Source organism: Melospiza melodia, chromosome 5 (assembly GCF_035770615.1).
Source record: "Melospiza melodia melodia isolate bMelMel2 chromosome 5, bMelMel2.pri, whole genome shotgun sequence".
In the NCBI taxonomy this organism is placed as follows: domain Eukaryota; kingdom Metazoa; phylum Chordata; class Aves; order Passeriformes; family Passerellidae; genus Melospiza; species Melospiza melodia.
This window is the reverse complement of record NC_086198.1, coordinates 53,328,938-53,401,026: the sequence shown is the minus strand read 5'-3', so window position 1 is coordinate 53,401,026 and position 72,089 is coordinate 53,328,938.

Sequence of the window (72,089 nt, the reverse complement as noted above, 5' to 3'; positions counted from 1 at the left end):
AAAATGTATGATCACAATCAGACTATTGAAACCATTTTAGTTGGGAACAAAGTTCCAAAATTGTCTAGATAGTGGCAAAGAAGCCAAGAAAATAGGAAAGAAACAAAAAGAGAGCAAAAGAGTCAGCTTCAGTGTACAAGCTCGTTCTAGAAGTAGTCTGCTGGGAAAAGGAACCCCCAGCTAAATTTCCAATGTATTCCTGCGCTTGATTCAGTAACTGGTCAATGTAAAAACCAATCCTTTTGTACAACTTCTTCCAGCAACAAAAACTCCAACAGGTTGACACTACCATCATGCCTGTTCCAGACATATTTAAAAGAGAAATGATGATTTTCTTGAAAACCTACTTACATAAAAGTTGCAAGATGGTGGAGGGATTCCCACATCCTCCTTCCTCCATCTGGCTTGAAAGTATATTTGATAAAATATGCAACAAAGCACATGATTTATAAGGGAGAGTCAAATGGATGATTTGGGAATCGATCTCTTGTTGATAGTAAACTTCATATCCACTCGGTGTGACCTTTTTAAAACAAAATGTGGAGCTGAGGCATGAATCTGCCACAACAATTGTAAAGCAAACATACACACTCCCCTTCATATGCCCCCCCCTCCACACACACCTAGGCACACACAGAGATCAGCATAGCAGATCATGAACACCTTGGAAAAGACTGAAATGCTAAATGCCTCTCTTGATGGGCAAAAGAGCTGGTGCAGTAATTCAAATGCCTGGTACAAAAATTCTGTTTAATATTTAGCTCCTATTTAAAACACAGCTTTTCATTTCATTCTATTTACAGAATATTTTCATTTCATTTGTTTCTTTAAAATTACTTAGTTCTCACCTGTTGTATGTCTAGGAATATTTTCTTCCAAAAATAGAAAAAAATAGATGATATCTTTTCAGCAGAAAACATTGGTTGATACAATTTTAAACCATCATGATATGGAAGAATTCTTCTGTCCCTCTCGAAGGTGGAAGAAGCATTTGGATCACAGATCATCTACAATGAAATACTTGACATGTTTAAGATGCTTTCAATCAATTTTGATCGTCAATTGCTTATTTGTTGTAAACAGTAATTTTTCAGTGAAGGGAAAGCGTGTGTGGTATATCTACATGATATGTTCAAAGGCAGTTCCTACTAATGGCCAGGCTGAATTCCAGTAAATAATGTCCCGAATGATATTTTGCCGCCTTCTTTGGCACTTCATGAAATCTTACCCCGATGAAGTGCTGAAACACAGAGATTTTCTCTTAGAGAGTGTCTCATGTTGTAACCTATCCCATGGATTTTATGCTGTAATTCTTATCTCTTTTAAAATTTACTATCTTCTGTACAGTTTTCATGAAACTTTCTGTTACAGTAGTGAATAGCACAGATAAATGTCATTTTGTACAACTTTGAATTTACCCCAAGAGCTGAGAGAAAACTTGATCCTATACTTCAATCCGAGTTTCTTCTATAGTCCAACTTTGTTTCTCTACCATCAAGCTTCTCCTTTGTTGCTGCTCCAAGCCCCGTCCAAGGTGACCTTGAATACTTTCAGGGATGGGACACCCACAACTTCTCTGGGCAACCTGTTCCAGTGTTCCAGCACTCCCACAGTAAAAAAGGCCTTCCTTTCATCTAATATGTGTAGGAAATCATAAATCTAGGCATAGAAGCTTGGAGTGCAAATTTGAAATTCTTTGGATTTGAAGCACATTTTATATGAATACTGACTTACAGATGACTAAAAGATGTTGATGGGCATTTGAGCTGACAAGTTTTGAAAAAGTGCACGGAAATTAAAATTGAAACCACTAAAATTAAAAACTCCTTGCCATTTTCTTTTTCCTCTCCTATTCAAAATTGCATATGTCAGATATCAGTGCTTCATGCAAACCTCTCAGATGCTCTCAGAGAAAAAGCTTTTCTTTCAGACTAAGTTGCGGTTGACGTAGAACACTAGCAGGAGTGAAAGATTTTCTGGGCATTGGGGCAGCCCGTTCTCCTTGGATTTGTGTGCAGAATGCATTTTATCCAAACTGGAAAATAGATCCCAGCTCTGTTCTATTCATCATTCTTACTTCATCAGGCCAGAAGATTCTGTGAAAAGTAGCCTGTGGACCTTGAAGACACCGCATGTGAACCAGATGAGAGGTGATAGAGAAGTTGAGGGAGAGAAGAAAGAGCATGAGGCTGAAACCAGAAAGTATTTCTCCACGTGATCATGGAAGATTGCAGGAGCCACTTGGTACTATCAAACCAGCCCAACTTGGCACTGGTGCCACCTTGGGTCTGGGAGCCATGTTGCATATCGTGCATTTTAAGGAGCCAGCTGGCCACACCCAGCCATATGCCCCCAAACACAAACCAAGGCCCTTTTCTCTGGCAAACAAAACTCAGCTGCCCTGCTTCTGGATGGCAGATTGCAGGACGCACTTGGTACTATAAAAACAGCCCGACTTGGCACTGGTGCCACCTTGGGTCTGGGAACCATCCTGCGTATCGATCTTTTTAATGAGACAGCCGGCCACTCCCAGCCATATGCCCCCAAACACAACCCACGGCCCTTTTCTCTGGCAAACAAAACTCAACTGCACCGCTTCTGGATGGCAGATTGCAGGAGCCACTTGGTACTATCAAACCAGCCCGACTTGGCACTGGTGCCACCTTGGGTCTGGGAACCATCCAGCCTATCGTGGATTTTAAGGAGCCAGCCGGCTACTCCCAGCAACAGGCCCCCAACAAAAACCACGGCCCTTTTTTCTGGCAAACAAAACTTAGCTGCCTCACTTCTGGATGGCAGATTGCAGGAGCCACTTGGTGTAATCAAACCAGCCCGACTTGGCACTGGTGCCACCTTGGGTCTGGGAACCATCCTGCGTATCGTGGATTCTAAGGAGCCAGCCGGCCACTCCCAGCCACAGGTCCCCAAACAAAATCAACGGCGCTGTTCCCTGGAAAACAAAACACGTCTGCCAACATTTTGATGGAGTTTGCAGGAGCCACTTGGTACTATCAAACCAGCCCGACTTGGCACTGGTGCCACCTTGGGTCTGGGAAACATCCTGCGTATCGTGGATTCTTAGGAGCCAGCCGGCCACTCCTAGCCACAGGCCCCCAGACAAAAACCTAGGCCTATTTCTCTGGCAAACAAAAGTAAGCTGCCCCGCTTCTGGATGGCAGATTGCAGGAGACACTTGGTACTATCAAACCAGCCCAACTTGGCACTGGTGCCACCTTGGATCTGGGAACCATGCTGTGTATCGTGGATATTCAGGGGCCACCCGGCCACTCTCAGCCATATGTCCCCAAACAGAAACCTCGGCCCGTTTCTCTGGCAAACAAAACTCAACTGCCCCTCTTCTGGATGGCAAATTGCAGGATGAACTTGATACTAAAACCGCAGGCCGACTTGGTAGTGGTGACACCTTGGGCCTGGGAACCATCATGCGTATCGAGCATTTTAAGGAGCCAGCCGGCCACTCCCAGCAATATGCCCCCAAAAACAATCCACGGAATTTTTCTCTGGCAAACAAAAATCAGCTGCCCCGCTTCTGGATGGCAGATTGCAGGAGCCACTTTGCACAATCAAACCAGCCCGACTTGGCACTGGTGCCACCTTGCATCTGGGAACCATGCTGCCTAGCGTGGATTTTCAGGAGCCAGCCGGCCACTCTCAGCTATAGGCCCCCATACAAAACCCACGGCCCGTTTCCCTGGCAAACAAAATTAAGCTGCCCCGCTTCTGGATGGCAGATTGCAGGACGCACTTGGTAGTATCAAACCAGCCCGACTTGGCACTGGTGCCACCTTGGGTCTGGGAACCATCCTGCGTATCGTGGGTTCAAAGGAGCCAGCCGGCCACTCCCAGCCACAGGCCCCCAAATACAAACAACGGCGCTATTCCCTGGAAAACAAAACTCGCCTGCCAACTTTTTGATGGCAGATTGCAGGAGCCACTTGGTACTATCAAACCAGCCCAACTTGGCACTGGTGCCACCATGGGTCTGGTCACCATCCTGCCTATTGTAGCTTTCCAGGAGCCAGCCGGTCACTCCCAGCCATAGGTCCCAAGTCACAAACCTCGGCCCGTTTCACTGGCAAACAAAAGTAAGCTGCCCCGCTTCTGGATGGCAGATTGCAGGAGCCACTTGGTACTATCAAACCAGCCCAACTTGGCACTGGTGGCACCTCTGGTCTGGGAACCATGCTGCGTAACACAGATTCTAAGGCGCCAGTCGGCCACTCCCAGCCACAAGCCCCCAAACACAAACAACGGCGCTATACTCTGGCAAACAAAACTCAACTGCCCCTCTTCTGGATGGCAAATTGCAGGACGCACTTGGTACTATAAAATCAGCCCTACTTGGCACTGGTGCCACCTTGGGTCTGGGAACCATCGTGCGTATCGATCTTTTTAATGAGACAGCCGGCCACTCCCAGCCAAATGCCCCCAAACACAACCCACGGCCCTTTTCTCTGGCAAACAAAACTCAACTGCACCGCTTCTGGATGGCAGATTGCAGGAGCCACTTGGTACTATCAAACCAGCCCGACTTGGCACTGGTGCCACCTTGGGTCTGGGAACCATCCAGCCTATCGTGGATTTTAAGGAGCCAGCCGGCTACTCCCAGCCACAGGCCCCCAACAAAAACCACGGCCCTTTTTTCTGGCAAACAAAACTTAGCTGCCTCACTTCTGGATGGCAGATTGCAGGAGCCACTTGGTGTAATCAAACCAGCCCGACTTGGCACTGGTGCCACCTTGGGTCTGGGAACCATCCTGCGTATCGTGGATTCTAAGGAGCCAGCCGGCCACTCCCAGCCACAGGTCCCCAAACAAAATCAACGGCGCTGTTCCCTGGAAAACAAAACACGTCTGCCAACATTTTGATGGAGTTTGCAGGAGCCACTTGGTACTATCAAACCAGCCCGACTTGGCACTGGTGCCACCTTGGGTCTGGGAAACATCCTGCGTATCGTGGATTCTTAGGAGCCAGCCGGCCACTCCTAGCCACAGGCCCCCAGACAAAAACCTAGGCCTATTTCTCTGGCAAACAAAAGTAAGCTGCCCCGCTTCTGGATGGCAGATTGCAGGAGACACTTGGTACTATCAAACCAGCCCAACTTGGCACTGGTGCCACCTTGGATCTGGGAACCATGCTGTGTATCGTGGATATTCAGGGGCCACCCGGCCACTCTCAGCCATATGTCCCCAAACAGAAACCTCGGCCCGTTTCTCTGGCAAACAAAACTCAACTGCCCCTCTTCTGGATGGCAAATTGCAGGATGAACTTGATACTAAAACCGCAGGCCGACTTGGTAGTGGTGACACCTTGGGCCTGGGAACCATCATGCGTATCGAGCATTTTAAGGAGCCAGCCGGCCACTCCCAGCAATATGCCCCCAAAAACAATCCACGGAATTTTTCTCTGGCAAACAAAAATCAGCTGCCCCGCTTCTGGATGGCAGATTGCAGGAGCCACTTTGCACAATCAAACCAGCCCGACTTGGCACTGGTGCCACCTTGCATCTGGGAACCATGCTGCCTAGCGTGGATTTTCAGGAGCCAGCCGGCCACTCTCAGCTATAGGCCCCCATACAAAACCCACGGCCCGTTTCCCTGGCAAACAAAATTAAGCTGCCCCGCTTCTGGATGGCAGATTGCAGGACGCACTTGGTAGTATCAAACCAGCCCGACTTGGCACTGGTGCCACCTTGGGTCTGGGAACCATCCTGCGTATCGTGGGTTCAAAGGAGCCAGCCGGCCACTCCCAGCCACAGGCCCCCAAATACAAACAACGGCGCTATTCCCTGGAAAACAAAACTCGCCTGCCAACTTTTTGATGGCAGATTGCAGGAGCCACTTGGTACTATCAAACCAGCCCAACTTGGCACTGGTGCCACCATGGGTCTGGTCACCATCCTGCCTATTGTAGCTTTCCAGGAGCCAGCCGGTCACTCCCAGCCATAGGTCCCAAGTCACAAACCTCGGCCCGTTTCACTGGCAAACAAAAGTAAGCTGCCCCGCTTCTGGATGGCAGATTGCAGGAGCCACTTGGTACTATCAAACCAGCCCAACTTGGCACTGGTGGCACCTCTGGTCTGGGAACCATGCTGCGTAACACAGATTCTAAGGCGCCAGTCGGCCACTCCCAGCCACAAGCCCCCAAACACAAACAACGGCGCTATACTCTGGCAAACAAAACTCAACTGCCCCTCTTCTGGATGGCAAATTGCAGGACGCACTTGGTACTATAAAATCAGCCCTACTTGGCACTGGTGCCACCTTGGGTCTGGGAACCATCGTGCGTATCGATCTTTTTAATGAGACAGCCGGCCACTCCCAGCCAAATGCCCCCAAACACAACCCACGGCCCTTTTCTCTGGCAAACAAAACTCAACTGCACCGCTTCTGGATGGCAGATTGCAAGAGCCACTTGGTACTATCAAACCAGCCCGACTTGGCACTGGTGCCACCTTGGGTCTGGGAACCATCCTGCGTATTGTGGGTTGTCAGGAGCCAGCCGAACACTCTAGGCCACAGACCCCAATCAAAAACAACGGCCCGTTTCACAGGCAAACATAACTCAGCTGCCCCGCTTCTGGATGGGAGATTGCAGGAGGTACTTGACACTGTGAAACCAGCCCCACTTGGCACTGGTGCCACCTTGGGTCTGGGAACCATGCTGCGTATCATGGATTTTCAGGAGCCAGCCGGCCACTGCCAGCCACAGGCCCCCAAACACAAACCACAGCCTTTTTCTCTGGCAAACAAAATTCAGCTGCCCCGCTTCTGGATGGCAGATTGCAGGAGCCACTTGGGACTATCACACCAGCACAACATGGCACTGCTGCCACCTTGGATCTGGGAACCATCCTTCCTATCGTGGATTTTCAGGGGCCAGCCGGCCACTCTCAGCCATAGGCCCCAAACACAAACCACGGCCCTTTTCTCTGGAAAACAAAACTCAACTGCCCCTCTTCCTGATGGGAGATTGCAGGAGCCACTGGGTACTATGAAACCAGCCCTACTTGGCACTGGTGCCACCTTGGGTCTGGGAACCATGCTGCGTATCATGGATTTTCAGGAGCCAGCCGGCCACTGCCAGCCACAGGCCCCGAAACACAAACAACAGCCTTTTTCTCTGGCAAACAAAATTCAGCTGCCCCGCTTCTGGATGGCAGATTGCAGGAACCACTTGGTACTAACAAACCACCCTGACTTGGCACTGGTGCCACCTTGGGTCTGGGAACCATCCTGCGTATCGTGGATTCTAAGGAGCCAGCTGGCCACTCCCAGCCACAGGCCCCAAAACACACACAACGGTGCTTTTCCCTGGAAAACAAAACTCGCCTTCCAAACATTTGATGGCAGATTGCAGGAGCCACTTGGTTTTATCAAATCAGCCCAACTTGGCACTGGTGCCACCATGGGTCTGGTCACCATCCTGCCTATCGTAGCTTTTCAGGTGCCAGCCAGCCACCCCCAGCCAGAGGCCCCTAGACAAATATTTCGGCCCGTTTCCCTGGCAAACAAAAGTAAGCTACCCCGCTTCTGGATGGCAGATTGCAGGAGCCACTTTGCACCATCAAACCAGCCCAACTTGGCACTGGTGCCACCTCTGGTCTGGGAACCATCATGCGTATCGTGGGTTCTAAGGAGCCAGCTGGCCACTCCCAGCCACAGGCCCCCAAACAGAAACAACGGCGCTTTTCCCTGGAAAACAAAACTCGCCTGCCAACTTTTTGATGGCAGATTGCCGGAGCCACTTGGTACTATCAAACCAGCCCAACTATGCACTGGTGCCACCATGGGTCTGGTCACCATCCTGCCTATCGTAGCTTTTCAGGAGCCAGCCGGTCACTCGCAGCCATAGACCCCCAGACACAAACCTCGGCCCGTTTCCCTGGCAAACAAAAGTAAGCTGCCCCGCTTCTGCATGGCAGATTGCAGGAGCTATTTAGTACTATCAAACCAGCCCGACTTGGCACTGGTGACACCTCTGGTCTGGGAACCATCCTGCCTATCGTGGATTTTCAGGGGCCAGCCGGCCACTATCAGCCATATGCCCCCAAAAACAAACCACGGACCTTTCTCTGGCAAACAAAACTCAACTGCCCCTCTTCTGGATGGCAAATTTTAGGACGCACTTTGTACTACGAAAACCGCCCGACGTGGCACTGGTGCCACCTTGTGTCAGGGAACCATCCTGCATATCGAGCTTTTTAATGAGCCAGCCGGCCACGCCCAGCCATATACCCCCAAAAACAAACCACGGACCATTTCTCATGGAAACAAAAATCCGCTGCCCCGCGTCTGGATGGCAGATTGCAGGAGCCACTTTGCACCATCAAACCAGCCCGACTTGGCACTGGTGCCACCTTGGGTCTGGGAACAATCCTGCATATCGTGGATTCTAAGGAGCCAGCCGGCCACTCCCAGCCACAGGCCCCCAAACACAAACAACGGCGCTTTTCCCTGGAAAACAAAACTCGCCTGCCAGCTTTTTGATGGCAGATTGCAGGAGCCACTTGGTACTATCAAATCATCCCAACTTGGCACTGGTGCCACTATGGGTCTGGTCACCATCCTGCCTATTGTAGCATTTCAGGAGCCAGCCGGTCACTCCCAGCCATAGGCCCCCAGACACAAACCTCGGACCGTTTCCCTGGCAAACAAAATTAAGCTGCCCCGATTCTGGATGGCAGATTGCAGGAGCCACTTGTTAGTGTCAAACCAGCCCGACTTGGCTCTGGTGCCACCTTGGGTCTGGGAACCATCCGGCGTATCGTGGATTCTAAGCAGCCACCCGGCCACTCTGAGCCACAGGCGCCCAAACACAAACAACAGCGCTTTTCCCTGGAAAACAAAAATCGCCTGCCAACATTTTGATGGCAGATTGCAGGAGCCACTTGGTGTTATCAAACCAGCCCAACTTGGCACTGGTGCCACCATGGGTCTGGTCACCATCCTGCCTATCGTAGCTTTTCAGGAGCCAGCCGGTCACTCCCAGCCATAGACCCCCAGACACAAACCTCGGCCCGTTTCCCTGGAAAACAAAAGTAAGCTGCCCCGATTCTGGATGGCAGATTGCAGGAGCCACTTGGTACTATCAAATCAGCCCAACTTGGCACTGGTGCCACCATGGGTCTGGTAAACATCCTGCCTATCGTGGCTTTTCAGGAGCCAGACGGTCACTCCCTGCCATAGGCCCCCAGACACAAACCTCGGCCCGTTTCCCTGGCAAACAAAAGTAAATTGCCCCGCTTTTGGATGGCAGATTGCAGGATGCATTTGGTACTATCAAACCTGCCCGACTTGGCCCTGGTGCCACCTTGGCTCTGGGAACCATGCTGCGTAACGTAGATTCTACGAGGACAGGCGGCCACTCCCAGCCACAGGCCTCTAAACAAAAACAACGGCGCTTTTCCCTGGAAAACAAAACTCGCCTGCCAACTTTTTGATGGCAGATTGCAGGAGCCACTTGGTACTATCAAACCAGCCCAACTTGGTACTGGTTCCACTTTGGGTCTGGTCACCATCCTGCCTATCGTAGCTTTTCAGGAGCCAGCCGGTCACTCCCAGCCATAGGCCCCCAGACAAATATCTCGGCCCGTTTCCCTGGCAAACAAAAGTAAGCTGCCCCGCTTCTGGATGGCAGATTGCAGGAGCCACATGGTACTATCAAACCAGGCCAACATGGCACTGGTGCCACCTTGGCTCTGGGAACCATCCTGCCTATCGTGGATTTTCAGGGGCCAGCCGGCCACTCTCAGCCATATGCCCCCAAACACATACCACGGCCCTTTGCTCTGGCAAACAAAACTCAACTGCCCCTCTTCTGGATGGCAAATTGCAGGACGCACTTGGTACTACGAAAACAGCCCGACTTGGCACTGATGCCACCTTGGGTCAGGGAACAATCCTGCGTATCGATCTTTTTAAGGAGCCAGCCGGCCACGTCCAGCCATATACCCCCAAAAAAAAACCACGGAACTTTTCTCCAGCAAACAAAAATCCGCTGCCCCGCGTCTGAATGGCAGATTTCAGGAGCTATTTAGTATTATCAAACCAGCCCGACTTGGCACTGGTGCCACCATGAGTCTGGTAACCATCCTGCCTATCGTAGCTTTTCAGTAGCCAGCCGGTCACTCCCAGCCATAGGCCCCCAGAAAAATATCTCGGCCCGTTTCCCTGGGAAACAAAAGTAAGCTGTCCCGCTTCTGGATGGCAGATTGCAGGAGCCACTTGGTACTATCAAACCAGCCCAACTTGGCACTGGTGCCACCTTGGCTCTGGGAACCATCCTGCGTATCCTGGGTTCAAAGGAGGCAGCCGGCCACTCCCAGCCACAGGCCTCTAAACAAGAACAACGGCGCTTTTCCCTGGAAAACAAAACTCGCCTGACAACTTTTTGATGGCAGATTGCAGGAGCCACTTGGTACTATCAAACCAGCCCAACTTGGCACTGGTGCCACCATGGGTCTGGTCACCATCCTGCCTATCGTAGCTTTTCAGGAGCCAGCCGCTCACTCCCGGCCATAGGCCCCCAGACAAATATCTCGGCCCGTTTCCCTGGCAAACAAAAGTAAGCAGCCCCGCTTCTGGATGGCAGATTGCAGGAGCCACTTGGTACTATCAAACCAGCCCAACTTGGCACTGACGCCACCTTGGCTCTGGGAACCATCCTGCGTATCCTGGGTTCAAAGGAGGCAGCCGGCCACTCCCAGCCACAGGCCTCCAAACACAAATAACGGCGCTTTTCCCTGGAAAACAAAACTGGCCTGCCAACTTTTTGATGGCAGATTGCAGGAGCCACTTGGTACTATCAAACCAGCCCAACTTGGCGCTGGTGCCACCATGGGTCTGGTCACCATCCTGCCTATCGTAGCTTTTCAGGCGCCAGCCGGTCACTCCCAGCCATAGGCGCCCAGTCACAAACCTCGGCCCGTTTCCCTGGCAAACAAAAGTAAGCTACCCCGCTTCTGGATGGCAGATTGCAGGAGCCACTTTGTACCATCAAACCAGCCCGACTTGGCACTGGTGCCACCTCTGGTCTGGGAAACATCCTGCGTATCGTGGATTCTAAGGAGCCAGCTGGCCACTCCCAGCCACAGGCCCCCAAACACAAACAACGGCGCTTTTCCCTGGAAAACAAAACTCACCTGCCAACTTTTTGATGGCAGATTGCAGGAGCCACTTGGTACTATCAAACCAGCCCAACTTGGCACTGGTGCCACCATGGGTCTGGTCACCATCCTGCCTATCGTAGCTTTTCAGGAGCCAGCCGGTCACTCCCAGCCATAGGCCCCCAGACACAAAGCTCTGCCCGTTTCCCTGGCAAACAAAAGTAAGCTGCCCCGCTTCTGGATGGCAGATTGCAGGAGTCCCTTTTCACCATCAAACCAGCCCGACTTGGCACTGGTGCCACCTCTGGTCTGGGACCCATCCTGCGTATCGTGGATTCTAAGGAGACAGCTGGCCACTCCCAGCCACAGGCCCCCAAACACAAACAACGGCGCTTTTCCCTGGAAAACAAAACTCGCTTGCCAACTTTTTGATGGCAGATTGCAGGAGCCACTTGGTACTATCAAACCACCCCAACTTGGCAACAAGTGCTTCCTGCAATCTGCCGTCCAGATGCGGGGCAGCTTACTTTTGTTTGCCAGGGAAACGGGCCGAGCTTTGTGTCTGGGGGCCTATGGCTGGGAGTGACCGGCTGGCTCCTGAAAAGCTACGATAGGCAGGATGATGACCAGACCCATGGTGGCACCAGTGCCAAGTTGGGCTGGTTTGATAGTACCAAGTGGCTCCTGCAATCTGCCATCAAAAAGTTGGCAGGCGAGATTTGCTTTCCAGAGAAAAGCGCCGTTGTTTGTGTTTGGGGGCCTGTGGCTGGGAGTGGCCGGCTGGCTCCTTAGAATCCACGATACGCAGCATGGTTCCCAGACCAGAGGTGGCACCAGTGACAAGTCGGGCCAGTTTGATGGTGCAAAGTGGCTCCTGCAATCTGCCATCCAGAAGCGGGGCAGCTTACTTTGGTTTTCCAGGGAAAAGGGCCGAGGTTTTTCTCTGGGGGCCTATGGCTGGGAGTGACCGGCTGGCGCGTGAACAGCTACGATAGGCAGGATGGTTCCCAGACCCATGGTGGCACCAGTGCCATGTTGGGCTGATTTGATAGTACCAAGAGGCTCCTGCAATCTGCCATCAAAAAGTTGGCAGGCGAGTTTTGTTTTCCAGGGAAAAGCGCCGTTGTTGTATTTGGGGGCCTGTGGCTGGGAGTGGCCGGCTGGCTGCTTAGAATCCACGATACGCAGGATGGTTCCCAGACCCAAGGTGGCACCAGTGCCAAGTTGTCTGGTTTGATAGTACCAAGTGCGTCCTGCAATCTGCCATCCAGAAGCGGGGTAGCTTACTTTTTTTTGCCAGGGAAACGGGCCGAGGTTTTTGTCTCGGGGCCTATGGCTGAGGGTGACCGGCTGGCTCCTGAAAAGCTACCATAGGCAGGATGGTGACCAGACCCATGGTGACACCAGTGCCAAGTTGGGCTGGTTTGATAGTACCAAGTGGCTCCTGCAATCTGCCATCAAAAAGTTGGCAGGCGAGTTTTGTTTTCCAGGGAAAAGCGCCGTTGTTTGTGTTTGGGGGCCTGTGGCTGGGAGTGGCCGGCTGGCTGCTTAGAATCCACGATACGCAGGATGGTTCCCAGACCCAAGGTGGCACCAGTGCCATCCCGGGCTGGTTTGATAGTACCAAGTGCGTCCTGCAATCTGCCATCCAGAAGCGGGGCAGCTTACTTTTGTTTGCCAGGGAAACGGGCCGTTGTTTGTGTTTGGGGGCCTGTGGCTGGGAGTTGCCGGCTGTCTCCTTAGAATCCACGATACGCAGCATGGTATCCAGACCCAAGGTGGCACCAGTGCCAAGTTGGGCTGGTTTGATAATACCAAGTGGTTCCTGCAAACTCCATCAAAAAGTTGGCAGGCGTGTTTTGTTTTCCAGGGAACAGCGCCGTTGATTTTGTTTGGGGGCCTGTGGCTGGGAGTGGCCGGCTGGCTCCTTAGAATCCACGATACGCAGGATGGTTCCCAGACCCAAGGTGGCACCAGTGCCAAGTCGGGCTGGTTTGATTACACCAAGTGGCTCCTGCAATCTGCCATCCAGAAGTGAGGCAGCTAAGTTTTGTTTGCGAGAAAAAAGGGCCGTGGTTTTTGTTGGGGGCCTGTGGCTGGGAGTAGCCGGCTGGCTCCTTAAAATCCACGATAGGCAGGATGGTTCCCAGACCCAAGGTGGCACCAGTGCCAAGTCGGGCTGGTTTGATAGTACTAAGTGGCTCCTGCAATCTGCCATCCAGAAGCGGGGCAGCTTAATTTTGTTTGCCAGAGAAAAAGGCTGTGGTTTTTGTTTGGGGGCCTGTGGCTGGCAGTGGCCGGCTGGCTCCTGAAAATCCACGATACGCAGCATGGTTCCCAGACCCAAGGTGGCACCAGTACAAAGTGGGGCTCGTTTGACAGTGACAAGTGCCTCCTGCAATCTCCCATCCAGAAGCGGGGCAGCTGAGTTTTTTTTGCCAGGGAAACGGACCTTTGTTTTTGATTGGGGTCTGTGGCCGAGAGTGGTCGGCTGTCTCCTGACAATCCACAATACGCAGGATGGTTCCCAGACCTGAGGTGGCACCAGTGACAAGTCGGGCCAGTTTGATGGTGCAAAGTGCCTCCTGCAATCTGCCATCCAGAAGCGGGGCAGCTGAGTTTTGTTTGCCAGAGAAAAGGGCCGTGGGTTGTGTTTGGGGGCATATGGCTGGGAGTGGCCACCTGGCTCCTTAAAATGCACGATACGCCGCATGGTAACCAGACGCAATGTGGCACCAGTGCCAAGTCGGGCTGTTTTTGTAGTACCCAGTGGCTCCTGCAATTTGCCATCCAGAAGCGGGGCAGCTAAATTTTGTTTGCTAGAGAAAAGGGCTGTGGTTTGTGTTTGGGGGCCTATGGCCGAGAGTGGTAGGCTGGCCCCTGAAAATCAACGATAGGCAGGATGGTTCCCAGATCCAAGGTGGCACCAGTGCCAAGTAAGGCTGGTTGTATGGTTCAAAGTGACTCCTGCAATCTGCCATCCAGAAGCGGGACAGCTGAGTTTTTTTTGCCAGAGAAAAGGTCCGTGGTTTCTTTTTGGGGCATACGGCTGGGAATTGCCGGCTGGCTCCTTAAAATGCTCGATACGCAGGATGGTTCCCAGAGCCAAGGTGGCACCACTGCCAAGTCGGGCTCTTTTTGTAGTACCAAGTGCGTCCTGCAATTTGCCATCCAGAAGAGGGGCAGTTGAGTTTTGTTTGCCAGAGAAAAGGGCCGAGGTTTTTGTTTGGGAGCATATGGCTGGGAATGACCGGCTGGCCCCTGAAAATCCACGATACGCCGGATGGTTCCCAGATCCAAGGTGGTACCATTACCAAGTCGGGCTGGTTTGATAGTCCCAAGTGGCTCCTGCAATCTGCCATCCAGAAGCGGGGCAGCTGAATTTTGTTTGCCAGAGAAAAGGTCCGTGGTTTGTGTTTGGGGGCCTATGGCTGGGAGTGACCGGCTGGTCCTGAAAAGCTACAATAGGCAGGATGGTTCCCAGAGCCAAGGTGGCACCAGTGCCAAGTTGGGCTGGTTTGATAGTACCAAGTGGCTCCTGCAATCTGCCATCCAGAAGCAGGGCAGCTGAGTTTTGTTTGCCAGAAAAAAGGGCCTTGGTTTGTGTTTGGGGGCATATGGCTGGGTGTGTCCAGCTGGCTCCTTAAAATGCACGATATGCAACATGGCTCCCAGACCCATAGTGGCACCAGTGCCAAGTCGGGCTGGTTTGATAGTACCAAGTGGCTCCTGCAATCTTCCATGATCACGTGGAGAAATACTTTCTGGTTTCAGCCATATGCTCTTTCTTCTCTCCCTCAACTTCTCTATCACCTCTCATCTGGTTCACATGCGCTGTCTTCAAGGTCCACAGGCTACTTTTCACAGAATCTTCTGGCCTGATGAAGTAAGAATGATGAATAGAACAGAGCTGGGATCTATTTTCCAGTTTGGATAAAATGCATTCTGCACACAAATCCAAGGAGAACGTGCTGCCCCAATGCCCAGAAAATCTTTCACTCCTGCTAGTGTTCTACGTCAACCGCAACTTAGTCTGAAAGAAAAGCTTTTTCTCTGAGAGCATCTGAGAGGTTTGCATGAAGCCCTGATATCTGACATATGCAATTTTGTATAGGAGAGGAAAAAGAAAATGGCAAGGAGTTTTTAATTTTAGTGGTTTCAATTTTAATTTCCGTGCACTTTTTCAAAACTTGTCAGCTCAAATGCCCATCAACATCTTTTAGTCATCTGTAAGTCAGTATTCATATAAAATGTGCTTCAAATCCAAAGAATTTCAAATTTGCACTCCAAGCTTCTATGCCTAGATTTATGATTTCCTACACATATTGGATGAAAGGAAGGCCTTTTTTACTGTGGGAGTGCTGGAACACTGGAACAGGTTGCCCAGAGAAGTTGTGGGTGTCCCATCCCTGAAAGTATTCAAGGTCACCTTGGACGGGGCTTGGAGCAGCAACAAAGGAGAAGCTTGATGGTAGAGAAACAAAGTTGGACTATAGAAGAAACTCGGATTGAAGTATAGGATCAAGTTTTCTCTCAGCTCTTGGGGTAAATTCAAAGTTGTACAAAATGACATTTATCTGTGCTATTCACTACTGTAACAGAAAGTTTCATGAAAACTGTACAGAAGATAGTAAATTTTAAAAGAGATAAGAATTACAGCATAAAATCCATGGGATAGGTTACAACATGAGACACTCTCTAAGAGAAAATCTCTGTGTTTCAGCACTTCATCGGGGTAAGATTTCATGAAGTGCCAAAGAAGGCGGCAAAATATCATTCGGGACATTATTTACTGGAATTCAGCCTGGCCATTAGTAGGAACTGCCTTTGAACATATCATGTAGATATACCACACACGCTTTCCCTTCACTGAAAAATTACTGTTTACAACAAATAAGCAATTGACGATCAAAATTGATTGAAAGCATCTTAAACATGTCAAGTATTTCATTGTAGATGATCTGTGATCCAAATGCTTCTTCCACCTTCGAGAGGGACAGAAGAATTCTTCCATATCATGATGGTTTAAAATTGTATCAACCAATGTTTTCTGCTGAAAAGATATCATCTATTTTTTTCTATTTTTGGAAGAAAATATTCCTAGACATACAACAGGTGAGAACTAAGTAATTTTAAAGAAACAAATGAAATGAAAATATTCTGTAAATAGAATGAAATGAAAAGCTGTGTTTTAAATAGGAGCTAAATATTAAACAGAATTTTTGTACCAGGCATTTGAATTACTGCACCAGCTCTTTTGCCCATCAAGAGAGGCATTTAGCATTTCAGTCTTTTCCAAGGTGTTCATGATCTGCTATGCTGATCTCTGTGTGTGCCTAGGTGTGTGTGGAGGGGGGGGCATATGAAGGGGAGTGTGTATGTTTGCTTTACAATTGTTGTGGCAGATTCATGCCTCAGCTCCACATTTTGTTTTAAAAAGGTCACACCGAGTGGATATGAAGTTTACTATCAACAAGAGATCGATTCCCAAATCATCCATTTGACTCTCCCTTATAAATCATGTGCTTTGTTGCATATTTTATCAAATATACTTTCAAGCCAGATGGAGGAAGGAGGATGTGGGAATCCCTCCACCATCTTGCAACTTTTATGTAAGTAGGTTTTCAAGAAAATCATCATTTCTCTTTTAAATATGTCTGGAACAGGCATGATGGTAGTGTCAACCTGTTGGAGTTTTTGTTGCTGGAAGAAGTTGTACAAAAGGATTGGTTTTTACATTGACCAGTTACTGAATCAAGCGCAGGAATACATTGGAAATTTAGCTGGGGGTTCCTTTTCCCAGCAGACTACTTCTAGAACGAGCTTGTACACTGAAGCTGACTCTTTTGCTCTCTTTTTGTTTCTTTCCTATTTTCTTGGCTTCTTTGCCACTATCTAGACAATTTTGGAACTTTGTTCCCAACTAAAATGGTTTCAATAGTCTGATTGTGATCATACATTTTTACAAGGAATTTTTAAAATCTTTCCTCGAGTCCAGAAAGTCAAGGACTTAGATCTTTTTCTTCCCTTATCAATATTGCCATGAAATTGATAAATAAAGACCAACTCTTTATTTTTGTTTTTAACCCACGTAGATAATTCCCATCCATTAATCCATTTTGTGGACCAATAGCTGCCATTCTGATGGAAGCTGTCACTTCTTAACAATAGGCATTCTGTGACTATGTTGACTGCACTTTGGGTGAAGAACCTAACTGGTCTTAGATATACATAGGGAGAAATTTGCTCAGCCAGTGTCAGTCTTAAGCATGCGTATCAGAAGATCTTTCTAGAGCTGGGAATTTTCCCATGAAAGGGATTCAGTTAGGGAAGAGACACTTGTGCCAGAGTTTTACATTCTTCTTGAACACTGCTTAAGGAACTTAGATGCCATGTCCATTTGGATCTCTGTCTGCACAGAACTTTGTCATGCCAGCGCTTTGAAATGCATCTTGAAGAGAATTCACTAGCACAGAATGAAAGAGAGTGGAAGGGGTTGGTGGGGCTAACCAGGCCCAACCCCCCTGCCTAAACCAGGATACCTAGAGCCTCTTGCCCAGGATTCTATCTGGGTGTACTTTTAATGTCTTCAAAGATCCAGGCTCCACAATCTTTCTGGGCAGTCTGTGCCGTGGTTCAGTCACCCTGACAGTAAAGAAACATTTACTGATGTTCAAAGGCAATCTCCTGTATTTCAGTGTGTGCCCACTGCCTCTTGTCTTTTCCCTCAGCATCACTGAAAAGACACTGATTCCCTCCCCTTTGCACTATTGCTTCCATATGTATGTGTGATGCCATGTAGAGGTATGTCAAAAACCTCCCTGAAGCCCAGGCAGATAATATTCCCTTCATCTACCAGTCAAGTTGATTCATCAGAGGAGTTTAAAGTGATGTTCAGCATGAAATTCCCCTGAAAAATCATGCTAACTACATTATTTGGTCATCTGTCATGTGCCTGGCAAGGATTTCCAGGAAGAGCTGCTTCATCAACTTCCTGGGGATAAAAAAGAGGCTGGCTGGTTTGTACTATGGCGAGTCCTCTTAATTGCCTTTTTTGAAGATGGGTGTCATTTGCTAACATCCACTCTTTAGCCTCTCTTGTCGTCTACATCTTAGCAAAACGCTTTTCCACTATGTCTGGCTAGGAAAAACTGTGCCAGCACAGAAAACATCTCCCATCGTGTTCTAGAAGTTGCACGGATGTCTGCCAAGTGTTTGGCAGGAAGAAAAGAAAAGTTGTCCAAAACAGCTTCCAATCGAATGTTCATGTGATTGGAAAAGTCAGGAGAGTGCAAAGGTACTGTTTTCTATCAGTTGGCAAGGTGCGCACACAATCCCAGTGTTGTACAGCTTGCTTCTTCACCTTCCCGAAGCTGCCGCTCTCGCCGGCTGCCGGAGCCCAAGAAGCGGCTTCTTCGCGCAAAGACGATTGTGCCGCTCACAGTGCTCTCCTTAGCGCGGCTTCTGCCGAAAAACGCCCGGCAGCGGCTCTTACCTCCGGAGAGCATCCTACCTTCCTCTTTAGCTCCTCTTCTCATCTACACCTCGGCAAAAAGCTTTTCCACTATGTCTGGCTAGGAAAAACTGTGCCAGCACAGAAAACATCTCCCATCGTGTTCTAGAAGTTGCACGGATGTCTGCCAAGTGTTTGGCAGGAAGAAAAGAAAAGTTGTCCAAAACAGCTTCCAATCGAATGTTCCTGTGATTGGAAAAGTCAGGAGAGTGCAAAGGTACTGTTTTCTATCAGTTGGCAAGGTGCGCACACAATCCCAGTGTTGTACAGCTTGCTTCTTCACCTTCCCGAAGCTGCCGCTCTCGCCGGCTGCCGGAGCCCAAGAAGCGGCTTCTTCGCGCAAAGACGATTGTGCCGCTCACAGTGCTCTCCTTAGCGCGGCTTCTGCCGAAAGACGCCCGGCAGCGGCTCTTACCTCCGGAGAGCATCCTACCTTCGTCTTTAGCTCCTCTTCTCATCTACACCTCGGCAAAACGCTTTTCCACTATGTCTGGCTAGGAAAAACTGTGCCAGCACAGAAAACATCTCCCATCGTGTTCTAGAAGTTGCACGGATGTCTGCCAAGTGTTTGGCAGGAAGAAAAGAAAAGTTGTCCAAAACAGCTTCCAATCGAATGTTCCTGTGATTGGAAAAGTCAGGAGAGTGCAAAGGTACTGTTTTCTATCAGTTGGCAAGGTGCGCACACAATCCCAGTGTTGTACAGCTTGCTTCTTCACCTTCCCGAAGCTGCCGCTCTCGCCGGCTGCCGGAGCCCAAGAAGCGGCTTCTTCGCGCAAAGACGATTGTGCCGCTCACAGGGCTCTCCTTAGCGCGGCTTCTGCCGAAAGACGCCCGGCAGCGGCTCTTACCTCCGGAGAGCATCCTACCTTCGTCTTTAGCTCCTCTTCTCATCTACACCTCGGCAAAACGCTTTTCCACTATGTCTGGCTAGGAAAAACTGTGCCAGCACAGAAAACATCTCCCATCGTGTTCTAGAAGTTGCACGGATGTCTGCCAAGTGTTTGGCAGGAAGAAAAGAAAAGTTGTCCAAAACAGCTTCCAATCGAATGTTCCTGTGATTGGAAAAGTCAGGAGAGTGCAAAGGTACTGTTTTCTATCAGTTGGCAAGGTGCGCACACAATCCCAGTGTTGTACAGCTTGCTTCTTCACCTTCCCGAAGCTGCCGCTCTCGCCGGCTGCCGGAGCCCAAGAAGCGGCTTCTTCGCGCAAAGACGATTGTGCCGCTCACAGTGCTCTCCTTAGCGCGGCTTCTGCCGAAAGACGCCCGGCAGCGGCTCTTACCTCCGGAGAGCATCCTACCTTCGTCTTTCGCGTCTTATGTAGTCTACACCTTAGCAAAACGCTTTTCCACTATGTCTGGCTAGGAAAAACCGTGCCAGCACAGAAAACATCTCCCATCGTGTTCTAGAAGTTGCACGGATGTCTGCCAAGTGTTTGGCAGGAAGAAAAGAAAAGTTGTCCAAAACAGCTTCCAATCGAATGTTCATGTGATTGGAAAAGTCAGGAGTGCAAAGGTACTGTTTTCTATCAGTTGGCAAGGTGCGCACACAATCCCAGTGTTGTACAGCTTGCTTCTTCACCTTCCCGAAGCTGCCACTCTCAGGAGGTAAGAGCCGCTGCCGGGCGTCTTTCGGCAGAAGCCGCGCTAAGGAGAGCACTGTGAGCGGCACAATCGTCTTTGCGCGAAGAAGCCGCTTCTTGGGCTCCGGCAGCCGGCGAGAGCGGCAGCTTCGGGAAGGTGAAGAAGCAAGCTGTACAACACTGGGATTGTGTGCGCACCTTGCCAACTGATAGAAAACAGTACCTTTGCACTCTCCTGACTTTTCCAATCAGAGGAACATTCGATTGGAAGCTGTTTTGGACAACTTTTCTTCCTGCCAAACACTTGGCAGACATCCGTGCAACTTCTAGAACACGATGGGAGATGTTTTCTGTGCTGGCACAGTTTTTCCTAGCCAGACATAGTGGAAAAGCGTTTTGCTAAGATGTAGACTACAAAAGACGCGAAAGACGAAGGTAGGATGCTCTCCGGAGGTAAGAGCCGCTGCCGGGCGTCTTTCGGCAGAAGCCGCGCTAAGGAGAGCCCTGTGAGCGGCACAATCGTCTTTGCGCGAAGAAGCCGCTTCTTGGGCTCCGGCAGCCGGCGAGAGCGGCAGCTTCGGGAAGGTGAAGAAGCAAGCTGTACAACACTGGGATTGTGTGCGCACCTTGCCAACTGATAGAAAACAGTACCTTTGCACTCTCCTGACTTTTCCAATCACAGGAACATTCGATTGGAAGCTGTTTTGGACAACTTTTCTTTTCTTCCTGCCAAACACTTGGCAGACATCCGTGCAACTTCTAGAACACGATGGGAGATGTTTTCTGTGCTGGCACAGTTTTTCCTAGCCAGACATAGAGGAAAAGCGTTTTGCTAAGATGAATACTACAAAAGACGCGAAAGACGAAGGTAGGATGCTCTCCGGAGGTAAGAGCCGCTGCCGGGCGTCTTTCGGCAGAAGCCGCGCTAAGGAGAGCCCTGTGAGTGGCACAATCGTCTTTGCGCGAAGAAGCCGCTTCTTGGGCTCCGGCAGCCGGCGAGAGCGGCAGCTTCGGGAAGGTGAAGAAGCAAGCTGTACAACACTGGGATTGTGTGCGCACCTTGCCAACTGATAGAAAACAGTACCTTTGCACTCTCCTGACTTTTCCAATCACAAGAACATTCGATTGGAAGCTGTTTTGGACAACTTTTCTTTTCTTCCTGCCAAACACTTGGCAGACATCCGTGCAACTTCTAGAACACGATGGGAGATGTTTTCTGTGCTGGCACAGTTTTTCCTAGCCAGACATAGTGGCAAAGCGTTTTGCCGAGGTGTAGATGAGAAGAGGAGCTAAAGACGAAGGTAGGATGCTCTCCGGAGGTAAGAGCCGCTGCCGGGCGTCTTTCGGCAGAAGCCGCGCTAAGGAGAGCCCTGTGAGCGGCACAATCGTCTTTGCGCGAAGAAGCCGCTTCTTGGGCTCCGGCAGCCGGCGAGAGCGGCAGCTTCGGGAAGGTGAAGAAGCAAGCTGTACAACACTGGGATTGTGTGCGCACCTTGCCAACTGATAGAAAACAGTACCTTTGCACTCTCCTGACTTTTCCAATCACAGGAACATTCGATTGGAAGCTGTTTTGGACAACTTTTCTTTTCTTCCTGCCAAACACTTGGCAGACATCCGTGCAACTTCTAGAACACGATGGGAGATGTTTTCTGTGCTGGCACAGTTTTTCCTAGCCAGACATAGTGGAAAAGCGTTTTGCTAAGATGTAGACTACAAAAGACGCGAAAGACGAAGGTAGGATGCTCTCCGGAGGTAAGAGCCGCTGCCGGGCGTCTTTCGGCAGAAGCCGCGCTAAGGAGAGCACTGTGAGCGGCACAATCGTCTTTGCGCGAAGAAGCCGCTTCTTGGGCTCCGGCAGCCGGCGAGAGCGGCAGCTTCGGGAAGGTGAAGAAGCAAGCTGTACAACACTGGGATTGTGTGCGCACCTTGCCAACTGATAGAAAACAGTACCTTTGCACTCTCCTGACTTTTCCAATCAGAGGAACATTCGATTGGAAGCTGTTTTGGACAACTTTTCTTTTCTTCCTGCCAAACACTTGGCAGACATCCGTGCAACTTCTAGAACACGATGGGAGATGTTTTCTGTGCTGGCACAGTTTTTCCTAGCCAGACATAGTGGAAAAGCGTTTTGCCGAGGTGTAGATGAGAAGAGGAGCTAAAGACGAAGGTAGGATGCTCTCCGGAGGTAAGAGCCGCTGCCGGGCGTCTTTCGACAGAAGCCGCGCTAAGGAGAGCACTGTGAGCGGCACAATCGTCTTTGCGCGAAGAAGCCGCTTCTTGGGCTCCGGCAGCCGGCGAGAGCGGCAGCTTCGGGAAGGTGAAGAAGCAAGCTGTACAACACTGGGATTGTGTGCGCACCTTGCCAACTGATAGAAAACAGTACCTTTGCACTCTCCTGACTTTTCCAATCACATGAACATTCGATTGGAAGCTGTTTTGGACAACTTTTCTTTTCTTCCTGCCAAACACTTGGCAGACATCCGTGCAACTTCTAGAACACGATGGGAGATGTTTTCTGTGCTGGCACAGTTTTTCCTAGCCAGACATAGTGGAAAAGCGTTTTGCTAAGATGTAGACGACAAGAGAGGCTAAAGAGTGGATGTTAGCAAATGACACCCATCTTCAAAAAAGGCAATTAAGAGGACTCGCCATAGTACAAACCAGCCAGCCTCTTTTTTATCCCCAGGAAGTTGATGAAGCAGCTCTTCCTGGAAATCCTTGCCAGGCACATGACAGATGACCAAATAATGTAGTTAGCATGATTTTTCAGGGGAATTTCATGCTGAACATCACTTTAAACTCCTCTGATGAATCAACTTGACTGGTAGATGAAGGGAATATTATCTGCCTGGGCTTCAGGGAGGTTTTTGACATACCTCTACATGGCATCACACATACATATGGAAGCAATAGTGCAAAGGGGAGGGAATCAGTGTCTTTTCAGTGATGCTGAGGGAAAAGACAAGAGGCAGTGGGCACACACTGAAATACAGGAGATTGCCTTTGAACATCAGTAAATGTTTCTTTACTGTCAGGGTGACTGAACCACGGCACAGACTGCCCAGAAAGATTGTGGAGCCTGGATCTTTGAAGACATTAAAAGTACACCCAGATAGAATCCTGGGCAAGAGGCTCTAGGTATCCTGGTTTAGGCAGGGGGGTTGGGCCTGGTTAGCCCCACCAACCCCTTCCACTCTCTTTCATTCTGTGCTAGTGAATTCTCTTCAAGATGCATTTCAAAGCGCTGGCATGACAAAGTTCTGTGCAGACAGAGATCCAAATGGACATGGCATCTAAGTTCCTTAAGCAGTGTTCAAGAAGAATGTAAAACTCTGGCACAAGTGTCTCTTCCCTAACTGAATCCCTTTCATGGGAAAATTCCCAGCTCTAGAAAGATCTTCTGATACGCATGCTTAAGACTGACACTGGCTGAGCAAATTTCTCCCTATGTATATCTAAGACCAGTTAGGATCTTCACCCAAAGTGCAGTCAACATAGTCACAGAATGCCTATTGTTAAGAAGTGACAGCTTCCATCAGAATGGCAGCTATTGGTCCACAAAATGGATTAATGGATGGGAATTATCTACGTGGGTTAAAAACAAAAATAAAGAGTTGGTCTTTATTTATCAATTTCATGGCAATATTGATAAGGGAAGAAAAAGATCTAAGTCCTTGACTTTCTGGACTCGAGGAAAGATTTTAAAAATTCCTTGTAAAAATGTATGATCACAATCAGACTATTGAAACCATTTTAGTTGGGAACAAAGTTCCAAAATTGTCTAGATAGTGGCAAAGAAGCCAAGAAAATAGGAAAGAAACAAAAAGAGAGCAAAAGAGTCAGCTTCAGTGTACAAGCTCGTTCTAGAAGTAGTCTGCTGGGAAAAGGAACCCCCAGCTAAATTTCCAATGTATTCCTGCGCTTGATTCAGTAACTGGTCAATGTAAAAACCAATCCTTTTGTACAACTTCTTCCAGCAACAAAAACTCCAACAGGTTGACACTACCATCATGCCTGTTCCAGACATATTTAAAAGAGAAATGATGATTTTCTTGAAAACCTACTTACATAAAAGTTGCAAGATGGTGGAGGGATTCCCACATCCTCCTTCCTCCATCTGGCTTGAAAGTATATTTGATAAAATATGCAACAAAGCACATGATTTATAAGGGAGAGTCAAATGGATGATTTGGGAATCGATCTCTTGTTGATAGTAAACTTCATATCCACTCGGTGTGACCTTTTTAAAACAAAATGTGGAGCTGAGGCATGAATCTGCCACAACAATTGTAAAGCAAACATACACACTCCCCTTCATATGCCCCCCCCTCCACACACACCTAGGCACACACAGAGATCAGCATAGCAGATCATGAACACCTTGGAAAAGACTGAAATGCTAAATGCCTCTCTTGATGGGCAAAAGAGCTGGTGCAGTAATTCAAATGCCTGGTACAAAAATTCTGTTTAATATTTAGCTCCTATTTAAAACACAGCTTTTCATTTCATTCTATTTACAGAATATTTTCATTTCATTTGTTTCTTTAAAATTACTTAGTTCTCACCTGTTGTATGTCTAGGAATATTTTCTTCCAAAAATAGAAAAAAATAGATGATATCTTTTCAGCAGAAAACATTGGTTGATACAATTTTAAACCATCATGATATGGAAGAATTCTTCTGTCCCTCTCGAAGGTGGAAGAAGCATTTGGATCACAGATCATCTACAATGAAATACTTGACATGTTTAAGATGCTTTCAATCAATTTTGATCGTCAATTGCTTATTTGTTGTAAACAGTAATTTTTCAGTGAAGGGAAAGCGTGTGTGGTATATCTACATGATATGTTCAAAGGCAGTTCCTACTAATGGCCAGGCTGAATTCCAGTAAATAATGTCCCGAATGATATTTTGCCGCCTTCTTTGGCACTTCATGAAATCTTACCCCGATGAAGTGCTGAAACACAGAGATTTTCTCTTAGAGAGTGTCTCATGTTGTAACCTATCCCATGGATTTTATGCTGTAATTCTTATCTCTTTTAAAATTTACTATCTTCTGTACAGTTTTCATGAAACTTTCTGTTACAGTAGTGAATAGCACAGATAAATGTCATTTTGTACAACTTTGAATTTACCCCAAGAGCTGAGAGAAAACTTGATCCTATACTTCAATCCGAGTTTCTTCTATAGTCCAACTTTGTTTCTCTACCATCAAGCTTCTCCTTTGTTGCTGCTCCAAGCCCCGTCCAAGGCGACCTTGAATACTTTCAGGGATGGGACACCCACAACTTCTCTGGGCAACCTGTTCCAGTGTTCCAGCACTCCCACAGTAAAAAAGGCCTTCCTTTCATCTAATATGTGTAGGAAATCATAAATCTAGGCATAGAAGCTTGGAGTGCAAATTTGAAATTCTTTGGATTTGAAGCACATTTTATATGAATACTGACTTACAGATGACTAAAAGATGTTGATGGGCATTTGAGCTGACAAGTTTTGAAAAAGTGCACGGAAATTAAAATTGAAACCACTAAAATTAAAAACTCCTTGCCATTTTCTTTTTCCTCTCCTATTCAAAATTGCATATGTCAGATATCAGTGCTTCATGCAAACCTCTCAGATGCTCTCAGAGAAAAAGCTTTTCTTTCAGACTAAGTTGCGGTTGACGTAGAACACTAGCAGGAGTGAAAGATTTTCTGGGCATTGAGGCAGCACGTTCTCCTTGGATTTGTGTGCAGAATGCATTTTATCCAAACTGGAAAATAGATCCCAGCTCTGTTCTATTCATCATTCTTACTTCATCAGGCCAGAAGATTCTGTGAAAAGTAGCCTGTGGACCTTGAAGACAGCGCATGTGAACCAGATGAGAGGTGATAGAGAAGTTGAGGGAGAGAAGAAAGAGCATATGGCTGAAACCAGAAAGTATTTCTCCACGTGATCATGGAAGATTGCAGGAGCCACTTGGTACTATCAAACCAGCCCGACTTGGCACTGGTGCCACTATGGGTCTGGGAGCCATGTTGCATATCGTGCATTTTAAGGAGCCAGCTGGCCACACCCAGCCATATGCCCCCAAACACAAACCAAGCCCTTTTCTCTGGCAAACAAAACTCAGCTGCCCTGCTTCTGGATGGCAGATTGCAGGAGCCACTTGGTACTATCAAACCAGCCCAACTTGGCACTGGTGCCACCTTGGCTCTGGGAACCATCCTGCCTATTGTAGCTTTTCAGGAGCCAGCCGGTCACTCCCAGCCATAGGCCCCCAAACAGAAACCTCGGCCCGTTTCCCTGGCAAACAAAAGTAAGCTGCCCCGCTTCTGGATGGCAGATTGCAGGAGCTACTTAGTACTATCAAATCAGCCCGACTTGGCACAGGTGCCACCTTGGATCTGGGAACCATCCTGTGTATCGTGGATTTTCAGGGGCCAGCCGGCCACTCTCAGCCATATGCCCCCAAACACAAACCACGGACCTTTTCTCTGGCAAACAAAAATCAGCTGCCCCACTTCTGGATGGCAGATTGCAGGAGCCACTTGGGACTATCACACCAGCACAACATGGCACTGCTGCCACCTTGGATCTGGGAACAATCCTGCGTATCGTACATATTCAGGAACCAGCCGAACACTCCCAGCCACAGGCCCCCAAACACAAACAACGGCCCATTTCCCTGGCAAACAAAACTCAGCTGCCCCGCTTCTGGATGGCAGTTTGCAGGAGCCACTTGGGACTATCAAACCAGCCCGACTTGGTAATGGTACCACCTTGGATCTGGGAACCATCCGGCGTATCGTGGATTTTCAGGGGCCAGCCGGTCATTCCCAGCCATATGCTCCCAAACACAAACCTCGGCCCTTTTCTCTGGCAAACAAAACTCAACTGCCCCTCTTCTGGATGGCAAATTGCAGGAGGCACTTGGTACTACAAAAAGAGCCCGACTTGGCAGTGGTGCCACCTTGGCTCTGGGAACCATCCTGCGTATCGAGCATTTTAAGGAGCCAGCCGGCAATTCCCAGCCGTATGCCCCAAAAAGAAACCACGGACCTTTTCTCTGGCAAAAAAAACTCAGCTGTCCCGCTTCTGGATGGCAGATTGCAGGAGTCACTTTGAACCATACAACCAGCCTTACTTGGCACTGGTGCCACCTTGGATCTGGGAACCATCCTGCCTATCGTTGATTTTCAGGGGCCAGCCTACCACTCTCGGCCATAGGCCCCCAAACACAAACCACAGCCCTTTTCTCTAGCAAACAAAATTTAGCTGCCCCGCTTCTGGATGGCAAATTGCAGGAGCCACTGGGTACTACAAAAACAGCCCAACTTGGCACTGGTGCCACCTTGCGTCTGGTTACCATGCGGCGTATCGTGCATTTTAAGGAGCCAGGTGGCCACTCCCAGCCATATGCCCCCAAACACAACCCACGGCCCTTTTCTCTGGCAAACAAAACTCAGCTGCCCCGCTTCTGGATGGCAGATTGCAGGAGGCACTTGGTACTATCAAACCAGCCCGACTTGGCACTGGTGCCACCTTGGGTCTGGGAACCATCCTGCGTATTGTGGATTGTCAGGAGACAGCCGACCACTCTCGGCCACAGACCCCAATCAAAAACAAAGGTCCGTTTCCCTGGCAAAAAAAACTCAGCTGCCCCGCTTCTGGATGGGAGATTGCAGGAGGCACTTGACACTGTCAAACGAGCCCCACTTTGTACTGGTGCCACCTTGGGTCTGGGAACCATGCTGCGTATCGTGGATTTTCAGGAGCCAGCCGGCCACTGCCAGCCACAGGCCCCCAAACAAAAACCACAGCCTTTTTCTCTGGCAAACAAAACTCAGCTGCCCCGCTTCTGGATGGCAGATTGCAGGAGCCACTTGGTACTATCAAACCAGCCCGACTGGCACTGGTGCCACCTGGGGTCTGGGAACCATCCTGCCTATCGTGGATTTTAAGGAGCCAGCCGGCTACTCCCCGCCACAGGCCCCCAACAAAAACCACGGCCCTTTTTTCTCGCAAACAAAACTTAGCTGCCTCACTTCTGGATGGCAGATTGCAGGAGCCACTTGGTGTAATCAAACCAGCCCGACATGGCACTGGTGCCACCTTGGGTCTGGGAACCATCCTGCGTATCGTGGATTCTAAGGAGCCAGCCGGCCACTCCCAGCCAAAGGCCCCCAAACAAAATCAACGGCGCTGTTCCCTGGAAAACAAAACACGCCTGCCAACTTTTTGATGGAGTTTGCAGGAACCACTTGGTATTATCAAACCAGCCCAACTTGGCACTGGTGCCACCTTGGGTCTGGATACCATGCTGCGTATCGTGGATTCTAAGGAGCCAGCCGGCCACTCCCAGCCACAGGCCCCCAAACACAAACAACGGCGCTTTTCCCTGGAAAACAAAACTCGCCTGCCAACTTTTTCATGGCAGATTGCAGGAGCCACTTGGTACTATCAAACCAGCCCGACTTGGCACTGGTGCCACCATGGGTCTGGTCACCATCCTGCCTATCGTAACTTTTCAGGAGCCAGCCGGTCACTCCCAGCCATAGGCCCTGAGACACAAACCTCGGCCCGTTTCCCTGGCAAACAAAAGTAAGCTGCCCCGCTTCTGGATGGCAGATTGCAGGAGCCACTTGGTACTATCAAACCAGCCCGACTTGGCACTGGTGCCACCTCTGGTCTGGGAACCATCCTGCGTATCGTGGATTCTAAGGAGCCATCCGGCCACTCCCACCCACAGGCCCCCAAACACAAACAACGGCGCTTTTCCCTGGAAAACAAAAGTAAGCTGCCCCGCTTCTGGATGGCAGATTGCAGGAGCCACTTGGTACTATCAAATCAGCCCGACTAGGCACTGGTGCCACCTCTGGTCTGGGAACAATCCCGCGTATCGTGGATTCTAAGGAGCCAGTCGGCAACTCCCAGCCACAGGCCCCCAAACACAAACAACAGCCCGTTTCCCTGGCAAACAAAAGTAAGCTGCCCCGCTTCTGGATGGCAGATTGCAGAAGCCACTTGGTACTATCAAACTAGCCCAACTTGGCACTGGTGCCACCTCTGGTCTGGGAACCATCCTGCGTATCATGGGTTCTAAGGAGCCAGTCGGCAACTCCCAGCCACAGGCCCCCAAAAAAAACCTCGGCCCGTTTCCCTGGCAAACAAAATTAAGCTGCCCCGCTTCTGGATGGCAGATTGCAGGACGCACTTGGTACTATCAGACCAGCCCGACTTGGCACTGGTGCCACCTCTGGTCTGGGAACCATCCTGCGTATCGTGGATTCTAAGCAGCCAGCCGGCCACTCCCAGCCACAGGCCCCCAAACACAAACAACGGCGCTTTTCCCTGGAAAACAAAACTCGCCTGCCAACTTTTTGATGGCAGATTGCAGGAGCCACTTGGTACTATCAAACCAGCCCAACTTGGCACTGGTGTCACCATGGGTCTGGTCACCATCCTGCCTATGGTAGCTTTCCAGGAGCCAGCCGGTCACCCTCAGCCATAGGCCCCGAGACAAAAACCTCGGCCCGTTTCCCTGGCAAAAAAAGTAAGCTACCCCGCTTCTGGATGGCAGATTGCAGGACGCACTTGGTACTATGAAACCAGCCCAACTTGGCACTGGTGCCACCTTGGGTCTGGGAACCATCCTGCGTATCGTGGATTCTAAGGAGCCAGCCGGTCACTCCCAGCCACAGGCCCCCAAACAAAATCAACGGCGCTTTTCCCTGGAAAACAAAACTCGCCTGCCAACATTTTGATGGCAGATTGCAGGAGCCACTTGGTACTATCAAATCAGCCCAACTTGGCACTGGTGCCACCATGGGTCTGGTCACCATCCTGCCTATCGTAGCTTTTCAGGAGCCAGCCGGTCACTCCCAGCTATAGGCCCCCAGACAAAAACCTCGGCCCGTTTCCCTGGCATACAAAAGTAAGCTACCCCGCTTCTGGATGGCAGATTGCAGGAGCCACTTGGTACTATCAAACCAGCCCGACTTGGCACTGGTGCCACCTCTGGTATGGGAACCATGCTGCGTATCGTGGATTCTAAGGAGCCAGCCGGTCACTCCCAGCCACAGGCCCCCAAACACAAACAACGGCGCTTTTCCCTGGAAAACAAAACTCGCCTGCCAACTTTTTGATGGCAGATTGCAGGAGCCACTTGCTACTATCAAATCAGCCCAACTTGGCACTGGTGCCACCATGGGTCTGGTCACCATCCTGCCTATCGTAGCTTTTCAGGAGCCAGCCGGTCACTCCCAGCCATAGGCCCCCAGACAAAAACCTCGGCCATTTTCCCTGGCAAACAAAAGTAAGCTACCCCGCTTCTGCATGGCAGATTGCAGGAGCCACTTTGCAGCATCAAACTAGCCCGACTTGGCACTGGTGCCACCTTGGGTCTGGGAAAAATCCTGCGTATCGTGGATTCCAATTAGCAAGCCGGCCACTCCCAGCCACAGGCCCCCAAACACAAACAACGGCGCTTTTCCCTGGAAATCAAAACTCGCCTGCCAAATTTTTGATGGCAGATTGCAGGAGCCACTTGGTACTATCAAACCAGCCCAACTTGGCACTGGTGCCACCATGGGTCTGGTCACCATCCTGCCTATCGTAGCTTTTCAGGAGCCAGCCAAACACTCCCAGCCATAGGCCCCCAGACAAAAACCTCGGCCCGTTTCCCTGGCAAACAAAAGTAAGCTGCCCCGCTTCTGGATGGCAGATTGCAGGAACCACTTGGTACTATCAAACCAGCCCAACTTGGCACTGGTGCCACCTTGGGTCTGGGAACCATCCTGCGTATCGTGGATTCTAAGGAGCCAGCCGGCCACTCCCAGCCACAGGCCCCCAAATACAACAACAGCGCTTTTCCCTGGAAAACAAAACTCGCCTGCCAACATTTTGATGGCAGATTGCAGGAGGCACTTGGTACTATCAAATCAGCCCAACATTGCTCTGGTGCCACCATGGGTCTGGGAACCATCCTGCCTATCGTAGCTGTTCAGGCGCCAGCCGGTCACTCCCAGCCATAGGCCCCCAGAGAAAAACCTCGGCCCTTTTCCCTGGAAAACACAAGTAAGCTGCCCCGCTTCTGGATGGCAGATTGCAGGAGCCACTTTGCACCATCAAACTGGCCCGACTTGTCACTGGTGCCACCTCAGGTCTGGGAACCATGCTGCGTATCGTGGATTCCAATTAGCAAGCCGGCCACTCCCAGCCACAGGCCCCCAAACAAAATCAACGGCGGTGTTCCCTGGAAAACAAAACACGCCTGCCAACTTTTTGATGGAGTTTGCAGGAACCACTTGGTATTATCAAACCAGCCCAACTTGGCACTGGTGCCACCTTGGGTCTGGATACCATGCTGCGTATCGTGGATTCTAAGGAGCCAGCCGGCCACTCCCAGCCACAGGCCCCCAAACACAAACAACGGCGCTTTTCCCTGGAAAACAAAACTCGCCTGCCAACTTTTTCATGGCAGATTGCAGGAGCCACTTGGTACTATCAAACCAGCCCGACTTGGCACTGGTGCCACCATGGGTCTGGTCACCATCCTGCCTATCGTAACTTTTCAGGAGCCAGCCGGTCACTCCCAGCCATAGGCCCTGAGACACAAACCTCGGCCCGTTTCCCTGGCAAACAAAAGTAAGCTGCCCCGCTTCTGGATGGCAGATTGCAGGAGCCACTTGGTACTATCAAACCAGCCCGACTTGGCACTGGTGCCACCTCTGGTCTGGGAACCATCCTGCGTATCGTGGATTCTAAGGAGCCATCCGGCCACTCCCACCCACAGGCCCCCAAACACAAACAACGGCGCTTTTCCCTGGAAAACAAAAGTAAGCTGCCCCGCTTCTGGATGGCAGATTGCAGGAGCCACTTGGTACTATCAAATCAGCCCGACTAGGCACTGGTGCCACCTCTGGTCTGGGAACAATCCCGCGTATCGTGGATTCTAAGGAGCCAGTCGGCAACTCCCAGCCACAGGCCCCCAAACACAAACAACAGCCCGTTTCCCTGGCAAACAAAAGTAAGCTGCCCCGCTTCTGGATGGCAGATTGCAGAAGCCACTTGGTACTATCAAACTAGCCCAACTTGGCACTGGTGCCACCTCTGGTCTGGGAACCATCCTGCGTATCATGGGTTCTAAGGAGCCAGTCGGCAACTCCCAGCCACAGGCCCCCAAAAAAAACCTCGGCCCGTTTCCCTGGCAAACAAAATTAAGCTGCCCCGCTTCTGGATGGCAGATTGCAGGACGCACTTGGTACTATCAGACCAGCCCGACTTGGCACTGGTGCCACCTCTGGTCTGGGAACCATCCTGCGTATCGTGGATTCTAAGCAGCCAGCCGGCCACTCCCAGCCACAGGCCCCCAAACACAAACAACGGCGCTTTTCCCTGGAAAACAAAACTCGCCTGCCAAATTTTTGAGGGCAGATTGCAGGAGCCACTTGGTACTATCAAACCAGCCCAACTTGGCACTGGTGTCACCATGGGTCTGGTCACCATCCTGCCTATGGTAGCTTTTCAGGAGCCAGCCGGTCACCCTCAGCCATAGGCCCCGAGACAAAAACCTCGTCCCGTTTCCCTGGCAAAAAAAAGTAAGCTACCCCGCTTCTGGATGGCAGATTGCAGGACGCACTTGGTACTATGAAACCAGCCCAACTTGGCACTGGTGCCACCTTGGGTCTGGGAACCATCCTGCGTATCGTGGATTCTAAGGAGCCAGCCGGTCACTCCCAGCCACAGGCCCCCAAACAAAATCAACGGCGCTTTTCCCTGGAAAACAAAACTCGCCTGCCAACATTTTGATGGCAGATTGCAGGAGCCACTTGGTACTATCAAATCAGCCCAACTTGGCACTGGTGCCACCATGGGTCTGGTCACCATCCTGCCTATCGTAGCTTTTCAGGAGCCAGCCGGTCACTCCCAGCTATAGGCCCCCAGACAAAAACCTCGGCCCGTTTCCCTGGCATACAAAAGTAAGCTACCCCGCTTCTGGATGGCAGATTGCAGGAGCCACTTGGTACTATCAAACCAGCCCGACTTGGCACTGGTGCCACCTCTGGTCTGGGAACCATGCTGCGTATCGTGGATTCTAAGGAGCCAGCCGGTCACTCCCAGCCATAGGTCCCCAGACAAATACCTCGGCCCGTTTCCCTGGCAAACAAAAGTAAGCTGCCCCGCTTCTGGATGGCAGATTGCAGGAGCCACTTGGTACTATCAAACCAGCCCAACTTGACACTGGTGCCACCTTGGCTCTGGGAACCATGCTGCGTAACCCGGATTCTAAGACGACAGGCAGCCACTGCCAGCCACCGGCCTCCAAACAAAATCAACGGCGCTTTTCCCTGGAAAACAAAACTCGCCTGACATCTTTTAGATGGCAGATTGCAGGAGCCAGTTGGTACCATCAAACCAGCCCAACTTGGCACTGGTGCCACCTTGGGTCTGGGAACCATCCTGCCTATTGTTGCTTTTCAGGAGCCAGCCGGTCACTCCTAGCCCTAGGCCCCCAGTCATAAACCTCAGCCCGTTTCCCTGGTACACAAATGTAAGCTACCCCGCTTCAGGATGGCAGATTGCAGGAGCCACTTTTCACCATCAAACCAGCCCAACTTGGCACTGGTGCCACCATGGGTCTGGTCACCATCCTGCCTATCGTAGCTTTTCAGGAGCCAGCCGGTCACTCCCAGCCATAGGCCCCCAGACACAAAGCTCGGCCCGTTTCCCTGGCAAACAAAAGTAAGCTACCCCGCTTCTGGATGGCAGATTGCAGGAGCCACTTTGCAGCATCAAACTAGCCCGACTTGGCACTGGTGCCACCTCAGGTCTGGGAACCATCCTGCGTATCGTGGATTCTAAGTAGCCAGCCGGCCACCCCCACCCACAGGCCCCCAAACACAAACAATGGCGCTTTTCCCTGGAAAACGAAACTCGCCTGCCAACTTTTTCATGGCAGATTGCAGGAGCCACTTGGTACTATCGAACCAGCCCAACTTGGCACTGGTGCCACCATGGGTCTGGGAACCATCCTGCGTATCGTAGCTTTTCAGGAGCCAGCCGGTCACTCCCAGCCATAGGCCCCCAGACAAAAACCTCGGCCATTTTCCCTGGCAAACAAAAGTAAGCTACCCCGCTTCTGCATGGCAGATTGCAGGAGCCACTTTGCAGCATCAAACTAGCCCGACTTGGCACTGGTGCCACCTTGGGTCTGGGAAAAATCCTGCGTATCGTGGATTCCAATTAGCAAGCCGGCCACTCCCAGCCACAGGCCCCCAAACACAAACAACGGCGCTTTTCCCTGGAAATCAAAACTCGCCTGCCAAATTTTTGATGGCAGATTGCAGGAGCCACTTGGTACTATCAAACCAGCCCAACTTGGCACTGGTGCCACCATGGGTCTGGTCACCATCCTGCCTATCGTAGCTTTTCAGGAGCCAGCCAAACACTCCCAGCCATAGGCCCCCAGACAAAAACCTCGGCCCGTTTCCCTGGCAAACAAAAGTAAGCTGCCCCGCTTCTGGATGGCAGATTGCAGGAACCACTTGGTACTATCAAACCAGCCCAACTTGGCACTGGTGCCACCTTGGGTCTGGGAACCATCCTGCGTATCGTGGATTCTAAGGAGCCAGCCGGCCACTCCCAGCCACAGGCCCCCAAATACAACAACAGCGCTTTTCCCTGGAAAACAAAACTCGCCTGCCAACATTTTGATGGCAGATTGCAGGAGGCACTTGGTACTATCAAATCAGCCCAACATGGCACTGGTGCCACCATGGGTCTGGGAACCATCCTGCCTATCGTAGCTGTTCAGGCGCCAGCCGGTCACTCCCAGCCATAGGCCCCCAGAGAAAAACCTCGGCCCTTTTCCCTGGAAAACACAAGTAAGCTGCCCCGCTTCTGGATGGCAGATTGCAGGAGCCACTTTGCACCATCAAACTGGCCCGACTTGTCACTGGTGCCACCTCAGGTCTGGGAACCATGCTGCGTATCGTGGATTCCAATTAGCAAGCCGGCCACTCCCAGCCACAGGCCCCCAAACAAAATCAACGGCGGTGTTCCCTGGAAAACAAAACACGCCTGCCAACTTTTTGATGGAGTTTGCAGGAACCACTTGGTATTATCAAACCAGCCCAACTTGGCACTGGTGCCACCTTGGGTCTGGATACCATGCTGCGTATCGTGGATTCTAAGGAGCCAGCCGGCCACTCCCAGCCACAGGCCCCCAAACACAAACAACGGCGCTTTTCCCTGGAAAACAAAACTCGCCTGCCAACTTTTTCATGGCAGATTGCAGGAGCCACTTGGTACTATCAAACCAGCCCGACTTGGCACTGGTGCCACCATGGGTCTGGTCACCATCCTGCCTATCGTAACTTTTCAGGAGCCAGCCGGTCACTCCCAGCCATAGGCCCTGAGACACAAACCTCGGCCCGTTTCCCTGGCAAACAAAAGTAAGCTGCCCCGCTTCTGGATGGCAGATTGCAGGAGCCACTTGGTACTATCAAACCAGCCCGACTTGGCACTGGTGCCACCTCTGGTCTGGGAACCATCCTGCGTATCGTGGATTCTAAGGAGCCATCCGGCCACTCCCACCCACAGGCCCCCAAACACAAACAACGGCGCTTTTCCCTGGAAAACAAAAGTAAGCTGCCCCGCTTCTGGATGGCAGATTGCAGGACGCACTTGGTACTATCAGACCAGCCCGACTAGGCACTGGTGCCACCTCTGGTCTGGGAACAATCCCGCGTATCGTGGATTCTAAGGAGCCAGTCGGCAACTCCCAGCCACAGGCCCCCAAACACAAACAACAGCCCGTTTCCCTGGCAAACAAAAGTAAGCTGCCCCGCTTCTGGATGGCAGATTGCAGAAGCCACTTGGTACTATCAAACTAGCCCAACTTGGCACTGGTGCCACCTCTGGTCTGGGAACCATCCTGCGTATCATGGGTTCTAAGGAGCCAGTCGGCAACTCCCAGCCACAGGCCCCCAAAAAAAACCTCGGCCCGTTTCCCTGGCAAACAAAATTAAGCTGCCCCGCTTCTGGATGGCAGATTGCAGGACGCACTTGGTACTATCAGACCAGCCCGACTTGGCACTGGTGCCACCTCTGGTCTGGGAACCATCCTGCGTATCGTGGATTCTAAGCAGCCAGCCGGCCACTCCCAGCCACAGGCCCCCAAACACAAACAACGGCGCTTTTCCCTGGAAAACAAAACTCGCCTGCCAAATTTTTGAGGGCAGATTGCAGGAGCCACTTGGTACTATCAAACCAGCCCAACTTGGCACTGGTGTCACCATGGGTCTGGTCACCATCCTGCCTATGGTAGCTTTTCAGGAGCCAGCCGGTCACCCTCAGCCATAGGCCCCGAGACAAAAACCTCGTCCCGTTTCCCTGGCAAAAAAAAGTAAGCTACCCCGCTTCTGGATGGCAGATTGCAGGACGCACTTGGTACTATGAAACCAGCCCAACTTGGCACTGGTGCCACCTTGGGTCTGGGAACCATCCTGCGTATCGTGGATTCTAAGGAGCCAGCCGGTCACTCCCAGCCACAGGCCCCCAAACAAAATCAACGGCGCTTTTCCCTGGAAAACAAAACTCGCCTGCCAACATTTTGATGGCAGATTGCAGGAGCCACTTGGTACTATCAAATCAGCCCAACTTGGCACTGGTGCCACCATGGGTCTGGTCACCATCCTGCCTATCGTAGCTTTTCAGGAGCCAGCCGGTCACTCCCAGCTATAGGCCCCCAGACAAAAACCTCGGCCCGTGTCCCTGGCATACAAAAGTAAGCTACCCCGCTTCTGGATGGCAGATTGCAGGAGCCACTTGGTACTATCAAACCAGCCCGACTTGGCACTGGTGCCACCTCTGGTCTGGGAACCATGCTGCGTATCGTGGATTCTAAGGAGCCAGCCGGTCACTCCCAGCCACAGGCCCCCAAACACAAACAACGGCGCTTTTCCCTGGAAAACAAAACTCGCCTGCCAACTTTTTGATGGCAGATTGCAGGAGCCACTTGCTACTATCAAATCAGCCCAACTTGGCACTGGTGCCACCATGGGTCTGGTCACCATCCTGCCTATCGTAGCTTTTCAGGAGCCAGCCGGTCACTCCCAGCCATAGGCCCCCAGACAAAAACCTCGGCCATTTTCCCTGGCAAACAAAAGTAAGCTACCCCGCTTCTGCATGGCAGATTGCAGGAGCCACTTTGCAGCATCAAACTAGCCCGACTTGGCACTGGTGCCACCTTGGGTCTGGGAAACATCCTGCGTATCGTGGATTCCAATTAGCAAGCCGGCCACTCCCAGCCACAGGCCCCCAAACACAAACAACGGCGCTTTTCCCTGGAAATCAAAACTCGCCTGCCAAATTTTTGATGGCAGATTGCAGGAGCCACTTGGTACTATCAAACCAGCCCAACTTGGCACTGGTGCCACCATGGGTCTGGTCACCATCCTGCCTATCGTAGCTTTTCAGGAGCCAGCCAAACACTCCCAGCCATAGGCCCCCAGACAAAAACCTCGGCCCGTTTCCCTGGCAAACAAAAGTAAGCTGCCCCGCTTCTGGATGGCAGATTGCAGGAACCACTTGGTACTATCAAATCAGCCCGACTAGGCACTGGTGCCACCTCTGGTCTGGGAACAATCCCGCGTATCGTGGATTCTAAGGAGCCAGCCGGCCACTCCCAGCCACAGGCCCCCAAATACAACAACAGCGCTTTTCCCTGGAAAACAAAACTCGCCTGCCAACATTTTGATGGCAGATTGCAGGAGGCACTTGGTACTATCAAATCAGCCCAACATGGCACTGGTGCCACCATGGGTCTGGTCACCATCCTGCCTATCGTAGCTGTTCAGGCGCCAGCCGGTCACTCCCAGCCATAGGCCCCCAGAGAAAAACCTCGGCCCTTTTCCCTGGCAAACAAAAGTAAGCTGCCCCGCTTCTGGATGGCAGATTGCAGGAGCCACTTTGCACCATCAAACTGGCCCGACTTGTCACTGGTGCCACCTCAGGTCTGGGAACCATGCTGCGTATCGTGGATTCCAATTAGCAAGCCGGCCACTCCCAGCCACAGGCCCCCAAACACAAACAACGGCGCTTTTCCCTGGAAAACAAAACTCGCCTGCCAAATTTTTGATGGCAGATTGCAGGAGCCACTTGGTACTATCAAACCAGCCCAACTTGGCACTGGTGCCACCATGGGTCTGGTCACCATCCTGCCTATCGTAGCTTTTCAGGAGCCAGCCGGTCACTCCCAGCCATAGGCCCCCAGACACAAAGCTCGGCCCGTTTCCCTGGCAAACAAAATTAAGCTGCCCCGCATCTGGACGGCAGATTGCAGGAATCACTTGGTACTATCAAACCAGCCCAACTTGGCAGTGGTTCCACCTTGGGTCTGGGAACCATCCTGCGTATCGTGGATTCAAAGGAGCCAGCCGGTCACTCCCAGCCACAGGCCCCCAAACACAATCAACGGCGCTTTTCCCTGGAAAACAAAACTCGTCTGCCAACATTTTGATGGCAGATTGCAGGAGCCACTTGCTACTATCAAATCAGTCCAACTTGGCACTGGTGCCACCATGGGTCTGGTCACCATCCTTCCTATCGTAGCTTTTCAGGAGCCAGCCGGTCCCTCCCTGCCATAGGCCCCCAGAGAAAAACCTCGGCCCGTTTCCCTGGCAAACAAAAGTAAGCTGCCCCGCTTCTGGATGGCAGATTGCAGGAACCACTTGGTACTAACAAACCAGCCCGACTTGGCACTGGTGCCACCTTGGGTCTGGGAACCATCCTGCGTATCGTGGATTCTAAGGAGCCAGCTGGCCACTCCCAGCCACAGGCCCCAAAACACACACAACGGCGCTTTTCCCTGGAAAACAAAACTCGCCTGCCAACTTTTTGATGGCAGATTGCAGGAGCCACTTGGTACTATCAAACCAGCCCAACTTGGCACTGGTGCCACCATGGGTCTGGTCACCATCCTGCCTATCGTAGCTTTTCAGGAGCCAGCCGGTCACTCCCAGCCATAGGCCCCCAGACACAAACCTCGGCCTGTTTCCCTGGCACACAAAAGTAAGCTACCGCACTTCTGGATGGCAGATTGCAGGAGCCACTTTGCACCATCAAACCAGCCCGACTTGGCACTGGTGCCACCTCTGGTCTGGGAACCATGCCGCGTATCGTGGATTCTAAGGAGCCAGCCGGCCACTCCCAGCCACAGGCCTCCAAACACAAACAACGGCGCTTTTCCCTGGAAAACAAAACTCGCCTGCCAACATTTTGATGGCAGAGTGCAGGAGCCACTTGGTACTATCAAACCAGCCCAACTTGGCACTGGTGCCACCTTGGGTCTGGGAACCATCCTGCCTATTGTTGCTTTTCAGGAGCCAGCCGGTCACTCCTAGCCCTAGGCCCCCAGTCATAAACCTCGGCCCGTTTCCCTGGTACACAAATGTAAGCTACCCCGCTTCAGGATGGCAGATTGCAGGAGCCACTTTTCACCATCAAACCAGCCCAACTTGGCACTGGTGCCACCATGGGTCTGGTCACCATCCTGCCTATCGTAGCTTTTCAGGAGCCAGCCGGTCACTCCCAGCCATAGGCCCCCAGACAAATACCTCGGCCCGTTTCCCTGGCAAACAAAAGTAAGCTACCCCGCTTCTGGATGGCAGATTGCAGGAGCCGCTTTGCAGCATCAAACTAGCCCGACTTGGCACTGGTGCCACCTCGGGTCTGGGAACCATCCTGCGTATAGTGGATTCTAAGGAGCCAGCCGGCCACTCCCACCCACAGGCCCCCAAACACAAACAATGGCGCTTTTCCCTGGAAAACAAAACTCGCCTGCCAACTTTTTCATGGCAGATTGCAGGAGCCACTTGGTACTATCGAACCAGCCCAACTTGGCACTGGTGCCACCATGGGTCTGGGAACCATCCTGCGTATCGTGGATTCTAAGGAGCCAGCCGGCCACTCCCAGCCACAGGCCCCCAAACACAAACAACGGCGCTTTTCCCTAGATAACAAACTCGCCTGCCAACATTTTGATGGCAGATTGCAGGAGCCACTTGGTACTATCAAACCAGCGCAACTTGGCACTGGTGCCACCATGGGTCTGGTCACCATCCTGCCTATCGTAGCTTTTCAGGAGCCAGCCGGTCACTCCCAGCCATAGGCCCCCAGACACAAACCTCGGCCCGTTTCCCTGGCAAACAAAAGTAAGCTGTCCCGCTTCTGGATGGCAGATTGCAGGACGCACTTGTTAGTATCAAACCAGCCCGACTTGGCACTGGTGCCACCTCTGGTCTGGGAACCATCCTGCGTATCGTGGATTCTAATTAGCCAGCCGGCCACTCCCAGCCACAGGCCCCCAAACACAAACAACGGCGCTTTTCCCTGGAAAACAAAACTCGCCTGCCAACATTTTGATGGCAGATTGCAGGAGCCACTTGGTACTATCAAACCAGCCCAACTTGGCACTGGTGCCACCATGGGTCTGGTCACCATCCTGCCTATCGTAGCTTTTCAGGAGCCAGCAGGTCACCCCCAGCCATAGGCCCCGAGAAAAAAACCTCGGCCCGTTTCCCTGGCAAAAAAAAGTAAGCTACCCCGCTTCTGGATGGCAGATTGCAGGACGCACTTGGTAGTATCAAACCAGCCCAACTTGGCACTGGTGCCACCTTGGGTCTGGGAACCATCCTGCGTATCGTGGATTCTGAGGAGCCCGCCGGCCACTCCCTGCCACAGGCACCCAAACACAAACAACGGCGCTTTTCCCTGGAAAACAAAACTCGCCTGCCAACTTTTTGATGGCGGATTGCAGGAGCCACTTGCTACTATCAAATCAGTCCAACTTGGCACTGGTGCCACCATGGGTCTGGTCACCATCCTTCCTATCGTAGCTTTTCAGGAGCCAGCCGGTCCCTCCCTGCCATAGGCCCCCAGAGAAAAACCTCGGCCCGTTTCCCTGGCAAACAAAAGTAAGCTGCCCCGCTTCTGGATGGCAGATTGCAGGAACCACTTGGTACTAACAAACCAGCCCGACTTGGCACTGGTGCCACCTTGGGTCTGGGAACCATCCTGCGTATCGTGGATTCTAAGGAGCCAGCTGGCCACTCCCAGCCACAGGCCCCAAAACACACACAACGGCGCTTTTCCCTGGAAAACAAAACTCGCCTGCCAACTTTTTGATGGCAGATTGCAGGAGCCACTTGGTACTATCAAACCAGCCCAACTTGGCACTGGTGCCACCATGGGTCTGGTCACCATCCTGCCTATCGTAGCTTTTCAGGAGCCAGCCGGTCACTCCCAGCCATAGGCCCCCAGACACAAACCTCGGCCTGTTTCCCTGGCACACAAAAGTAAGCTACCGCACTTCTGGATGGCAGATTGCAGGAGCCACTTTGCACCATCAAACCAGCCCGACTTGGCACTGGTGCCACCTCTGGTCTGGGAACCATGCCGCGTATCGTGGATTCTAAGGAGCCAGCCGGCCACTCCCAGCCACAGGCCTCTAAACACAAACAACGGCGCTTTTCCCTGGAAAACAAAACTCGCCTGCCAACATTTTGATGGCAGAGTGCAGGAGCCACTTGGTACTATCAAACCAGCCCAACTTGGCACTGGTGCCACCTTGGGTCTGGGAACCATCCTGCCTATTGTTGCTTTTCAGGAGCCAGCCGGTCACTCCTAGCCCTAGGCCCCCAGTCATAAACCTCGGCCCGTTTCCCTGGTACACAAATGTAAGCTACCCCGCTTCAGGATGGCAGATTGCAGGAGCCACTTTTCACCATCAAACCAGCCCAACTTGGCACTGGTGCCACCATGGGTCTGGTCACCATCCTGCCTATCGTAGCTTTTCAGGAGCCAGCCGGTCACTCCCAGCCATAGGCCCCCAGACAAATACCTCGGCCCGTTTCCCTGGCAAACAAAAGTAAGCTACCCCGCTTCTGGATGGCAGATTGCAGGAGCCGCTTTGCAGCATCAAACTAGCCCGACTTGGCACTGGTGCCACCTCGGGTCTGGGAACCATCCTGCGTATAGTGGATTCTAAGGAGCCAGCCGGCCACTCCCACCCACAGGCCCCCAAACACAAACAATGGCGCTTTTCCCTGGAAAACAAAACTCGCCTGCCAACTTTTTCATGGCAGATTGCAGGAGCCACTTGGTACTATCGAACCAGCCCAACTTGGCACTGGTGCCACCATGGGTCTGGGAACCATCCTGCGTATCGTGGATTCTAAGGAGCCAGCCGGCCACTCCCAGCCACAGGCCCCCAAACACAAACAACGGCGCTTTTCCCTAGATAACAAACTCGCCTGCCAACATTTTGATGGCAGATTGCAGGAGCCACTTGGTACTATCAAACCAGCGCAACTTGGCACTGGTGCCACCATGGGTCTGGTCACCATCCTGCCTATCGTAGCTTTTCAGGAGCCAGCCGGTCACTCCCAGCCATAGGCCCCCAGACACAAACCTCGGCCCGTTTCCCTGGCAAACAAAAGTAAGCTGTCCCGCTTCTGGATGGCAGATTGCAGGACGCACTTGTTAGTATCAAACCAGCCCGACTTGGCACTGGTGCCACCTCTGGTCTGGGAACCATCCTGCGTATCGTGTGTTCTAATTAGCCAGCCGGCCACTCCCAGCCACAGGCCCCCAAACACAAACAACGGCGCTTTTCCCTGGAAAACAAAACTCGCCTGCCAACATTTTGATGGCAGATTGCAGGAGCCACTTGGTACTATCAAACCAGCCCAACTTGGCACTGGTGCCACCATGGGTCTGGTCACCATCCTGCCTATCGTAGCTTTTCAGGAGCCAGCAGGTCACCCCCAGCCATAGGCCCCGAGAAAAAAACCTCGGCCCGTTTCCCTGGCAAAAAAAAGTAAGCTACCCCGCTTCTGGATGGCAGATTGCAGGACGCACTTGGTAGTATCAAACCAGCCCAACTTGGCACTGGTGCCACCTTGGGTCTGGGAACCATCCTGCGTATCGTGGATTCTGAGGAGCCCGCCGGCCACTCCCTGCCACAGGCACCCAAACACAAACAACGGCGCTTTTCCCTGGAAAACAAAACTCGCCTGCCAACTTTTTGATGGCGGATTGCAGGAGCCACTTGGTACTATCAAACCAGCCCAACTTGGCACTGGTGCCACCATGGATATGGTCACCATCCTGCCTATCGTAGCTTTTCAGGACCTAGCAGGTCACTCCCAGCCATAGGCGCCCAGACAAAAACCTCGGCCCGTTACCCTGGCAAACAAAAGTAAGCTGCCCCGCTTCTGGATGGCAGATTGCAGGAACCACTTGGTACTATAAAACCAGCCCGACTTGGCACTGGTGCCACGTCAGGTCTGGGAACCATCCTGCGTATCGTGGATTCTAAGGAGCCAGCCGGCCACTCCCACCCACAGGCCCCCAAACACAAACAACGGCGCTTTTCCCTGGAAAACAAAACTCGCCTGCCAACTTTTTGAGGGCAGATTGCAGGAGCCACTTGGTACTATCAAACCAGCCCAACTTGGCACTGGTGCCACCATGGGTCTGGTCACCATCCTGCCTATCGTAGCTTTTCAGGAGCCAGCCGGTCACTCCCAGCCATAGGCCCCCAGACACAAACCTCGGCCCGTTTCCCTGGCAAACAAAAGTAAGCTGCCCCGCTTCTGGATGGCAGATTGCAGGACGCCCTTGGTACTATCAAACCAGCCCGACTTGTCACTGGTGCCACCTCTGGTCTGGGAACCATGCCGCGTATCGTGGATTCTAAGGAGCCAGCCGGCCACTCCCAGCCACAGGCGCCCAAACACAAACAACGGCGCTTTTCCCTGGAAAACAAAACTCGCCTGCCAACTTTTTGATGGCGGATTGCAGGAGCCACTTGGTACTATCAAAGCAGCCCAACTTGTCACTGGTGCCACAATGGATGTGGTCACCATCCTGCCTATCGTAGCTTTTCAGGACCTCGCCGGTCACTCCCAGCCATAGGCCCCCAGACGCAAAGCTCGGCCCGTTTCCCTGGCACACAAAAGAAGGCTGCCCCGCTTCTGGATGGCAGATTGCAGGAACCACTTGGTACTATAAAACCAGCCCAACTTGGCACTGGTGCCACCTCTGGTCTGGGAACCATCCTGCGTATCGTGGATTCTAAGGAGCCAGCCGGTCACTCCAGCCGCAGGCCCCCAGACACAAACAACGGCGCTTTTCCCTGGAAAACAAAACTCGCCTGCCAACTTTTTGATGGCAGATTGCAGGAGCCACTTGGTACTATCAAACCAGCCCAACTTGGCACTGGTGCCACCATGGGTCTGGTCACCATCCTGCCTATCGTAGCTTTTCAGGAGCCAGCCGGTCACTCCCAGCCATAGGCCCCCAGTCACAAACCTCGGCCCGTTTCCCTGGCAAACAAAAGTAAGCTACCCCGCTTCTGGATGGCAGATTGCAGGAGCCACTTGGTACTATCAAACCAGCCCAACTTGGAACTGGTGCCACCTTGGGTCTGGGAACCATGCTGCGTATCGCAGATTCTAAGGCGCCAGTCGGCCACTCCCAGCCACAAGCCCCCAAACACAAACAACGGCGCTTTTCTCTGGCAAACAAAACTCAACTGCCCCTCTTCTGGATGGCAAATTGCAGGACGCACTTGGTACTATAAAAACAGCCCGACTTGGCACTGGTGCCACCTTGGGTCTGGGAACCATCGTGCGTATCGATCTTTTAATGAGACAGCCGGCCACTCCCAGCCATATGCCCCCGAACACAACCCACGGCCCTGTCCTCTGGCAATCAAAACTCAGCTGCACCGCTTCTGGATGGCAGATTGCAGGAGCCACTTGGTACTATCAAACCAGCACGACTTGGCACTGGTGCCACCTTGGGTCTGGGAACCATCCTGCGTATTGTGGATTGTCAGGAGCCAGCTGAACACTCTCGGCCACAGACCCCAATCAAAAACAACGGCCCGTTTCACAGGCAAACAAAACTCAGCTGCCCCGCTTCTGGATGGGAGATTGCAGGAGGCACTTGACACTGTGAAACCAGCCCCACTTGGCACTGGTGCCACCTTGGGTCTGGGAACCATGCTGCGTATCATGGATTTTCAGGAGCCAGCCGGCCACTCCCAGCCATAGGCCCCCAAACAAAAACCACAGCCTTTTTCTCTGGCAAACAAAATTCAGCTGCCCCACTTCTGGATGGCAGATTGCAGGAGCCACTTGGGACTATCACACCAGCACAACATGGCACTGGTGCCACCTTGGATCTGGGAACCATCCGGCGTATAGTGGATTTTCAGGGGTCAGCCGGTCACTCTCAGCCATAGGCCCCAAACACAAACCACGGCCCTTTTCTCTGGAAAACAAAACTCAACTGCCCCTCTTCTGGATGGCAGATTGCAGGAGACACTGGGTACTATGAAACCAGCCCTACTTGGCACTGGTGCCACCTTGGGTCTGGGAACCATGCTGCGTATCATGGATTTTCAGGAGCCAGCCGTCCACTGCCAGCCACAGGCCCCGAAACACAAACAACAGCCTTTTTCTCTGGCAAACAAAATTCAGCTGCCCCGCTTCTGGATGGCAGATTGCAGGAACCACTTGGTACTAACAAACCAGCCCGACTTGGCACTGGTGCCACCTTGGGTCTGGGAACCATCCTGCGTATCGTGGATTCTAAGGAGCCAGCTGGCCACTCCCAGCCACAGGCCCCAAAACACACACAACGGCGCTTTTCCCTGGAAAACAAAACTCGCCTGCCAACTTTTTGATGGCAGATTGCAGGAGCCACTTGGTACTATCAAACCAGCCCAACTTGGCACTGGTGCCACCATGGGTCTGGTCACCATCCTGCCTATCGTAGCTTTTCAGGAGCCAGCCGGTCACTCCCAGCCATAGGCCCCCAGACACAAACCTCGGCCTGTTTCCCTGGCACACAAAAGTAAGCTACCGCACTTCTGGATGGCAGATTGCAGGAGCCACTTTGCACCATCAAACCAGCCCGACTTGGCACTGGTGCCACCTCTGGTCTGGGAACCATGCCGCGTATCGTGGATTCTAAGGAGCCAGCCGGCCACTCCAGCCACAGGCCTCCAAACACAAACAACGGCGCTTTTCCCTGGAAAACAAAACTCGCCTGCCAACATTTTGATGGCAGAGTGCAGGAGCCACTTGGTACTATCAAACCAGCCCAACTTGGCACTGGTGCCACCATGGGTCTGGTCACCATCCTGCCTATCGTAGCTTTTCAGGAGCCAGCCCTTCACTCCCAGCCATAGGCCCCCAGAAAAAAACCTCGGTCCGTTTCCCTGGAAAACAAAAGTAAGCTGCCCTGCTTCTGGATGGCAGATTGCAGGAGCCACTTGGTGTTATCAAACCAGCCCGACTTGGCACTGGTGCCACCTTGGGTCTGGGAACCATCCTGCGTATCGTGTGTTCTAAGGAGCCAGCCGGCCACTCCCAGCCACAGTCCCCCAAACACAAACAATGGCGCTTTTCCCTGGAAAACAAAACTGGCCTGCCAACTTTTTGATGGCAGATTGCAGGAGCCACTTGGTACTATCAAACCAGCCCAACTTGGCACTGGTGCCACCATGGGTCTGGTCACCATCCTGCCTATCGTAGCTTTTCAGGAGCCAGCCGGTCACTCCCAGCCATAGGTCCCCAGACAAATACCTCGGCCCGTTTCCCTGGCAAACAAAAGTAAGCTGCCCCGCTTCTGGATGGCAGATTGCAGGAGCCACTTGGTACTATCAAACCAGCCCAACATGACACTGGTGCCACCTTGGCTCTGGGAACCATGCTGCGTAACCCGGATTCTAAGACGACAGGCAGCCACTGCCAGCCACCGGCCTCCAAACAAAATCAACGGCGCTTTTCCCTGGAAAACAAAACTCGCCTGACATCTTTTAGATGGCAGATTGCAGGAGCCAGTTGGTACCATCAAACCAGCCCAACTTGGCACTGGTGCCACCTTGGGTCTGGGAACCATCCTGCCTATTGTTGCTTTTCAGGAGCCAGCCGGTCACTCCTAGCCCTAGGCCCCCAGTCATAAACCTCAGCCCGTTTCCCTGGTACACAAATGTAAGCTACCCCGCTTCAGGATGGCAGATTGCAGGAGCCACTTTTCACCATCAAACCAGCCCACCTTGGCACTGGTGCCACCATGGGTCTGGTCACCATCCTGCCTATCGTAGCTTTTCAGGAGCCAGCCGGTCACTCCCAGCCATAGGCCCCCAGACACAAAGCTCGGCCCGTTTCCCTGGCAAACAAAAGTAAGCTACCCCGCTTCTGGATGGCAGATTGCAGGAGCCACTTTGCAGCATCAAACTAGCCCGACTTGGCACTGGTGCCACCTCAGGTCTGGGAACCATCCTGCGTATCGTGGATTCTAAGTAGCCAGCCGGCCACCCCCACCCACAGGCCCCCAAACACAAACAATGGCGCTTTTCCCTGGAAAACGAAACTCGCCTGCCAACTTTTTCATGGCAGATTGCAGGAGCCACTTGGTACTATCGAACCAGCCCAACTTGGCACTGGTGCCACCATGGGTCTGGGAACCATCCTGCGTATCGTGGATTCTAAGGAGCCAGCCGGCCACTCCCAGCCACAGGCCCCCAAACACAAACAACGGCGCTTTTCCCTAGATAACAAACTCGCCTGCCAAATTTTTGATGGCAGATTGCAGGAGCCACTTGGTACTATCAAACCAGCGCAACTTGGCACTGGTGCCACCATGGGTCTGGTCACCATCCTGCCTATCGTAGCTTTTCAGGAGCCAGCCGGTCACTCCCAGCCATAGGCCCCCAGACACAAACCTCGGCCCGTTTCCCTGGCAAACAAAAGTAAGCTGTCCCGCTTCTGGATGGCAGATTGCAGGAACCACTTGGTACTATAAAACCAGCCCGACTTGGCACTGGTGCCACCTCTGGTCTGGGAACCATCCTGCGTATCGTGGATTCTAATTAGCCAGCCGGCCACTCCCAGCCACAGGCCCCCAAACACAAACAACGGCGCTTTTCCCTGGAAAACAAAACTCGCCTGCCAACATTTTGATGGCAGATTGCAGGAGCCACTTGGTACTATCAAACCAGCCCAACTTGGCACTGGTGCCACCATGGGTCTGGTCACCATCCTGCCTATCGTAGCTTTTCAGGAGCCAGCAGGTCACCCCCAGCCATAGGCCCCGAGAAAAAAACCTCGGCCCGTTTCCCTGGCAAAAAAAAGTAAGCTACCCCGCTTCTGGATGGCAGATTGCAGGACGCACTTGGTAGTATCAAACCAGCCCAACTTGGCACTGGTGCCACCTTGGGTCTGGGAACCATCCTGCGTATCGTGGATTCTGAGGAGCCCGCCGGCCACTCCCTGCCACAGGCACCCAAACACAAACAACGGCGCTTTTCCCTGGAAAACAAAACTCGCCTGCCAACTTTTTGATGGCGGATTGCAGGAGCCACTTGGTACTATCAAACCAGCCCAACTTGGCACTGGTGCCACCATGGATATGGTCACCATCCTGCCTATCGTAGCTTTTCAGGACCTAGCAGGTCACTCCCAGCCATAGGCGCCCAGACAAAAACCTCGGCCCGTTACCCTGGCAAACAAAAGTAAGCTGCCCCGCTTCTGGATGGCAGATTGCAGGAACCACTTGGTACTATAAAACCAGCCCGACTTGGCACTGGTGCCACGTCAGGTCTGGGAACCAACCTGCGTATCGTGGATTCTAAGGAGCCAGCCGGCCACTCCCACCCACAGGCCCCCAAACACAAACAACGGCGCTTTTCCCTGGAAAACAAAACTCGCCTGCCAAATTTGTGAGGGCAGATTGCAGGAGCCACTTGGTACTATCAAACCAGCCCAACTTGGCACTGGTGCCACCATGGGTCTGGTCACCATCCTGCCTATCGTAGCTTTTCAGGAGCCAGCCGGTCACTCCCAGCCATAGGCCCCCAGACACAAACCTCGGCCCGTTTCCCTGGCAAACAAAAGTAAGCTGCCCCGCTTCTGGATGGCAGATTGCAGGACGCCCTTGGTACTATCAAACCAGCCCGACTTGTCACTGGTGCCACCTCTGGTCTGGGAACCATGCCGCGTATCGTGGATTCTAAGGAGCCAGCCGGCCACTCCCAGCCACAGGCGCCCAAACACAAACAACGGCGCTTTTCCCTGGAAAACAAAACTCGCCTGCCAACTTTTTGATGGCGGATTGCAGGAGCCACTTGGTACTATCAAAGCAGCCCAACTTGTCACTGGTGCCACAATGGATGTGGTCACCATCCTGCCTATCGTAGCTTTTCAGGACCTCGCCGGTCACTCCCAGCCATAGGCGCCCAGACACAAAGCTCGGCCCGTTTCCCTGGCACACAAAAGTAAGCTGCCCCGCTTCTGGATGGCAGATTGCAGGAACCACTTGGTACTATAAAACCAGCCCAACTTGGCACTGGTGCCACCTCTGGTCTGGGAACCATCCTGCGTATCGTGGATTCTAAGGAGCCAGCCGGTCACTCCAGCCGCAGGCCCCCAGACACAAACAACGGCGCTTTTCCCTGGAAAACAAAACTCGCCTGCCAACTTTTTGATGGCAGATTGCAGGAGCCACTTGGTACTATCAAACCAGCCCAACTTGGCACTGGTGCCACCATGGGTCTGGTCACCATCCTGCCTATCGTAGCTTTTCAGGAGCCAGCCGGTCACTCCCAGCCATAGGCCCCCAGTCACAAACCTCGGCCCGTTTCCCTGGCAAACAAAAGTAAGCTACCCCGCTTCTGGATGGCAGATTGCAGGAGCCACTTGGTACTATCAAACCAGCCCAACTTGGAACTGGTGCCACCTTGGGTCTGGGAACCATGCTGCGTATCGCAGATTCTAAGGCGCCAGTCGGCCACTCCCAGCCACAAGCCCCCAAACACAAACAACGGCGCTTTTCTCTGGCAAACAAAACTCAACTGCCCCTCTTCTGGATGGCAAATTGCAGGACGCACTTGGTACTATAAAAACAGCCCGACTTGGCACTGGTGCCACCTTGGGTCTGGGAACCATCGTGCGTATCGATCTTTTTAATGAGACAGCCGGCCACTCCCAGCCATATGCCCCCGAACACAACCCACGGCCCTGTCCTCTGGCAATCAAAACTCAGCTGCACCGCTTCTGGATGGCAGATTGCAGGAGCCACTTGGTACTATCAAACCAGCACGACTTGGCACTGGTGCCACCTTGGGTCTGGGAACCATCCTGCGTATTGTGGATTGTCAGGAGCCAGCTGAACACTCTCGGCCACAGACCCCAATCAAAAACAACGGCCCGTTTCACAGGCAAACAAAACTCAGCTGCCCCGCTTCTGGATGGGAGATTGCAGGAGGCACTTGACACTGTGAAACCAGCCCCACTTGGCACTGGTGCCACCTTGGGTCTGGGAACCATGCTGCGTATCATGGATTTTCAGGAGCCAGCCGGCCACTCCCAGCCATAGGCCCCCAAACAAAAACCACAGCCTTTTTCTCTGGCAAACAAAATTCAGCTGCCCCACTTCTGGATGGCAGATTGCAGGAGCCACTTGGGACTATCACACCAGCACAACATGGCACTGGTGCCACCTTGGATCTGGGAACCATCCGGCGTATAGTGGATTTTCAGGGGTCAGCCGGTCACTCTCAGCCATAGGCCCCAAACACAAACCACGGCCCTTTTCTCTGGAAAACAAAACTCAACTGCCCCTCTTCTGGATGGCAGATTGCAGGAGACACTGGGTACTATGAAACCAGCCCTACTTGGCACTGGTGCCACCTTGGGTCTGGGAACCATGCTGCGTATCATGGATTTTCAGGAGCCAGCCGTCCACTGCCAACCACAGGCCCCGAAACACAAACAACAGCCTTTTTCTCTGGCAAACAAAATTCAGCTGCCCCGCTTCTGGATGTCAGATTGCAGGACGCACTTGGTACTAACAAACCAGCCCGACTTGGCACTGGTGCCACCTTGGGTCTGGGAACCATCCTGCGTATCGTGGATTCTAAGGAGCCAGCTGGCCACTCCCAGCCACAGGCCTCAAAACACACACAACGGCGCTTTTCCCTGGAAAACAAAACTCGCCTGCCAACTTTTTGATGGCAGATTGCAGGAGCCACTTGGTACTATCAAACCAGCCCAACTTGGCACTGGTGCCACCATGGGTCTGGTCACCATCCTGCCTATCGTAGCTTTTCAGGAGCCAGCCGGTCACTCCCAGCCATAGGCCCCCAGACACAAACCTCGGCCTGTTTCCCTGGCACACAAAAGTAAGCTACCGCACTTCTGGATGGCAGATTGCAGGAGCCACTTTGCACCATCAAACCAGCCCGACTTGGCACTGGTGCCACCTCTGGTCTGGGAACCATGCCGCGTATCGTGGATTCTAAGGAGCCAGCCGGCCACTCCCAGCCACAGGCCTCCAAACACAAACAACGGCGCTTTTCCCTGGAAAACAAAACTCGCCTGCCAACATTTTGATGGCAGAGTGCAGGAGCCACTTGGTACTATCAAACCAGCCCAACTTGGCACTGGTGCCACCATGGGTCTGGTCACCATCCTGCCTATCGTAGCTTTTCAGGAGCCAGCCCTTCACTCCCAGCCATAGGCCCCCAGAAAAAAACCTCGGTCCGTTTCCCTGGAAAACAAAAGTAAGCTGCCCTGCTTCTGGATGGCAGATTGCAGGAGCCACTTGGTGTTATCAAACCAGCCCGACTTGGCACTGGTGCCACCTTGGGTCTGGGAACCATCCTGCGTATCGTGTGTTCTAAGGAGCCAGCCGGCCACTCCCAGCCACAGTCCCCCAAACACAAACAATGGCGCTATTCCCTGGAAAACAAAACTGGCCTGCCAACTTTTTGATGGCAGATTGCAGGAGCCACTTGGTACTATCAAACCAGCCCAACTTGGCACTGGTGCCACCATGGGTCTGGTCACCATCCTGCCTATCGTAGCTTTTCAGGAGCCAGCCGGTCACTCCCAGCCATAGGTCCCCAGACAAATACCTCGGCCCGTTTCCCTGGCAAACAAAAGTAAGCTGCCCCGCTTCTGGATGGCAGATTGCAGGAGCCACTTGGTACTATCAAACCAGCCCAACTTGACACTGGTGCCACCTTGGCTCTGGGAACCATGCTGCGTAACCCGGATTCTAAGACGACAGGCAGCCACTGCCAGCCACCGGCCTCCAAACAAAATCAACGGCGCTTTTCCCTGGAAAACAAAACTCGCCTGACATCTTTTAGATGGCAGATTGCAGGAGCCAGTTGGTACCATCAAACCAGCCCAACTTGGAACTGGTGCCACCATGGGTCTGGTCACCATCCTGCCTATCGTAGCTTTTCAGGAGCCAGCCGGTCACTCCCAGCCATAGGCCCCCAGACACAAAGCTCGGCCCGTTTCCCTGGCAAACAAAAGTAAGCTACCCCGCCTCTGGATGGCAGATTGCAGGAGCCCCTTTGCAGCATCAAACTAGCCCGACTTGGCACTGGTGCCACCTCAGGTCTGGGAACCATCCTGCGTATCGTGGATTCTAAGGAGCCAGCCGGCCACTCCCACCCACAGGCCCCCAAACACAAACAATGGCGCTTTTCCCTGGAAAACAAAACTCGCCTGCCAACTTTTTCATGGCAGATTGCAGGAGCCACTTGGTACTATCGAACCAGCCCAACTTGGCACTGGTGCCACCATGGGTCTGGGAACCATCCTGCGTATCGTGGATTCTAAGGAGCCAGCCGGCCACTCCCAGCCACAGGCCCCCAAACACAAACAACGGCGCTTTTCCCTAGATAACAAACTCGCCTGCCAACTTTTTGATGGCAGATTGCAGGAGCCACTTGGTACTATCAAACCAGCGCAACTTGGCACTGGTGCCACCATGGGTCTGGTCACCATCCTGCCTATCGTAGCTTTTCAGGAGCCAGCCGGTCACTCCCAGCCATAGGCCCCCAGACACAAACCTCGGCCCGTTTCCCTGGCAAACAAAAGTAAGCTGTCCCGCTTCTGGATGGCAGATTGCAGGACGCACTTGGTAGTATCAAACCAGCCCGACTTGGCCCTCGTGCCACCTCTGGTCTGGGAACCATCCTGCGTATCGTGGATTCTAATTAGCCAGCCGGCCACTCCCAGCCACAGGCCCCCAAACACAAACAACGGCGCTTTTCCCTGGAAAACAAAACTCGCCTGCCAACATTTTGATGGCAGATTGCAGGAGCCACTTGGTACTATCAAACCAGCCCAACTTGGCACTGGTGCCACCATGGGTCTGGTCACCATCCTGCCTATCGTAGCTTTTCAGGAGCCAGCAGGTCACCCCCAGCCATAGGCCCCGAGAAAAAAACCTCGGCCCGTTTCCCTGGCAAAAAAAAGTAAGCTACCCCGCTTCTGGATGGCAGATTGCAGGACGCACTTGGTAGTATCAAACCAGCCCAACTTGGCACTGGTGCCACCTTGGGTCTGGGAACCATCCTGCGTATCGTGGATTCTGAGGAGCCCGCCGGCCACTCCCTGCCACAGGCACCCAAACACAAACAACGGCGCTTTTCCCTGGAAAACAAAACTCGCCTGCCAACTTTTTGGTGGCGGATTGCAGGAGCCACTTGGTACTATCAAACCAGCCCAACTTGTCACTGGTGCCACAATGGATGTGGTCACCATCCTGCCTATCGTAGCTTTTCAGGACCTCGCCGGTCACTCCCAGCCATAGGCGCCCAGACACAAAGCTCGGCCCGTTTCCCTGGCACACAAAAGTAAGCTGCCCCGCTTCTGGATGGCAGATTGCAGGAACCACTTGGTACTATAAAACCAGCCCAACTTGGCACTGGTGCCACCTCTGGTCTGGGAACCATCCTGCGTATCGTGGATTCTAAGGAGCCAGCCGGTCACTCCAGCCGCAGGCCCCCAGACACAAACAACGGCGCTTTTCCCTGGAAAACAAAACTCGCCTGCCAACTTTTTGATGGCAGATTGCAGGAGCCACTTGGTACTATCAAACCAGCCCAACTTGGCACTGGTGCCACCATGGGTCTTGTCACCATCCTGCCTATCGTAGCTTTTCAGGAGCCAGCCGGTCACTCCCAGCCATAGGCCCCCAGTCACAAACCTCGGCCCGTTTCCCTGGCAAACAAAAGTAAGCTGCCCCGCTTCTGGATGGCAGATTGCAGGAGCCACTTGGTACTATCAAACCAGCCCAACTTGGAACTGGTGCCACCTTGGGTCTGGGAACCATGCTGCGTATCGCAGATTCTAAGGCGCCAGTCGGCCACTCCCAGCCACAAGCCCCCAAACACAAACAACGGCGCTTTTCTCTGGCAAACAAAACTCAACTGCCCCTCTTCTGGATGGCAAATTGCAGGACGCACTTGGTACTATAAAAACAGCCCGACTTGGCACTGGTGCCACCTTGGGTCTGGGAACCATCGTGCGTATCGATCTTTTTAATGAGACAGCCGGCCACTCCCAGCCATATGCCCCCGAACACAACCCACGGCCCTGTCCTCTGGCAATCAAAACTCAGCTGCACCGCTTCTGGATGGCAGATTGCAGGAGCCACTTGGTACTATCAAACCAGCACGACTTGGCACTGGTGCCACCTTGGGTCTGGGAACCATCCTGCGTATTGTGGATTGTCAGGAGCCAGCTGAACACTCTCGGCCACAGACCCCAATCAAAAACAATGGCCCGTTTCACAGGCAAACAAAACTCAGCTGCCCCGCTTCTGGATGGGAGATTGCAGGAGGCACTTGACACTGTGAAACCAGCCCCACTTGGCACTGGTGCCACCTTGGGTCTGGGAACCATGCTGCGTATCATGGATTTTCAGGAGCCAGCCGGCCACTCCCAGCCATAGGCCCCCAAACAAAAACCACAGCCTTTTTCTCTGGCAAACAAAATTCAGCTGCCCCACTTCTGGATGGCAGATTGCAGGAGCCACTTGGGACTATCACACCAGCACAACATGGCACTGGTGCCACCTTGGATCTGGGAACCATCCGGCGTATAGTGGATTTTCAGGGGTCAGCCGGTCACTCTCAGCCATAGGCCCCAAACACAAACCACGGCCCTTTTCTCTGGAAAACAAAACTCAACTGCCCCTCTTCTGGATGGCAGATTGCAGGAGACACTGGGTACTATGAAACCAGCCCTACTTGGCACTGGTGCCACCTTGGGTCTGGGAACCATGCTGCGTATCATGGATTTTCAGGAGCCAGCCGTCCACTGCCAGCCACAGGCCCCGAAACACAAACAACAGCCTTTTTCTCTGGCAAACAAAATTCAGCTGCCCCGCTTCTGGATGGCAGATTGCAGGAACCACTTGGTACTATCAAACCAACCCGACTTGGCACTGGTGCCACCTTGGGTCTGGGAACCATCCTGCGTATCGTGGATTCTAAGGAGCCAGCTGGCCACTCCCAGCCACAGGCCCCAAAACACACACAACGGCGCTTTTCCCTGGAAAACAAAACTCGCCTGACAACTTTTTGATGGCAGATTGCAGGAGCCACTTGGTACTATCAAACCAGCCCAACTTGGCACTGGTGCCACCATGGGTCTGGTCACCATCCTGCCTATCGTAGCTTTTCAGGAGCCAGCCGGTCACTCCCAGCCATAGGCCCCCAGACACAAACCTCGGCCTGTTTCCCTGGCACACAAAAGTAAGCTACCGCACTTCTGGATGGCAGATTGCAGGAGCCACTTTGCACCATCAAACCAGCCCGACTTGGCACTGGTGCCACCTCTGGTCTGGGAATCATGCCGCGTATCGTGGATTCTAAGGAGCCAGCCGGCCACTCCCAGCCACAGGCCTCCAAACACAAACAACGGCGCTTTTCCCTGGAAAACAAAACTCGCCTGCCAACATTTGATGGCAGAGTGCAGGAGCCACTTGGTACTATCAAACCAGCCCAACTTGGCACTGGTGCCACCATGGGTCTGGTCACCATCCTGCCTATCGTAGCTTTTCAGGAGCCAGCCCTTCACTCCCAGCCATAGGCCCCCAGAAAAAAACCTCGGTCCGTTTCCCTGGAAAACAAAAGTAAGCTGCCCTGCTTCTGGATGGCAGATTGCAGGAGCCACTTGGTGTTATCAAACCAGCCCGACTTGGCACTGGTGCCACTTTGGGTCTGGGAACCATCCTGCGTATCGTGTGTTCTAAGGAGCCAGCCGGCCACTCCCAGCCACAGTCCCCCAAACACAAACAATGGCGCTTTTCCCTGGAAAACAAAACTGGCCTGCCAACTTTTTGATGGCAGATTGCAGGAGCCACTTGGTACTATCAAACCAGCCCAACTTGACACTGGTGCCACCTTGGCTCTGGGAACCATGCTGCGTAACCCGGATTCTAAGACGACAGGCAGCCACTGCCAGCCACCGGCCTCCAAACAAAATCAACGGCGCTTTTCCCTGGAAAACAAAACTCGCCTGACATCTTGTAGATGGCAGATTGCAGGAGCCAGTTGGTACCATCAAACCAGCCCAACTTGGCACTGGTGCCACCTTGGGTCTGGGAACCATCCTGCCTATTGTTGCTTTTCAGGAGCCAGCCGGTCACTCCTAGCCCTAGGCCCCCAGTCATAAACCTCGGCCCGTTTCCCTGGTACACAAATGTAAGCTACCCCGCTTCAGGATGGCAGATTGCAGGAGCCACTTTTCAACATCAAACCAGCCCGACGTGGCACTGGTGCCACCTTGGGTCTGGGAACCATCCTGCGTATCGTGTGTTCTAAGGAGCCAGCCGGCCACTCCCACCCACAGACCCCCAAACACAAACAACGGCGCTTTCCCTGGAAAACAAAACTCGCCTGACAACTTTTTGATGGCAGATTGCAGGAGCCACTTGGTACTATCAAACCAGCCCAACTTGGCACTGGTGCCACCATGGGTCTGGTCACCATCCTGCCTATCGTAGCTTTTCAGGAGCCAGGCGGTCACTCCCAGCCATAGGCCCCCAGACACAAACCTCGGCCCGTTTCCCTGGCAAACAAAAGTAAGCTGCCCCGCTTCTGGATGGCAGATTGCAGGACGCACTTGGTAGTATCAAACCAGCCCGACTTGGCACTGGTGCCACCTCTGGTCTGGGAACCATCCTGCGTATCGCAGATTCTAAGGCGCCAGTCGGCCACTCCCAGCCACAGGCCCCCAGACACAAACAACGGCGCTTTTCCCTGGAAAACAAAACTCGCCTGCCAACTTTTTGATGGCAGATTGCAGGAGCCACTTGGTACTATCAAACCAGCCCAACTTGGCACTGGTGCCACCATGGGTCTGGTCACCATCCTGCCTATCGTAGCTTTTCAGGAGCCAGCCGGTCACTCCCAGCCATAGGCCCCCAGTCACAAACCTCGGCCCGTTTCCCTGGCAAACAAAACTAAGCTACCCCGCTTCTGGATGGCAGATTGCAGGAGCCACTTGGTACTATCAAACCAGCCCAACTTGGAACTGGTGCCACCTTGGGTCTGGGAACCATGCTGCGTATCGCAGATTCTAAGGCGCCAGTCGGCCACTCCCAGCCACAAGCCCCCAAACACAAACAAGGGCGCTTTTCTCTGGCAAACAAAACTCAACTGCCCCTCTTCTGGATGGCAAATTGCAGGACGCACTTGGTACTATAAAAACAGCCCGACTTGGCACTGGTGCCACCTTGGGTCTGGGAACCATCCTGCGTATCGATCTTTTTAATGAGACAGCCGGCCACTCCCAGCCATATGCCCCCGAACACAACCCACGGCCCTGTCCTCTGGCAATCAAAACTCAGCTGCACCGCTTCTGGATGGCAGATTGCAGGAGCCACTTGGTACTATCAAACCAGCACGACTTGGCACTGGTGCCACCTTGGGTCTGGGAACCATCCTGCGTATTGTGGATTGTCAGGAGCCAGCTGAACACTCTCGGCCACAGACCCCAATCAAAAACAACGGCCCGTTTCACAGGCAAACAAAACTCAGCTGCCCCGCTTCTGGATGGGAGATTGCAGGAGGCACTTGACACTGTGAAACCAGCCCCACTTGGCACTGGTGCCACCTTGGGTCTGGGAACCATGCTGCGTATCATGGATTTTCAGGAGCCAGCCGGCCACTCCCAGCCATAGGCCCCCAAACAAAAACCACAGCCTTTTTCTCTGGCAAACAAAATTCAGCTGCCCCACTTCTGGATGGCAGATTGCAGGAGCCACTTGGGACTATCACACCAGCACAACATGGCACTGGTGCCACCTTGGATCTGGGAACCATCCGGCGTATAGTGGATTTTCAGGGGACAGCCGGTCACTCTCAGCCATAGGCCCCAAACACAAACCACGGCCCTTTTCTCTGGAAAACAAAACTCAACTGCCCCTCTTCTGGATGGCAGATTGCAGGAGACACTGGGTACTATGAAACCAGCCCTACTTGGCACTGGTGCCACCTTGGGTCTGGGAACCATGCTGCGTATCATGGATTTTCAGGAGCCAGCCGTCCACTGCCAGCCACAGGCCCCGAAACACAAACAACAGCCTTTTTCTCTGGCAAACAAAATTCAGCTGCCCCGCTTCTGGATGGCAGATTGCAGGAACCACTTGGTAATAACAAACCAGCCTGACTTGGCACTGGTGCCACCTTGGGTCTGGGAACCATGCTGCGTAACCCGGATTCTAAGACGACAGGCAGCCACTGCCAGCCACCGGCCTCCAAACAAAATCAACGGCGCTTTTCCCTGGAAAACAAAACTCGCCTGACATCTTTTAGATGGCAGATTGCAGGAGCCAGTTGGTACCATCAAACCAGCCCAACTTGGCACTGGTGCCACCTTGGGTCTGGGAACCATCCTGCCTATTGTTGCTTTTCAGGAGCCAGCCGGTCACTCCTAGCCCTCGGCCCCCAGTCATAAACCTCGGCCCGTTTCCCTGGTACACAAATGTAAGCTACCCCGCTTCAGGATGGCAGATTGCAGGAGCCACTTTTCAACATCAAACCAGCCCGACGTGGCACTGGTGCCACCTTGGGTCTGGGAACCATCCTGCGTATCGTGTGTTCTAAGGAGCCAGCCGGCCACTCCCACCCACAGACCCCCAAACACAAACAACGGCGCTTTCCCTGGAAAACAAAACTCGCCTGACAACTTTTTGATGGCAGATTGCAGGAGCCACTTGGTACTATCAAACCAGCCCAACTTGGCACTGGTGCCACCATGGGTCTGCTCACCATCCTGCCTATCGTAGCTTTTCAGGAGCCAGGCGGTCACTCCCAGCCATAGGCCCCCAGACACAAACCTCGGCCCGTTTCCCTGGCAAACAAAAGTAAGCTGCCCCGCTTCTGCATGGCAGATTGCAGGAACCACTTGGTAGTATCAAACCAGCCCGACTTGGCACTGGTGCCACCTCTGGTCTGGGAACCATCCTGCGTATCGCAGATTCTAAGGCGCCAGTCGGCCACTCCCAGCCACAGGCCCCCAGACACAAACAACGGCGCTTTTCCCTGGAAAACAAAACTCGCCTGCCAACTTTTTGATGGCAGATTGCAGGAGCCACTTGGTACTATCAAACCAGCCCAACTTGGCACTGGTGCCACCATGGGTCTGGTCACCATCCTGCCTATCGTAGCTTTTCAGGAGCCAGCCGGTCACTCCCAGCCATAGGCCCCCAGTCACAAACCTCGGCCCGTTTCCCTGGCAAACAAAAGTAAGCTACCCCGCTTCTGGATGGCAGATTGCAGGAGCCACTTGGTACTATCAAACCAGCCCAACTTGGAACTGGTGCCACCTTGGGTCTGGGAACCATGCTGCGTATCGCAGATTCTAAGGCGCCAGTCGGCCACTCCCAGCCACAAGCCCCCAAACACAAACAACGGCGCTTTTCTCTGGCAAACAAAACTCAACTGCCCCTCTTCTGGATGGCAAATTGCAGGACGCACTTGGTACTATAAAAACAGCCCGACTTGGCACTGGTGCCACCTTGGGTCTGGGAACCATCGTGCGTATCGATCTTTTTAATGAGACAGCCGGCCACTCCCAGCCATATGCCCCCGAACACAACCCACGGCCCTGTCCTCTGGCAATCAAAACTCAGCTGCACCGCTTCTGGATGGCAGATTGCAGGAGCCACTTGGTACTATCAAACCAGCACGACTTGGCACTGGTGCCACCTTGGGTCTGGGAACCATCCTGCGTATTGTGGATTGTCAGGAGCCAGCTGAACACTCTCGGCCACAGACCCCAATCAAAAACAACGGCCCGTTTCACAGGCAAACAAAACTCAGCTGCCCCGCTTCTGGATGGGAGATTGCAGGAGGCACTTGACACTGTGAAACCAGCCCCACTTGGCACTGGTGCCACCTTGGGTCTGGGAACCATGCTGCGTATCATGGATTTTCAGGAGCCAGCCGGCCACTCCCAGCCATAGGCCCCCAAACAAAAACCACAGCCTTTTTCTCTGGCAAACAAAATTCAGCTGCCCCACTTCTGGATGGCAGATTGCAGGAGCCACTTGGGACTATCACACCAGCACAACATGGCACTGGTGCCACCTTGGATCTGGGAACCATCCGGCGTATAGTGGATTTTCAGGGGTCAGCCGGTCACTCTCAGCCATAGGCCCCAAACACAAACCACGGCCCTTTTCTCTGGAAAACAAAACTCAACTGCCCCTCTTCTGGATGGCAGATTGCAGGAGACACTGGGTACTATGAAACCAGCCCTACTTGGCACTGGTGCCACCTTGGGTCTGGGAACCATGCTGCGTATCATGGATTTTCAGGAGCCAGCCGTCCACTGCCAGCCACAGGCCCCGAAACACAAACAACAGCCTTTTTCTCTGGCAAACAAAATTCAGCTGCCCCGCTTCTGGATGGCAGATTGCAGGAACCACTTGGGAATAACAAACCAGCCCGACTTGGCACTGGTGCCACCTTGGGTCTGGGAACCATCCTGCGTATCGTGGATTCTAAGGAGCCAGCTGGCCACTCCCAGCCACAGGCCCCAAAACACACACAACGGCGCTTTTCCCTGGAAAACAAAACTCGCCTGACAACTTTTTGATGGCAGATTGCAGGAGCCACTTGGTACTATCAAACCAGCCCAACTTGGCACTGGTGCCACCATGGGTCTGGTCACCATCCTGCCTATCGTAGCTTTTCAGGAGCCAGCCGGTCACTCCCAGCCATAGGCCCCCAGACACAAACCTCGGCCTGTTTCCCTGGCACACAAAAGTAAGCTACCGCACTTCTGGATGGCAGATTGCAGGAGCCACTTTGCACCATCAAACCAGCCCGACTTGGCACTGGTGCCACCTCTGGTCTGGGAACCATGCTGCGTATCGTGGATTCTAAGGAGCCAGCCGGCCACTCCCAGCCACAGGCCCCCAAACACAAACAACGGCGCTTTTCCCTGGAAAACAAAACTCGCCTGCCAACATTTTGATGGCAGAGTGCAGGAGCCACTTGGTACTTTCAAACCAGCCCAACTTGGCACTGGTGCCACCATGGGTCTGGTCACCATCCTGCCTATCGTAGCTTTTCAGGAGCCAGCCCTTCACTCCCAGCCATAGGCCCCCAGAAAAAAACCTCGGTCCGTTTCCCTGGAAAACAAAAGTAAGCTGCCCTGCTTCTGGATGGCAGATTGCAGGAGCCACTTGGTGTTATCAAACCAGCCCGACTTGGCACTGGTGCCACCTTGGGTCTGGGAACCATGCTGCGTATCGTGTGTTCTAAGGAGCCAGCCGGCCACTCCCAGCCACAGTCCCCCAAACACAAACAATGGCGCTTTTCCCTGGAAAACAAAACTGGCCTGCCAACTTTTTGATGGCAGATTGCAGGAGCCACTTGGTACTATCAAACCAGCCCAACTTGGCACTGGTGCCACCATGGGTCTGGTCACCATCCTGCCTATCGTAGCTTTTCAGGAGCCAGCCGGTCACTCCCAGCCATAGGTCCCCAGACAAATACCTCGGCCCGTTTCCCTGGCAAACAAAAGTAAGCTGCCCCGCTTCTGGATGGCAGATTGCAGGAGCCACTTGGTACTATCAAACCAGCCCAACTTGACACTGGTGCCACCTTGGCTCTGGGAACCATGCTGCGTAACCCGGATTCTAAGACGACAGGCAGCCACTGCCAGCCACCGGCCTCCAAACAAAATCAACGGCGCTTTTCCCTGGAAAACAAAACTCGCCTGACATCTTGTAGATGGCAGATTGCAGGAGCCAGTTGGTACCATCAAACCAGCCCAACTTGGCACTGGTGCCACCTTGGGTCTGGGAACCATCCTGCCTATTGTTGCTTTTCAGGAGCCAGCCGGTCACTCCTAGCCCTAGGCCCCTAGTCATAAACCTCGGCCCGTTTCCCTGGTACACAAATGTAAGCTACCCCGCTTCTGGATGGCAGATTGCAGGAGCCACTTTTCACCATCAAACCAGCCCGACGTGGCACTGGTGCCACCTTGGGTCTCTGAACCATCCTGCGTATCGTGTGTTCTAAGGAGCCAGCCGGCCACTCACACCCACAGACCCCCAAACACAAACAACGGCGCTTTTCCCTGGAAAACAAAACTCGCCTGACAACTTTTTGATGGCAGATTGCAGGAGCCACTTGGTACTATCAAACCAGCCCAACTTGGCACTGGTGCCACCATGGGTCTGGTCACCATTCTGCCTATCGTAGCTTTTCAGGAACCAGGCTGTCACTCCCAGCCATAGGCCCCCAGACACAAACCTCGGCCCGTTTCCCTGGCAAACAAAAGTAAGCTGCCCCGCGTCAGGATGGCAGATTGCAGGAGCCACTTTGCACCATCAAACCACCCCGACTTGGCACTGGTGCCATCTTGGATCTGGGAACCATCCTGCCTATCGTAGCTTTTCAGGAGCCAGCCGGTCACTCCCAGCCATAGGCCCCCAGACACAAACCTCGGACCGTTTCCCTGGCAAACAAAATTAAGCTGCCCCGATTCTGGATGGCAGAGTGCAGGACGCACTCGGTAGTGTCAAACCAGCGCGACTTGGCACTGGTGCCACCTTGGGTCTGGGAACCATCCTGCGTATCGTGGATTCTAAGCAGCCACCCGGCCACTCTGAGCCACAGGCCCCCAAACACAAACAACGGCGCTTTTCCCTGGAAAACAAAACTCGCCTGCCAACATTTTGATGGCAGATTGCAGGAGCCACTTGGTACTATCAAACCAGCCCAACTTGGCACTGGTGCCACCATGGGTCTGGTCACCATCCTGCCTATCGTAGCTTTTCAGGAGCCAGCCGGTCACTCCCAGCCATAGGCCCCCAGACACAAACCTCGGCCCGTTTCCCTGGAAAACAAAAGTAAGCTGCCCCGATTCTGGATGGCAGATTGCAGGAGCCACTTGGTACTATGAAATCAGCCAAACTTGGCACTGGTGCCACCATGGGTCTGGTAAACATCCTTCCTATCGTAGCTTTTCAGGAGCCAGCCGGTCACTCCCAGCCATAGGCCCCCAGACACAAACCTCGGCCCGTTTCCCTGGCAAACAAAAGTAAGCTGCCCCGCTTTTGGATGGCTGATTGCAGGATGCACTTGGTACTATCAAACCAGCCCGACTTGGCCCTGGTGCCACCTTGGCTCTGGGAACCATGCTGCGTAACGTAGATTCTACGAGGACAGGCGGCCACTCCCTGCCACAGGCCTCTAAACAAAAGCAACGGCGCTTTTCCCTGGAAAACAAAACTCGCCTGACAACTTTTTGATGGCAGATTGCAGGAGCCACTTGGTACTATCAAACCAGCCCAATTTTGCACTGGTGCCACCTTGGCTCTGGGAACCATCCTACGTATCCTGGGTTCAAAGGAGGCAGCCGGCCACTCCCAGCCACAGGCCTCTAAACAAAAACAACGGCGCTTTTCCCTGGAAAACAAAACTCGCCTGACAACTATTTGATGGCAGATTGCAGGAGCCACTTGGTACTATCAAACCAGCCCAACATGGCACTTGTGCCACCTTGGTTCTGTGAACCATCCTGCCTATCGTGGATTTTCAGGGGCCAGCCGGCCACTCTCAACCATATGCCCCCAAACATATACCACGGCCCTTTTCTCTGGCAAACAGAACTCAACTGCCCCTCTTCTGGATGGCAAATTGCAGGACGCACTTGGTACTACGAAAACAGCCCGACTTGGCACTGATGCCACCTTGGGTCAGGGAACAATCCTGCGTATCGAGCTCTTTAAGGAGCCAGCCGGCCACGTCCAGCCATATACCCCCAGAAAAAAACCACGGAACTTTTCTCCAGCAAACAAAAATCCGCTGCCCCGCGTCTGGATGGCAGATTGCAGGAGCTATTTAGTATCATCAAACCAGCCCGACTTGGCACTGGTGCCACCATGAGTCTGGTAACCATCCTGCCTATCGTAGCTTTTCAGGAGCCAGCCGGTCACTCCCAGCCGTAGGCCCCCAGTCACAAACCTCGGCCCGTTTCCCTGGCAAACAAAAGTAAGCTACCCCGCTTCAGGATGGCAGATTGCAGGAACCACTTTGCACCATCAAACCAGCCCGACTTGGCACTGGTGCCACCTCTGGTCTGGGAACCATCCTGCGTATCGTGGATTCTAAGGAGACAGCCGGCCACTCCCACCCACAGGCCCCCAAACACAAACAACGGCGCTTTTCCCTGGAAAACAAAACTCGCCTGCCAACTTTTTGATGGCAGATTGCAGGAGCCACTTGGTACTATCAAACCAGCCCAACTTGGCACTGGTGCCACCATGGGTCTGGTCACCATCCTGCCTATCGTAGCTTTTCAGGAGCCAGCCAAACACTCCGAGCCATAGGCCCCCAGACAAAAACCTCGGCCCGTTTCCCTGGCGAACAAAAGTAAGTTATCCCGCTTCTGGATGGCAGATTGCAGGAGCCACTTTGCACCATCAAACCAGCCCGACTTGGCACTGGTGCCACCTGTGGTCTGGGAACCATGCTGCGTATCATGGATTTTCAGGAGCCAGCCGGCCACTCCCAGCCATAGGCCCCCAAACAAAAACCACAGCCTTTTTCTCTGGCAAACAAAATTCAGCTGCCCCACTTCTGGATGGCAGATTGCAGGAGCCACTTGGGACTATCACACCAGCACAACATGGCACTGGTGCCACCTTGGATCTGGGAACCATCCGGCGTATAGTGGATTTTCAGGGGTCAGCCGGTCACTCTCAGCCATAGGCCCCAAACACAAACCACGGCCCTTTTCTCTGGAAAACAAAACTCAACTGCCCCTCTTCTGGATGGCAGATTGCAGGAGACACTGGGTACTATGAAACCAGCCCTACTTGGCACTGGTGCCACCTTGGGTCTGGGAACCATGCTGCGTATCATGGATTTTCAGGAGCCAGCCGTCCACTGCCAGCCACAGGCCCCGAAACACAAACAACAGCCTTTTTCTCTGGCAAACAAAATTCAGCTGCCCCGCTTCTGGATGGCAGATTGCAGGAACCACTTGGGAATAACAAACCAGCCCGACTTGGCACTGGTGCCACCTTGGGTCTGGGAACCATCCTGCGTATCGTGGATTCTAAGGAGCCAGCTGGCCACTCCCAGCCACAGGCCCCAAAACACACACAACGGCGCTTTTCCCTGGAAAACAAAACTCGCCTGACAACTTTTTGATGGCAGATTGCAGGAGCCACTTGGTACTATCAAACCAGCCCAACTTGGCACTGGTGCCACCATGGGTCTGGTCACCATCCTGCCTATCGTAGCTTTTCAGGAGCCAGCCGGTCACTCCCAGCCATAGGCCCCCAGACACAAACCTCGGCCTGTTTCCCTGGCACACAAAAGTAAGCTACCGCACTTCTGGATGGCAGATTGCAGGAGCCACTTTGCACCATCAAACCAGCCCGACTTGGCACTGGTGCCACCTCTGGTCTGGGAACCATGCTGCGTATCGTGGATTCTAAGGAGCCAGCCGGCCACTCCCAGCCACAGGCCCCCAAACACAAACAACGGCGCTTTTCCCTGGAAAACAAAACTCGCCTGCCAACATTTTGATGGCAGAGTGCAGGAGCCACTTGGTACTTTCAAACCAGCCCAACTTGGCACTGGTGCCACCATGGGTCTGGTCACCATCCTGCCTATCGTAGCTTTTCAGGAGCCAGCCCTTCACTCCCAGCCATAGGCCCCCAGAAAAAAACCTCGGTCCGTTTCCCTGGAAAACAAAAGTAAGCTGCCCTGCTTCTGGATGGCAGATTGCAGGAGCCACTTGGTGTTATCAAACCAGCCCGACTTGGCACTGGTGCCACCTTGGGTCTGGGAACCATGCTGCGTATCGTGTGTTCTAAGGAGCCAGCCGGCCACTCCCAGCCACAGTCCCCCAAACACAAACAATGGCGCTTTTCCCTGGAAAACAAAACTGGCCTGCCAACTTTTTGATGGCAGATTGCAGGAGCCACTTGGTACTATCAAACCAGCCCAACTTGGCACTGGTGCCACCATGGGTCTGGTCACCATCCTGCCTATCGTAGCTTTTCAGGAGCCAGCCGGTCACTCCCAGCCATAGGTCCCCAGACAAATACCTCGGCCCGTTTCCCTGGCAAACAAAAGTAAGCTGCCCCGCTTCTGGATGGCAGATTGCAGGAGCCACTTGGTACTATCAAACCAGCCCAACTTGACACTGGTGCCACCTTGGCTCTGGGAACCATGCTGCGTAACCCGGATTCTAAGACGACAGGCAGCCACTGCCAGCCACCGGCCTCCAAACAAAATCAACGGCGCTTTTCCCTGGAAAACAAAACTCGCCTGACATCTTGTAGATGGCAGATTGCAGGAGCCAGTTGGTACCATCAAACCAGCCCAACTTGGCACTGGTGCCACCTTGGGTCTGGGAACCATCCTGCCTATTGTTGCTTTTCAGGAGCCAGCCGGTCACTCCTAGCCCTAGGCCCCTAGTCATAAACCTCGGCCCGTTTCCCTGGTACACAAATGTAAGCTACCCCGCTTCTGGATGGCAGATTGCAGGAGCCACTTTTCACCATCAAACCAGCCCGACGTGGCACTGGTGCCACCTTGGGTCTCTGAACCATCCTGCGTATCGTGTGTTCTAAGGAGCCAGCCGGCCACTCACACCCACAGACCCCCAAACACAAACAACGGCGCTTTTCCCTGGAAAACAAAACTCGCCTGACAACTTTTTGATGGCAGATTGCAGGAGCCACTTGGTACTATCAAACCAGCCCAACTTGGCACTGGTGCCACCATGGGTCTGGTCACCATTCTGCCTATCGTAGCTTTTCAGGAACCAGGCTGTCACTCCCAGCCATAGGCCCCCAGACACAAACCTCGGCCCGTTTCCCTGGCAAACAAAAGTAAGCTGCCCCGCGTCAGGATGGCAGATTGCAGGAGCCACTTTGCACCATCAAACCACCCCGACTTGGCACTGGTGCCATCTTGGATCTGGGAACCATCCTGCCTATCGTAGCTTTTCAGGAGCCAGCCGGTCACTCCCAGCCATAGGCCCCCAGACACAAACCTCGGACCGTTTCCCTGGCAAACAAAATTAAGCTGCCCCGATTCTGGATGGCAGAGTGCAGGACGCACTCGGTAGTGTCAAACCAGCGCGACTTGGCACTGGTGCCACCTTGGGTCTGGGAACCATCCTGCGTATCGTGGATTCTAAGCAGCCACCCGGCCACTCTGAGCCACAGGCCCCCAAACACAAACAACGGCGCTTTTCCCTGGAAAACAAAACTCGCCTGCCAACATTTTGATGGCAGATTGCAGGAGCCACTTGGTACTATCAAACCAGCCCAACTTGGCACTGGTGCCACCATGGGTCTGGTCACCATCCTGCCTATCGTAGCTTTTCAGGAGCCAGCCGGTCACTCCCAGCCATAGGCCCCCAGACACAAACCTCGGCCCGTTTCCCTGGAAAACAAAAGTAAGCTGCCCCGATTCTGGATGGCAGATTGCAGGAGCCACTTGGTACTATGAAATCAGCCAAACTTGGCACTGGTGCCACCATGGGTCTGGTAAACATCCTTCCTATCGTAGCTTTTCAGGAGCCAGCCGGTCACTCCCAGCCATAGGCCCCCAGACACAAACCTCGGCCCGTTTCCCTGGCAAACAAAAGTAAGCTGCCCCGCTTTTGGATGGCTGATTGCAGGATGCACTTGGTACTATCAAACCAGCCCGACTTGGCCCTGGTGCCACCTTGGCTCTGGGAACCATGCTGCGTAACGTAGATTCTACGAGGACAGGCGGCCACTCCCTGCCACAGGCCTCTAAACAAAAGCAACGGCGCTTTTCCCTGGAAAACAAAACTCGCCTGCCAACTTTTTGATGGCAGATTGCAGGAGCCACTTGGTACTATCAAACCAGCCCAATTTTGCACTGGTGCCACCTTGGCTCTGGGAACCATCCTACGTATCCTGGGTTCAAAGGAGGCAGCCGGCCACTCCCAGCCACAGGCCTCTAAACAAAAACAACGGCGCTTTTCCCTGGAAAACAAAACTCGCCTGACAACTATTTGATGGCAGATTGCAGGAGCCACTTGGTACTATCAAACCAGCCCAACATGGCACTTGTGCCACCTTGGTTCTGTGAACCATCCTGCCTATCGTGGATTTTCAGGGGCCAGCCGGCCACTCTCAACCATATGCCCCCAAACATATACCACGGCCCTTTTCTCTGGCAAACAGAACTCAACTGCCCCTCTTCTGGATGGCAAATTGCAGGACGCACTTGGTACTACGAAAACAGCCCGACTTGGCACTGATGCCACCTTGGGTCAGGGAACAATCCTGCGTATCGAGCTCTTTAAGGAGCCAGCCGGCCACGTCCAGCCATATACCCCCAGAAAAAAACCACGGAACTTTTCTCCAGCAAACAAAAATCCGCTGCCCCGCGTCTGGATGGCAGATTGCAGGAGCTATTTAGTATCATCAAACCAGCCCGACTTGGCACTGGTGCCACCATGAGTCTGGTAACCATCCTGCCTATCGTAGCTTTTCAGGAGCCAGCCGGTCACTCCCAGCCGTAGGCCCCCAGTCACAAACCTCGGCCCGTTTCCCTGGCAAACAAAAGTAAGCTACCCCGCTTCAGGATGGCAGATTGCAGGAACAACTTTGCACCATCAAACCAGCCCGACTTGGCACTGGTGCCACCTCTGGTCTGGGAACCATCCTGCGTATCGTGGATTCTAAGGAGACAGCCGGCCACTCCCACCCACAGGCCCCCAAACACAAACAACGGCGCTTTTCCCTGGAAAACAAAACTCGCCTGCCAACTTTTTGATGGCAGATTGCAGGAGCCACTTGGTACTATCAAACCAGCCCAACTTGGCACTGGTGCCACCATGGGTCTGGTCACCATCCTGCCTATCGTAGCTTTTCAGGAGCCAGCCAAACACTCCGAGCCATAGGCCCCCAGACAAAAACCTCGGCCCGTTTCCCTGGCGAACAAAAGTAAGTTATCCCGCTTCTGGATGGCAGATTGCAGGAGCCACTTTGCACCATCAAACCAGCCCGACTTGGCACTGGTGCCACCTGTGGTCTGGGAACCATCCTGCGTATCGTGGATTCTAAGGAGCCAGCCGGCCACTCCCAGCCACAGGCCCCCAAACACAAACAACGGCGCTTTCCCTGGATAACAAACTCGCCTGCCAACTTTTTGATGGCAGATTGCAGGAGCCACTTGGTACTATCAAATCAGCCCAACTTGGCACTGGTGCCACCATGGGTCTGGTCACCATCCTGCCTATCGTAGCTTTTCAGGAGCCAGCCGGTCACTCCCAGCCATAGGCCCCCAGACACAAACCTCGGCCCGTTTCCCTGGCAAACAAAAGTAAGCTACCCCGCTTCTGGATGGCAGATTGCAGGAGCCACTTTGCACCATCAAACTAGCCCGACTTGGCACTGGTGCCACCTCAGGTCTGGGAACCATCCTGCGTATCGTTCATTGTAAGGAGCCAGCCGGCCACTCCAGCCACAGGCCCCCAAACACAAACAACGGCGCTTTTCCCTGGAAAACAAAACTCGCCTGCCAAATTTTTGATGGCAGATTGCAGGAGCCACTTGGTAATATCAAATCAGCCCAACTTGGCACTGGTGCCACCATGGGTCTGGTCACCATCCTGCCTATCGTAGTTTTCAGGAGCCAGCCGGTCACTCCCAGCCATAGGCCCCCAGACACAATACTCGGCCCGTTTCCCTGGCAAACAAAAGTAAGCTACCCCGCTTCTGGATGGCAGATTGCAGGAACCACTTGGTACTATCAAACCAGCCCAACTTGGCACTGGTGCCACCTTGGGTCTGGGAACCATCCTGCGTATCGTGGATTCTAAGCAGCCAGCCGGCCACTCCCTGCCACAGGCACCCAAACACAAACAACGGCGCTTTTCCCTGGAAAACAAAACTCGCCTGCCAGCTTTTTGATGGCGGATTGCAGGAGCCACTTGGTACTATCAAACCAGCCCAACTTGGCACTGGTGCCACCATGGGTCTGCTCACCATCCTGCCTATCGTAGCTTTTCAGGACCTAGCAGGTCACTCCCAGCCATAGGCGCCCAGACACAAAGCTCGGCCCGTTTCCCTGGGAAACAAAAGTAAGCTGCCCCGCTTCTGGATGGCAGATTGCAGGAGCCACTTTGCACCATCAAACCAGCCCAACTTGGCACTGGTGCCACCTCTGGTCTGGGAACCATGCCGCGTATCGTGGATTCTAAGGAGCCAGCCGGCCACTCCCAGCCATAGGCCCCCAAACAGAAACAACGGCGCTTTTCCCTGGAAAACAAAACTCGCCTGCCAACTTTTTGATGGCAGATTGCAGGAGCCACTTGGTACTATCAAATCAGCCCAACTTGGCACTGGTGCCACCATGGGTCTGGTCACCATCCTGCCTATCGTAGCTTTTCAGGACCTAGCCGGTCACTCCAAGCCATAGGCGCCCAGACACAAAGCTCGGCCCGTTTCCCTGGCAAACAAATGTAAGCTGTCCCGCTTCTGGATGGCAGATTGCAGGATCCACTAGGTATTATCAAACCAGCCCGACTTGGCACTGGTGCCACCTCTGGTCTGGGAACCATCCTGCGTATCGTGGATTCTAAGGCGCCAGTCGGCCACTCCCAGCCACAGGCCCCCAAACACAAACAACGGCGCTTTTCCCTGGAAAACAAAACTCGCCTGCCAACATTTTGATGGCAGATTGCAGGAGCCACTTGGTACTATCAAACCAGCCCAACTTGGCACTGGTGCCACCATGGGTCTGCTCACCATCCTGCCTATCGTAGCTTTTCAGGAGCCAGCCGGTCACTCCAAGCCATAGGCCCCCAGACAAAAACCTCGGCCCGTTTCCCTGGCAAAGAAAAGTAAGCTGCCCCGCTTCTGGATGGCAGATTGCAGGAGCCACTTTGCACCATCAAACGAGCCAGACTTGGCACTTGTGCCACCTCTGGTCTGGGAACCATCCTGCGTATCGTGGATTCTAAGGAGCCAGCCGGCCACTCCAAGCCACAGGCCCCCAAACACAAACAACGGCGCTTTTCCCTGGAAAACAAAACTCGCCTGCAAAATTTTGATGGCAGATTGCAGGAGCCACTTGGTACTATCAAATCAGCCCAACTTGGCACTGGTGCCACCATGGGTCTGGTCACCATCCTGCCTATCGTAGCTTTTCAGGACCTAGCCGGTCACTCCCAGCCATAGGCCCCCAGACACAAAGCTCGGCCCGTTTCCCTGGGAAACAAAAGCAAGCTGCCCCGCTTCTGGATGGCATATTGCAGGAGCCACTTTGCACCATCAAACTAGCCCGACTCGGCCCTGGTGCCACCTCAGGTCTGGGAACCATGCTGCGTATCTTGGATTCTAATTAGCCATCCGGCCACTCCCACCCACAGGCCCCCAAACAAAATCAACGGCGCTTTTCCCTGGAAAACAAAACTCGCCTGCCAACATTTTGATGGCAGATTGCAGGAGCCACTTGGTACTATCAAA